Source organism: Fringilla coelebs (genome assembly GCF_963513975.1).
Source record: "Fringilla coelebs genome assembly, chromosome: 8".
In the NCBI taxonomy this organism is placed as follows: Eukaryota; Metazoa; Chordata; class Aves; order Passeriformes; family Fringillidae; genus Fringilla; species Fringilla coelebs.
In genome coordinates, this window is record NC_140066.1 from 19,934,246 (window position 1) to 20,005,678 (window position 71,433).

A 71,433-nucleotide genomic window follows, 5' to 3' on the forward strand; every position below is an offset into this window, starting at 1 on the left:
GAATTTACAAACTAAAACCTGTTGAAAGAGTTATTGAATCACTATGCTACATAAAATAATTTAGTAGTGTAATAATCTCTTCCTAAGAAAAATAAATAAATATATGGTATCTGAAAAAGTATTAAAAAAAACCCAACAAACAAACCAACCAAAAAAAAAGGAAAAAGCCCATCCTCTCCAAAGCAGAGCAATAGCTTCAGGCAACACTTTTCCCAAGACAGTGTAAATTACCATTTAATCCAGCATCACATCCCAAGTCCTCTTGAAAAGCACGGAAATTATTATTTTGGTCAGAGCTTCAACTGAAGAACAGTCAAGCAGCCCGACCATGATGAGATATGAAACTCATGCAAATGTATATAGTCACAGGTTCACTTCTGACTAACCTATTGCTCCAGTGCTCTTTGCCATACTTGTAAGTGAAGATTAGAATCCTGAAAAACTTAAGGTTTTTTATGAATACGGGGTTTTTTTCTTGACAGGGTACCAAGACAGTGCATGGGCAAACTGTTCCCTACCCAGTCTGTGTAGGAAACATGATTCTTACTTCCTGACAGAATTCAACACTTCAAAAATTTCATGTGAGCCAGAAGGGAACTAAATATTTTTCATAAGGGCCTTCACCAGGGCAATAATAAGGTAAACTAATTTTTTAAACTAGATATCAATAGCTTAAGAACAGCATATTCAATAAAATTCAATAAAATGTCTCTTTAAATTCCAAGCACTAGAATTTGTGTTGCCACGAATCACATGAGCTGCATTACTCCCAGGAAAGCAGCCTGAGGCTTGTTGAAGTCGTGTGTGCAGAACAGTCCTCCCAAATGCACATTCCCAGGAAATGCAGTCCTGGAAGGGGCAGTGTCAGCACAAGAGGGACACTGACACCTCACACTTTCCCTCAGAGGACTGTTAACCACTTGCACAACATCCTTGCAAGGTCCCTGGCACCTCTGCTACAGGACAGGATAGACTCAACAGACCCAAGACCACAAAGAAACCCCTCCATGGCATGGACCAGAGCTTGTATTTTATAACACTAAACTGAGCTCATGCTATGTCCAGCTCCAGACCTGACCACCTGGACTTCAGTTTCAACACAGCATTTTAGAACAGAATTCTTTCTATCTCAGCTTCCCTGGTTCTCTATGTAAGGGCAGCCCATCCTGGGAAGTTTCTGTTCCTAGGCTTTTTGGGTTTTATTCTCTTTTTATATGCACTACTTTCATTCTCTTTTCCCTTTTCAGATGGGCTAACATGTCTTTTGCTCTTCACTTGGTTCCCATCAACAATATCAGAAAATAGATCATACATCCCATATGCCACCACAAGGTGATATGGGTAAAATGTTTCAGATCATTCCCAGCTGGCAATTCTATAAAACAAAAAAGGTAGGGTGGTATTATCTGGGACTAGAACAAAGTCTTCAATATCTTTCACTAAGGGGGGTATCAGACCTACTGAACTGTGATGCTTTTCATTGAGAAATCACCTTTTTGGCTTTTCCAGAGACTGTGCTCTACTTCATAAAGCAGAATTGTCTCTGTGGTGACTCTCAGGTTTTGTTTACTAACAAGTACTTACTTCATTCATTTTCCCAGGCAAGGCAGCATATCATTAGCACCCACGTTTCAAAGAATTTGCAGCATCAAGAAGCCAGGCCAGTTTCAGTGAGGATCAAGCCCCCCAGGTTGACTTCAACTAATTCAGGAGGCAGGAGTCTCTAATATATTGTGTTCACAGAGTTATGGAGGTGGCTTGGAAATAACAAGAATTAGTGTTAGCACCTTCTCTTGACTCAAAGTTTAAACAATGTTTTCAAATTTAATTCAGGTCCTGAGAATCCCTACAGAAGCTGGGTAATTCAGAGCAAACTCTTTTTTGTATGTTGTGGGATTTACACCTTTCAAATCACTCCTGGTTTTATTCTAAGATTATCTAACAAAGAAGGATTGTCCCAGGCAATCAGCAATTCAGAAAACAAGCAACCAGTGTGGAACCAGTGACCAAAACAGCTTTTGTACTGCCCACAGCAGCAGAGATCACATTCACAGCTAGAAAGTTTTGAGAAAAGATGGATCCTTCCTCCTTTTTATGCCAAAATATAGTAGTTACAGCACTGATTAAGACAGGTAGCAGTACAGATAAAGATCTGCCACAGCCTCAGGGAACAAGAATAACCAAGTTCCTCATAAGTGTTCTAATGACAGGTTAGATGCCTCTTTACCTCACCAGATCCATGGTGCAATTTGGTCTTTCAGAATTCATGCAACGGCGCTATTTATCATAGAAAAACTCCACTCCTTAAATACTGCCAAACAAGCAGCGCTTAAACATGCTCTCCTGTGCATGCAGATCTCACACAGAACTCTACTGCTGCTCCTTTTATTGGCACAAGCTTCTGGCAGTGAATCAGGAGGAGACAGAGCAGGAACTGCAGCAGGAGGTGCAAGCCCAGGAGCCAAACCAGAGGTAAGTTTGTTTATAGGCATCCATGCTCTCTTTTCCCTTGCCTGTCTCCATGCAGATGTGCTGTCCTGGTCCTGTGCAGCTGGTTCTCAGAGCAGCCAGCCTGCCATCCTTCCTGACTGCTGTGCATCAAAGGGCAGATGTGCCAGAGGTGGAGAGGAAAAAGCCTTTGGCCCATGCAAGTGGGAAAAAGGAGTAACTGACGGTTTCATTTTCTTCTCCTTGTTGTTTTGGGGTTTTTTTCCCCCCTAGGGAAACCTGTCTCTGTGGATGCATGGAAATCTCAGCATTGAAAGCATGTAGATAAATGAAATAAATTTTGTTCTTATAGCAGCAGAAGCATTTGAGTTTTCCCTGTAAGTCAGCCCAGAGATTCTGACACTTGCTAGCCTGATGTCTTTCTGTCCCGTTCAGAGTGTATGTGAAAGCCCTATGACTCTCAAGAGTCCACTGATGAATTTCTAGAGGGTTTAAGGCTTGTTTTCATTAATATCAAAAACCTCCAGAAATGGCACTTCTGAACGTATCTTTTAGGCATGTTCCACTACCCTTTTATTCTTTTTAAAATATTTCTGTTATTTCCAGTTTGCTGTGGTAAATGCCACTCTTTGACATTGTTTCATTGCATAAAAAGATTATTGTTCAAAGCCACTATGACCTGGCCATTGAAATTAATGAGACAGCTGTGTGCCAAGCCTTGGGGTTGATTGGTGCACTACATCTGATTTACAAAGCTTTCATATTCAGTAGAGTACATAGAAAATTGCACACCATAAAGAAGGTAATAATTTAGCTACTGCATAGATTCATCTTTAGTACAAACTGTGACTTATGCTGAACTTCTCAGTTTTCTTCCCAAACAATGCTCCACATGCAGAAAAAGAGGAATGTGTTTTTTACTTTTGCTTGAACTAAATAAAATAGCAGAAAGCAGTGGAATATTTACTCTGAAACTGTGCTTCCAGAGCACACAGGTAGGAGGATTTCTGTTGTATTGACAGAAGAATTGGAGTGTTCTCTTACAAAGTGGATAGACCACAATGAGTTTGGATTTCAATATTAAAAGTATAATATTATGCTGTATATATATATTCTAATAATATATAATGATATGTATTTTTTATATTATATCTATCCATCTATATAGAATATTCCAATTGTGGCTTAATCAAAATGTTGTAGTTTCTCAAATGATATGATAGATTTAATAAAAAATGAAGATAATTGACAACCCACTCATTCCTGCCCTCCCGAAGAAATTCAGAGGGAACAAATAAAAAAATATTTTACCTGTCCTTTCTACACTCTCCAAACCTTAATGATCTTCCCCGTGGTGATTCAGATAAAGTACTCTGTGTTTATGACCCGTTCCATCCAGGCTAATTACAAAGGTGACTACAACCAAAAAGCAGGGCATTAACTACACAGAGAGCACTACCATTTGTGCTCAGACAAGCTTTACTGTGACCACCAGAAATGCCTAAAATCCAGGGAGATTCAGCCTTTTCTCCAAGAGAGACAGACTTACAATAGAAAAGACCACATGCAGAGAGGCTCATCACAAACCAGCATTGATGTCTTATAAACACAGGCCCCCAGGTTGGTTCTTTCTCATCCTGGAGCCTTTGACTCATTTTTAGTCCATACTAAACAGGAAAAGCTGTAGACAATCCTTCCTTTACACAGGTACTTATTCTGGCAGCCCTTGGGGAACAGACCTTGGGCAACCTTCAGGAGACTCTCCTCTTGGGTCCTCCTGTGGAATTCCACACCACTCTCTTCCTAATGAACAAAGAGCGCCTGCTCTTCCACACAGCCCCAGGATGTGGTGCCTCCTCGTGCTGCTCTGCTCCCACGGAGTTGCCTTTCCAGCAGGACTCACAGCAGCCTCCACTGCAGGTGTTGACACAAGCCGCTGCAGGAGTCGCAACCCGGAATGTTTCATGAATGTTGTAAGTTGGGTCACCTTCTTTCCTTTCTTTCTAAAGCATCTCTCCCACTACCACTACCACTGACTAACAGTGCCTGCCAGGAGGCTAAAGTCCCCTTCAAAGGGGTCCCCCCAGCACCACAGACCTAGAGGAAATGTTGATGCTCCTATCCAAACAGTCTGAGCTAGAGAGAAGAATTCCTTTGCAGTGGAAAACAAAGGTGGCTTCTACTCTCAAGGCCTGCCCTTCTGTAACAAACTCTTTGCCTAGTACAGTGGTAAGGGTGCTTGTACCCCTTCTTCAAACAACAGATTCTCAAAACAAAACCCCTTGCTCTGAATCAAAGATTTCCTCACTGTGGCAGCGGTGTAGTAGGTGGTGCTGTGAGTCTGAAATAAGAGATCCACCCTCTGTGGCTTGCTTAACAACACTTCAGCAAGAAGGGATTCACTGTGGATCACATAGAGATACTGCTGCCTGTTTACTGCCTGGAAAGGTACAACCTTGTTGTGGGGACAGTGGGAGCTTCAGACATTGTTCACTAGAGAAGCCCTTCTGCTGAGTCCTGAGGTGCTGAAGGGACCCCCTTGATTTCTGAACTCCTTCTCAAAGAGGAGCTTGGGTGCAGCTGAACCCAGTCTCAGCCTCTGACTTTCACTGCTGAAGGCTAAGGAATTATAAAGGTGTGATTGAACCATTCTACAACTTTGTCCTGCAGGACTTACCATGGCAAACCAGATATATTTATATAAAAAAGAATGATTTATTATAATTATTGATTAGACTTAATAACCTAATCTGATTTTTTTTACTACACAGAAGAGTAGCTAAATCTACTGGTGTAATATAATATAGGACAATGCATTTGTATCGAAGCAATCATATAAAAGCAATTGTATTAAAACTAGCAAAATGAAACAATTTTTAAAGTAGAGATTGAAGTAACTCACTCTCACCCATACCAACAACTGTGGGCAAAATCTCTTTTGCTCAGGCTCTAGGAGTAACTTTGAGGAGCATCCCAACCCAAAGGAGAAATCATCATACACACTCCAAGAAGGGATATATTAGGAGAACTTAACCATATAAAAGTGGACTGGTCATTGAAAGTACAAAGTGATTGACTACCAACCTTATGTCTCCAGGTTGGCTTAGCAGATTATCTTTGCCAGATCTTTGTTTCATTATCAGGATGATAATTTGGGGTTGATGTGTCAGACCTGTTTTAGCATAATTCAACACCAACAGGCATACATGGTGCTCCTTCTCAGCCTACCATTGATAGCTTGCAAAATAGGATATTATTTGAGTGGCTTGACCACATTCCAAGGCAGAATATCATAATACAGACCTGTGTCACCCTTGCAAAACAGGATAAACTATCTCCCAAAGGGTTAGTCACTCGCTCACTTTGCCCATAATAGGGAATCAAATTCAAGACAAGTACCATCTAAGCAGGTCTGATGAAGATTTCACTGCATCCTGCTGCTCTTATAAATCTGTGTAGTGCTTGAGTGCCACAGCTACAGCGATTACTACAATTTGAGTGATACTAGGCATTAAGTAGAATACACAAACCACTTCACAGAAACTCACCCCAACTACTCTCACTGCTCTTTGCATCCTCCAGCCCCATGACAGCATGGCAGCTATAGGATCTGCCATAGGATCACCCACAAAAATAGAGACCTGGGGTTTGCTTTCCTGCAGGAATCCCTTTTGGTGTCCCTCCCTACCAGTGCAACACAGAGCAGTAGAGAAAGGCTAGCAATATGCCATCACATTTATCTCCCTGGCATGTTCTTGGCTAGCTTCACATTCCTGAGCAGAAGCTGCCTCCAAACAGTTCTTACACCAGTATCTTCACTGTAGATGCATAATAAAAAACTCTCCTCTGATTTCCCACAGAGTGAAATTATCAGATATCACGGATTCCCCAGCGAGGAATATGAGATTCCAACAGAGGATGGATACATTCTCGGTATTTTCAGAATTCCTTCTGGAAGGAACAGCCAAAATACAGGTATGACATATAGGACATAAGGACAGTCTGAGAGCCAACTCTTACATGGATTCCCCATCCTTTCCCTTTGCAAATGCATAGTTCCATTCCTTCCCATATCAGCAAGGGTACCCAGTCATTCAGCCTAGAATGGGGCCTGAATCCTGTATATTGGTTAAAACACTCCTGCAAAACCAAATTCTGCACCCCAGATGTACATACACATTACCTGTTACTATTACAGCCTAAGAAAATCTCTTCTGTTTTAGGGAAGAAGCCTGCAGTCTTGCTACATCATGGTTTTTTATCAGATTCTATTCACTGGATTGCCAACCTGCCCAACAACAGCTTGGGCTTCCTCCTTGCAGATGCTGGCTATGATGTCTGGCTGGGAAACAGCAGAGGAGACACCTGGTCTTTAAAACACAAGACCCTTAAGCCCTGCCAGAAAGAGTTCTGGCAGTTCAGGTACTCTTTGGAGAAAGAATTTCTGAAAACAGCAGCTATCAGGGAACTAGCAAGATTAGTCAGTTGCTGCTAGGATGCAGAACCTTTCCCCTTCTGGCTATATGAAAAAATTCCCTTTTAAATGACATGAAAACACAACATGTTTTCATATAATCTTACTTCAAGTGGGACAAAAAAGTCCAAAAAGTGCAACTTTAAGGAGACTAGACAAACTCTTTTCCACAGATGCAGCCACTCCTGGGCATATCAGGGAGGTTATAAAAAGGAATTGGCTGCATGAGCTGGACAGGCTCTTCTGGAATCAGCACACACAGAAGCAAAGCTGGAAATACACAGGTCACCTTTGCTGGTTTCTGTGGGAAAGGGCTTCCAAAACTGGGAGGCATCTGTAACCTTGAAGTCTCCCACAGACACCATGTTCCCAGTGCAGAAAGGACAGGAGAGCGCTCAACTCATTCTAGAAATCTGATCTACTACAACTGATGTTATCTGAGAAAAAAACACTTCTTGTAGCCCATGCAGGTGAAAGCACTGATTAAATTCAGTTCCCCAAGGGCTGCAGCTGTCAGTGAAACTGGCACCTCATGCACACAGAGCCCAAGGCAGCAGCAGCCAGGCTGCACAGCTGCACCTCTGCCCCAGCCCAAGCAGGGATGCAGACACAGTGTGCAACCTCCCCTTCAATGGCTCCTGCTGGGTGCCATGAACAAATCTGACAGGCAGTAACTCACACTGTGATAGTCAAATTGTCTGCCAGCTTTCTGTGTTTCTCTCCACAGCTTCGACGAGATAGGTAAATATGATATTCCAGCAGAGCTGAACTTCATCATGAATAAAACTGGACAGAAGGATGTTTACTACATTGGTCACTCTGAAGGGTCAGCTGCAGGTAATGTTAGAACTATCTGGGTACCAAACAGTCAGTGTTAGTGTTTATGTTTATAGATAAGGTCTGTAAGCAGACTCTTATGTCACAGTATACCATTGTCCTTTTCCAAAAACCAGCTCAGAAACAGAGGAGAAAATGGGGAAAAGTGGCATTATTAGAAATATATTTTCCTTTTTTCCCATATGGGCATTCTAAGAGTCTGATTACAAAATTAATAGTTCAGACAAAATCACCACCTTCTTTGTCTTCAGGTAATTCTGTCAGCGACTCAAGCTCACCAGTGGAGAAATTTGAACACATTCAGAAAAGGGATGGGACAGACCCTTTTTAGCTTTAATGCTTTCCTTATACTCTTCCTTTGTGTGTGAATTCACTTTCATGCAAGTATGTGCTTAATAACAAGGAAAAACATTTATTCTTACTCTTCAGATAATTTTTGTATTGCTGAATGGCAGCATACACATGTACAGTCTTTTAGAGACTGCAAGATGAGAAACATTTTATTTTGATTATAGGGAACTTTAGAGAGAATTTGAATTTCAAAAATCTTATTAATATACCTTTTCAACCAAAACTGGCCTTGACACAAAATTACCAGTTCTGACAAAAGCAGTATCAGGACATGCTCTAAAGAGCTTGTATCCTTAGAATGAACTTTATCTTCCAAATAAAGGTTTTAAGCAAGAATCAATCATTCTCTTTAGGTCTGCAGCACAGAAATAGAAAACAGCCACTGGGATGCTAACCTAGCCTCACTCCTTTGCTGCCTACTGCTTTTTTATTTATTTGGTCTTTGGAGATCTCTTCATCAACTTGAGTTCTTTTTCTGAGCTTGCAGGCTTCATAGCACTTTCTACTCTTCCTGATATACCTCAGAAGATTAAAGCAGTCTTTGCTTTGGCACCAGTGACCACCATCACACATGCTACCAGTCCTCTGACAACATTTGCACAGATTCCCCTGCCACTGCTCAGGGTAAGTAATTTCTCCTTCTAAAGAGAAAGACATAATTGTCTGCTTTGTCTCTACTGGACTCACTCAACCTGAACTTTAAAGGGGTGGTCAGTTAGAATTGAATTCAGTATAACAGACTTCAGACTTTCCAAAGAGCGAAACTGCAAGGTTTCACATGGTATGGCTTTTGAAATTTCTTTAAGGTAGCAGGCATACTTTCACCTTTTCTTATTTAAGTCAAATATTTCTGAAGAAAACTTTCAAATACCAGAACAAAAGAAATCTAATATAGTCTACTAAATCTAGCCTAAAGCACTAATAAAAACCACAAGTAAGATATTTCACATCTTAATCTTATCAGACATGCAGATCATTTATGCTTGTAAAGCATTTACTTGTAAAATGATAAATGAAACCTAAACACCAGAAGGTGTCAACTTAATAGAATTTGCTGGGAATGTGGAAATCATGCATGCTATGCTTTATGTCAAACAGAAGCACATCCTCTTTCTGTCCAAGCTGCACCCATGATGTGACTGTAGAGCATTCAGTCCTACGCCCTTCTCATTTGTCTGATCCCTCTTTACTTAGGAGTGGTACTCAGTGCAGTTTGCACCTGCCAGGAAAAGGTATTAGGGCAAAAAGGGAGTTCCTGTATTCAGCAGCCATCAGTGCAGCACACTTCCTTTCTCACTGAGATCAGTACACTAAAACCAGATGGATAGTGACCTCCAGCATTTGTGTCAAGGAGAAGGAGGAACACATGTTCTGCCCTTGGGAAGAACACTCTGTAAAGGATAGTGGGATGGCAAGCAGTTCCAGCAATCTTGCCTCTTGTGAAGAGTCAAGGCTATTAAAGAAGAGAGAGTGACTTAAAGAAGGGGAGTTTTCTGCATGAAATAATCTTGCAACAGCTAAGAAAAGTTTTGTCCTTTCCCTCCCCTCAGTTACTACTTGGCTGCAAAGGAGCTTTTCAATACAATGAGCTGATGAAAGGACCTGTAACACGGTTCTGTGCATGTCTGGAGAAAGTTTGTGGCAGTTTCTTCTGCTACCTGGTTGGGGGCATGATACAAAATATGAACACGGTAAGCACCTCCCAGAAAAGCTTCATACAAGTGAAACTGAAGAAGCTTTGATGGGCAACTGGACAAGAATCTTTTTCTATTTTGGACAATTCATATATTTTCCTTCCTAAACAACAAGGCATCTGACTCCTCTGAACTAAGAGACGGTTTCTTTTTGCTTGCTACACATTGAAACGTTTCCAGCCAAAACTCAAAGCTCTTTCTTCACACTTCTCCCAGCAGAAAGATTGCATTCCTTTACTCTGGCTGCTACCTCTTGTTCTTACAGACCTTTCATGTGTCAGTTCTTCAGTCACCTTTCATCTCTCAGACTATTTAACTGTTTAACTATTAAACTATTTAAGTGTACCCATAAAAAGCTCTCAGACACACAGCTTCATTATGCCCAGAGAAATGTATAGTAACAGTCTTTCTCTACTGATTATACACAGCACTATTTAAAAGCATTATACAAATCATACAAACTGGGAAAACAAAGGCTGCACATGCCTCTCAAATGATGTTTTCTCTATGTTGGGAATGTTGAAAAGATTATCCCAAAGATATAAAATTCTATGTAATCATTCCTACTGCAAACTAGCATATTTGTGAGTCTTTCCTCAACTTGCATTTTTATATCTGAAGAATATCCTATAAAAATGGGGTATTCAGCAGTATGTTGCTCAGGGTCTTCACAGCTTTATTCTGTCACAGCACTGGCTCTCTGCCTTCACAACACTTGTGCTTTGTCTGCAGAGTCGAACAGATTCGTACACGGGACACTACCCAGCCGGAACATCGGTACAGAACATCCTTCACTGGCATCAGGTATAACCGTGCTGACATAGAAACACCCTTAGGATGGCTCTTTATGCAACTGCCAGCCAACAGGGAAGTCCAGAGGTGACAGATCTGGAAATCTGCCCATCACATCTCACCTGTCACAGAGTTCCCCATGGCTCACCAGATGATTCCCCACATTTCCCCTTTGGCTCCAGGCTCTGAGATTTCCCCATCACACCTCTCTTGGCTCTAATGGCTTCCAGCCTTCATCCTTATTTATGGATGATGCCCTTATTTATGGAGATGTGTGCAGGAAGCTGCAGAAGTGAGCCCAAGCACAGTCTAGGCACTTGGCAGGTGGGATAAGTGAGAACTTTACAGTCAAGGATGAACCAGACAAAGAAGGGATTTAGGTTAAAGCTTGTCTCCCAGAGGGTTAATTGCAGCCTTGATTACCTCCAAAAGCCAGTTTACTGCACAAATGCTTTTGCTGGCACAATGGCAAAATGGGGAACTGCCTCTTCTGCTGGTACCTCATGCACTTTCAGACCTAAGCTTGCTCTGCCTAGGCTCCAAATCAGACCAGGGCAAGATGGCATCGGCTCAGAAACACATCACTCTGTGTGAGCTGTGAACTTAAGGGAACCCTAAGTGAACTGTGTCACTTAAACCAGCCCTTAAATACATGTGTGCTGCTGTGCATCCCCTGCCTAAAATTCCTGGTATTCAGCACAGAAACCCAGCACCCAAACCCAGAAAAGAGAGATGAGCTAACAGATTTCTACCATATCCTCAGTTACTTAGAGGTTTAGATTAAAAAAAAATGCACACACATTTTCAGTAAGACAGGTTAACCCTTTTTTATTTTGATATTCCTTTTAGACAAATCACAGAAGACAACAGTTTAGTGCTAAGGTAATCACACTCTGCTCCAAATATACCTATATGCAGTTCAGAGCCTCCGATACCATTGCCACTACTGTGAGCAGACCAGACCAAGCAGGCACACAAAAGCTGAGGATTTTGAGGAGGTATCCCAGGCTAGTGGGAGCCCTGACATGCTCCTGCATCAAAAAGAGCTACATTAGCTAACTAAAGAGCCAATTAAGATAGGGCAGCTAGGCTTCAACAATTAAACATAACAAGGGGTGGTTGGAGATCAGAAGAAAATGTTACTAAGGGGAAAGGTGGTGAAACCACTTACCCCACTATCCCTCCTTAGTATCTCTGGAATCCTGTCTACTGCCTGAGACTTGAGTTCAATCTTATGCCAGAAAACAACTCCTGCACTCTGTCTCTTAACATTTTCATTTTATCTGTCCTTGTTACAACATTAACAGATAAAATATGCTGACCAATTTCAAGCTTATGACTATGGCTCTAAGGAAAACATGAAGAAATACAACCAGGTAAGGCAATTCATTTTTCTGAGAACTCATCCCTGGGTCCTGGCAAAACTAAAAATAGAAAAATTCATATATTAGTGCCTTGAATGCCACAAAAAGAAGGGAAGGGTGGTCTTAGGTAAAGCTTCACCTGAGTTTAATGCTCATAATTGCCAGAGTCTATTCACAAACACGACACATACAGATTCTTGCAGCCTCCCCTCCTGATGCAGGGATGTGTCCAAGAACATGTCAGTTTACCTGCCATTCCCAAAAGACTGAGAGTCACACCCAGGTCCTAGACTGGATAAGTACTTCCCCAAAAATCCTCAAAGTCTGTGTTTTAGTTAAACACTAAAATGGAGATTAAAACAAAACAAAAAAAAGTGGAAATGCATACCTTGATTTTCAGAGGCTAATTGCGGTAAAAATTAAACTTAAGGGATAGTTCAGTATGGCACAGTGAATATTGCTGGGGAGAAGTAAAGTATCCAGAATGGAAAAAAGGAAACAGGCAAAATTTGATCTGTAGGAGCTTTAGTTACTGTGTAGTCAACACCTGAAAATGCTCTGCTCCTCTTGCAACACTTATAACTCATCTGATTATTTTTTGAGGTTTGATCAGATAGATCAGTTGACTTGTAGTGTGCTTTGTGAGTCAGGGCAGGCTATTTCATGGGTGGCACATTATTTTGCAAGTGGAAAAGATTGCAAGGACGCCTTCCTTCTCAGACACCTTTCATACACACATACGGTCTTTAAACACGCAAAGTTTAAACTTTGAAATGGGCAATGTTTTATTCCCTGTATTGGGGAAGGTTAGGAAATGGCCCAAAAAGCAGACAAGAAGAAAGATAACTGAACCACCCTTTGATAAGGGCAAGTTTCAAAACACCTTGTGCATGGTCCCTTACTACATTGACAAATAACCATCCTGCATTAAGGCTTTTGGTTTACATCTCAAAGGATCTCCATTTTAATCTTCTGTGTTTCCTTAACTTCTTCTGTGATGACAAGGAAGGCAGGGAATGGGGTCAGGGCAATGAGCAATAAGAGCGTGGCCTTCATCCTTATGGTTTTACTGCAGAAGCAAAAGACAAAGAGAGCTGTTTGCACAGAAACCTTTCTCTAAACACAACTTTGATACAGTTGTGTCCCTGTCTTACAGACTGCTCCTCCTACATACAAGATAGAGGAGATAAAGACACCAGTTGCTGTTTGGAGTGGTGGACGCGACAAACTTGCAGATCCAACAGACATAGCAAGGCTGCTTCCTCGGATTACTAATCTCATTTACCATGAGCATTTTCCTGCATGGGGACACCTTGATTTCCTCTGGGGCCTTGATGCAGCTGAGAAAATGTACCTGAAAATCATTGAACTACTAAAAAAATATGCTTAGAGTGCCACAGAAGGATTTAATTCATGCAGTAGAAACCCCAGATATTTCTATTTAGCAGTTGATTATTGGTGTAGGGATAGGTATAGAGGTTTACTATTGATAATTGGTTTGCAATACTTTTACACTGCTTCCTATGGTGTTACACTATTTTGGTGACTGCAGTCTTTCTGAAGAAGCTGAGGTACATATGAATGACGACTGAAATTACAAATATATTACATAGAACACTTCAGGGATCCCTTAATTTGGCAGATTTCAGTTTTTATATGACTGATTTTGCTAAGATCTCATTTTCTGTTTCCTTGTTGACCTGCACTACATATTTCACTTAAGACAAAGGTGATTTCCCCTGAAAACCCAAAATGGGAGATAATTTCTCTGTTTACTGAACTTTGCTGAAATTGAATAATTTTTCATCCTGATAGTGTTTCACTTGTTTTCCTCTCCTCACAATACCAAAGACCCAAAAGATTTTCACTTGTAAAACTACCCTGGCATCTAAGCAGACAGGAGTTGGCTATACTGGCCCAAATGCAAGAAATCCAACACCATAACATATATGTCAGAGAAAAAGCACTTGATTGTTGGACAGATGCAGATACTCTCTTACCCTCACACTAACTGTTTTCATGCTCATAACCTGGCAATAGAGCAACCTGTACATAAAAGACAGCTGCATCCATCTCAGCAAATATTCCTGCCACCATCAGTAAAGAAGTTGAAGTTCTTCTAGGTCCTCAGCCCATCATGTTGGTGTTTGCCTATGAGACTATTCTGGGGGGGTAGAGATCACACCAAAGGGTTCATCATTACAGGGCAAGTCAGGAGAGCTCAGGCACTGTGGGTGTTTCTGGGTGGGGGCATAAGCCCAGATTCCTCAGTCAAGACTTGTGGAAAGTGAAACCCATTTGATGATAATCTGGGAGATAGAGAACAACGTAAACAAAACATGTTTGCCTCTCGTAATATAGAAAACACATGCAAAGGCCACCTTCATGCAAACATATGCAAATGACACACCTCCTCTAGCAACCTGTGGTACCACTGGGAACTGAGTTCTTCTGGGGACGTCTGCAGTCCAAGACACAGAGTGGCTGCTCTTGCCCACACCACATCATTTATAAATCCCAGTGTCCTGGCTGCCCCAGGCCACTCACAACTGACCTGCCCACCCCATAAAGCAGCAGGGCAGACCCAGCACTAGCACAGCAAACGCTGCACCCCATACAGAAACAGGCTCAGCTCTGAAGGGAGGGGGAGCAGCATCCACAATTCCAGCTTAGGCAAAGAGGAACAGAGGGCCTCTCTGCAGGATCTGGCAGCAAAGCCCTTCAGCTCTGCTCTCATCCACACTTCTGCAGCACCACCCAGCACTCAGACAAGGTGCACGGGATGAACCTGACAGTGACTCTGCACAAAACATACAATGGAAGGGAGGGAAAACCAGAATCACAGCACTGAACTCCTTCCACCCTCACCAGTGGTGCATTTACCCTGCTGCAGAGTCAGGGCTGACCATGAACTAGAACTGATTCTCCATGATCCAGAGCACATGGCTCTGCCCAACTGAAGAAAGCAGTGGGGACACACTGCCCTTTCAGGGAGGTGAAGGAAGGTGGATCTAGCAGTTCCTCAAAATCTGGTTGTGTGAACACTGGTCTGAAATTAAGTTTACTCATCCTGGCAGCAGCCACCAAGGGCTGCCCCAGGACATCAAGTTCGATCTTTTCTAGACTATTTTCCCATGCTATAGAAGAAGAACCAGCCACAGACACACCCTGCGAGGGGTTACAGGGAAACATTCAGTTCAGTGACCAACAGTTATTGGGAAAGAGCACAATGTGCAGTGTCCTCAATACTGAACACCTTAATCAGTCTAATGTTCAGCCTAATTTCACCTCTGAGTTTTAGAAAGGATTTCCAGTTTTTCTAATAGAAGACAATTTCCAAATACCCATCTGATAGCCTATCCATTTACCAAAGTTTCCTGCAAGAAAACTTAATTTTCTTATTGCCATCAATCAGCAATGCAGTCCTGGAATGCACAGGGTCTGAACAAGAGGAATAGCCATTCTTTACGCTTCTCCTTGGAAAACCATAAGCTATCCAGACAAAATCCTTGCAGCACTGAAAGTGTCCTTTCCATGGCTGCTTCAGGATAGGATTAACTCAACAGTTCCACTGAAAACCCTCCATGGCATAGACTGGAGCCTCTATTTCACAACTCTCTCAGCCAAATCCAAGATAATGGGGTAGGTGTTTGAACATACTGGATTTTTGTTGCTTGCCCAAATCATTCCCTCCTTTTCTTAAAGTCAGGACCAAGACCTGTGGTCTCACTCCACAGCCACTGGCACCAAGAGTGGTACCTCAAGGCTGGGAAGCCGAGCAGCCAGAACAGCCTCACAATGAAAGGAGGGAAGGACAATTACATTACGGTTTTTGGGGGTGCAGGATGAGCTAAATACAAGTATTTTAGACCATGTCTAGACTTCCACGTTCAGGTTGGGGTCTAGGAAAGACATCAATATGGTCAATACCTGCTGAGTCAGTTCAGCAAAAAGACAGCATAAAGGTCATCCAAACTTATCACGGAGTGACTAACTGCTGCATTGGCTGAACATTCCCAGCAGAGATCTAGGCCAGCCCACAGCACTGCCCTGCCTCCTCAGAAACCCAGCCTACCTCCTCTGCTTTAGAGGAGGAAGGCCCTCCTGTCCAGCATGCCTCTTCCCAGATACAGCAGCCTCACACTGACAACCACACCTTCAGTTATCTTTCGTCCTTTACCTCCTTACCCACAGCTTCCTCCGCAACGCTGCTATCATTGTTTCCCGAGTTAGCCCTTCCAAAGTTCAGGAGAGTGCAGGTGAGGTGTGCACACCCTCCGGTACCCAAGCAGATAAAGACTGACTTAATGACGGCCGGGCTGACCCCGGGACCGTGGGGAATGCGGAGAGGACACATCCCAGGCGCGCACGGACCGTGCTGCACCCCAGCGCCCTCCGCCCTCCCCGCCGCCTCCCACGCACGGCGCTCCCGCCGCCCCTCGCCCCCCGGCAGCGGCGGGGCTGCGGCGGCCGGACCCCGCAGCGCGGAGCGGGACGCGGCCCCGCCGCTCGCTCGCCCGGCGCGGCGCAGGCTCCTCCCTTCGCCCCGCACGGTGACACGGCCCGGCTGCGGCGGCGCAGGGCGCTCGGTCCCCGCCGCCACCTGCCCGCCCGCCCGGGGCCGCTCCCGCGCAGGGCGCCCGGGGCTCCGCGTCCCGGCGGGGGGAGGCGAGGCGAGGCGAGACGGGAGGAGGAAGAAAAGAGACAGGAGCAGGAGGAGGCCCAGGCCGCCCCGGCGCTCCCGCCTCCCCCCGCCCCGCGCTTTGTCCACGGCGGCCGCCGCTCGCACGGATGCGAGAGCCGGTAAGCAGCATCGCCCTGCCCGCTGCGGGAGCGGAGCGGCGAGGCGCTGCCTCCGCCTCCATCCCGCCGCTCTGCGCCAGCGGCCCCTGCGGGCACAGCGACGAGGGCCGGTACCCCTTCCGGGGCCGCGGCAGCGGGGGCCGGTGCCCGCTCCATCCGCTCCTCGGCCCGGCCGGCGTCCCGTCCCCGCCCCGGTGTCAGGTGCGGACCCGCGGAGGCCTCTCGGATACAGCCCTCCTCCGGGCAGGGCGGAACTCCGGCGGGAGCGGCCCCGGGCGGGAGCGGCGGGGCCGGGGAGCGGCTGGCGGGCGTGGGAGCGGCGGGGGCAGTGCGGGGCTCGGGGGCTGTGCGGGGGGCGGCGGGCAGCGAGCCCGGCCGGCCGGACCTGCTGACTCCGCTGCGTCTGCCCAAAGAGCTGGCGGCGGTGCGGTGGGAGTCCGGAATGTTGCCGTGTGCCAGAGACAAATCAAACTGATAACAATGTTCTGGCTTTAAATTATTTCCGTATATATGTGAAAGATGGTCATCGGAACAGAAAGTGAAAGAATCTAAACCAGTAGAAATTGTGGTTGCTGAGCATCTGTAACTCTCTGATGAGCTTTTTCTGTTCATGTGCTTGGTTTTGTACCTGCCTCCTTTTGACCTCTGTAGGATCTCAGGTGTCCTTCTGAAGTACACTGAGGAATGTATCTCGCTCTTGCACATGCTGCCCGGTTTCAGGAGGATGCCAAAAAGTCTCTTCTGGGGGAATTCCTCTTGATCTGGAATTATTTGTGTTTAATATGCACATGGTTCTGAATGCTCTGAGAAGTCATGGGCAGGAAAACCCCCACCTTCTACAGAGAATGGGAAGTAGAGAGCTTATGATATCTTGGAGACACTGTACTTCCCAGGACATGCATTCCCCAGGTGAAGACCAGCTTTGAGAAAGTTCTGTCTGCACAGAAGTGAGGTTTCTCCTCATTGCAGGCTTAAGTGGATTACTATCCAAAACTGTAGTTAGCATATAATAATGATTTGCCTTAGGCAACCAAGTCCTAGAAATAGGATGTAGACCCAGAACCTCGTTGAATATTCCCAGGAGAATGGAGACAAGGTTTGTTGTTGTGGGTGCTGCTCAGGCAATACACTCTGAAACAGATGAGTTTTCTCATGTCCTAAATGCATTGCAGCTGGTATGTTGCATGTCTAAGTGCTAAATGTTTGGATAACTAAACCAAAGGCCAGTGTTTACAAGTCTGGAGTTTCACACATCACAGGGTACTGTAGGAGTGCAGGAAGCATTCATCCCAAATTTTGTATAATTCTGCAGGTATCAATTTCATCGTTGGGGGTCCTTGTGTGGGTGTGTGTGTACAGTATTTTAAATGGCTGTAAGTTCAGGGAGGTATTTTGTAGCATTATGTTTAAAAATTGTTTTGATCAATCCTGCAGTCATTTGTATTACTTGATATTGCTGTGCAGACGCTGTGAAGGCATTTCTTGTGTGGTTTTCTTTATGTGCATTAAACATGCTGAAGGTTAGGCCTTGAGGCTTTTCCTGGAAGTTAATCACCAGGATCAGGAAGAGTATAGCTCTAGGTGAGGCATGTTGTAAAATCTTCAGCTGCTGAGGGAATGGCAAGGTGACTTGTGCATGAAGGCACTGAACAAATACGTGTAAAACTAAGTTTTTGGGTTCTGTTTGCTGGACATATATGAATAATGCTTTTTTCTGGTTTTATCAGACTCCTGAAATTTTATCTCTGCACCAGATGTTACATTTCCAGTTTGTGTTCTGAAAATTAGTTTGCTGCCATGTAAAGGAAGTCTTTGTCTATACAATTTTAATAAAATTAGAACATTTAGATTTTCATGCCAGGAAACGTATTTTCTGGTCATGCTTTCCATTATAAATAGAAATATCAGTCCATGAAAGAAAATTATCTTGCTTGTGCAGTTCCTGAGCAATCCTTGCGCAGCGGCTTAGTACTGTTGTTGCAAAGAAATTCCTATTATAAAAATCCAGCCTTGTCAATCTTGCCCAGGTGCTGATGCCTCTCAGAAGTGCTGTGAGTCAGGCAGATCCTCAGACACAACCCTCTGCCCACCACTTCCTACTGGCAGCTCTGGATGAGTCACATTCAGCACACAACATACGGAATTGCGTTATGGAAGCTGCGGGCTCTCCACACAATCAACGTAGGAAGCATCTTCCTCTTTTAGCATCTCTGAACCCCTGTCAAAAAGTCTTCAGAGACATCTAATGCTCGATGTTGATATAAAAAGGAGCTTGTAGAGGCTGCAAAGATCAATGGGCTCATCCTGAGGGGGGAAAGCAAATAATTTGAAAGGCTCGAAGGTAGACTGTGGGCAGCTGCGCTGGGATAAAGCTGTTGGCCTGCAGGGGTACAAAATGTTAACCAGAAATCATCGTGCTCAGCTTTGATATTCTGGATAATTCAGCTGACTGTCAAGCAGCCCTGTGAGCTGTGTTACAGCTAGTGCTGCTATAAAACATGTGCTTAACACTGTCAATCTTAGAAACTTAAGTAAGAGAAATTAAACATTGTAACTATCCAAGTAGAACAAGCAGTCTAAAGCTCACAGAATTCTTCTCATAGAAACAGACATTCCTCTTGTTTTTCCTGGGTTGTTTTTTGCTCATAGCATGGTATATCTGAATCATCTAGAATGGGGAGAAGGTCAGAGGTTTCCTTATGAAATCAACTAACTGTGTTATTTAATATATAAACATTGTACAGCAGAATGATGCCAGATAAAATGGTAGTTGTTCATAGTGGTTGATCACACTTCATCCTGTAGGAAATCTCACTATCCATTTCTTACCTTTCCTTACTTAAACATTTGTGTACAAAAGAGTCGGAATCCTTGGAACTAAAGCCTCAAATCATTTTTTCTAGATTTGAGGCCAAAAAAACAAGCTTCATTCTTTACAGGCACTTTAATAGGCTTCAAATAAACTGTGAATTTGTGTGTCAGAAATGGTAAATAAATTTGGCTCAGTTTTATTTTGTCCCCTATATTTTGAGCTATAGAAAGTAAGATAAAAAATTTGTCTTCTGATGGAAACAGAAATTGATTGCTGCAACCAGTTACTCACTCAATCAACAAGTGTCCTTATTAGACGCTATGGAGTCTCAAGTGCTCTAAATTTAGGTAGGATATATTTTGCCAAAAAAAAAAATCATTGCATTTTATAGGAAGAACAAGAAGATTCTTAACCCCTCTAACCTAGTGGGACCTTGTCCCTGAGAGAAATAGGGATACAGATAGAGAAAATGTGTGAAACCTAAGGCTTTGCAAGGAATCGTGCTCTCTTTGCTACTTGGAAGTCTATGAAGTGGCAGGCCTCTGTGCTGTGATTTTAACCTCTCATTTGTTTCCCTTAGCAACACAGCTTCTTGTCTTCATGGTGGAAGTTAGTTTTATCACTGATGTAATGGACTGCAAGTGTCTCCTTTTTTCAGTATTTCAGTTGAATCATCAAAGAGCAAATTGTATAAAACCAGCTCTTTCTTGTACTTCTGTCCTCTTCTGGGTTACTGTGCCCTGGTGCAATTTTCTTGGGGGATTGTTGTTGATTTCCCAAAGGAAGGAAATGGCACTCTTTTTCCACATCATGTCTAGAACATCCTTTTAGTGGGTCACTGGAAAGATGCTGTTCTGTGTTGCATAAGTAATATTTAACTGACTGCCTAAGAAAGATTTTGCTTGTAATCCAAGACATTCTACCATGGTTGATATTTATCCATTATATTAAAAATGCTTTTTTGCTAAAACTGAATGGTCAGTTTTAGCAAAAGAACTAAAGAAAGGAGCGGGGAGGAGGGATTATGTTTTGTTTTAACACAAGAATCCCCAAGAGTAAGAACTGTCAGTTCACGAATGCATGTTTGAATATTTAATATTTCCAGTCCATTTTTGAGCACATTCTCTTAAAAGTCACTAATATTGATGGCTAATTGCAGTAGTCCAAATATTTGCAGAACAACTGTAACAGTCTTCAGGCAATTAAATCAAACTTCATTTTGAAGTGGGAAAACAGACCCTTGTGTCACCCATTCTTTTTTTAGATGAAAATGAAACTCAGTTCTGTGATGCAAGGTACAGCACTGAGTGGCCTAAGCACATAAGCAAGGCTTGGGTTTGGCAGACCTGTGCATGGAGGATCTTCCCTGCCTGTGATTTCTCCTCTCAGTGCCCAAGCAGGTGACGGTGCTGCTGTCAATCCTCCCCTGACACAGTCTGCAGAGAGGCCTCTGGGCAGTGTGCTGGGACCTGGGAGGCACTGCTCCTTCACCAGTAAGAAAGAGGAAATGTTCTCGACCCACATCTAGGAGAGATGGTTGTATAGCTCAGCAGCTGCTCCTGGCAGCTAGTGGAGCTTGGGAGGTGGTCCTGGAACTGCTGTTTAAATGGAGCTGTGGAGCTAAGGAGCACTGTCAAAGTGTGAGCTGTTACTAGATGGGCTTTTCTAGAACTGAGCTTAGTAGTAGCTGTAAAGAGCAACTTCTCCATTGAAAGGCACAGGGTTTTCAGGAACTAGCTCCTTGCAGTGATTCCTTTCATTGAAAGGCCATTCTGTTGAGTTTTGTGGATTGGGTATTTCCTCTGCACAAGAGAATCGTCTTGCCATGACTTTCAGTGCTTTGTTGGGGTTTTTTTCCCAGAAGAGACTGCTTACTCTACCAGCTGAATCACTTGCTGTGATGATGAATGCTTGTTACAAAAAGCATGTTGACAGATGAATATGCTGTTTCTTTTTGGAGAGAACCAACAGAAGGCAGTTTGCTATTTAGGCTGGTATTTAGCATATTTATATATATCAAACCTAAGTGTGTGTGTATAAATAATCATGTGCTGTGCCAGTACAGGGCCTGGGATTTCAAAAAGAGCTGAATGAGATAGGTGCCTGTATTTCTAATCTGTTTTTCACCAAATTCACTTGAGTATCCACTTCCAAGTATGGAATTTTAATTATCTGCTTCATGGGTGATTTATTGGCATGAAATGCTCCTTTACGTTCTTCTGGCAGTTGCTGATGTGACCTCTTTAAAGTTTGCTGAGACACCTTCGTTCCATTATGGGTAATTGAAAGGTGTTATCTGCACTTGCTAATTTGGCTATTTTAATGAGGACTGACCTCCTTATGGTTTGACATGCATCTTTATTCTAGGATTCTGTAATTACCACACTTCCTAGTATAGTAACATGAAGTTTAAGATTGTGTTAACTTCTCATGGCAATATTAAAGTAAGCTTTTTCTTGCCGTGGGATGGCTGCAGAACAAGAGTTACTCTCAAGAGTAGCTTCAAAAAGTTGAACTATATTACATTTTAGCTTCTATATTAGCAAATATTTCTAGATATACTTTAAGAATCCTGATCCCAGTGGAGTGAAGTGAATGATTTTGGTGAGAACCTTATCTAAGCTTTACATTCTGCAAAAATATCAATCAAAAGGATGAGTATTTCTGGAATAATCTACCATTAAAAATATTCAGAGAATATATCATTGCAAAGATTTTAATGCAGTCTTTGAATGGAGAAAGTGCTTTGGAAAACTTTGCCAGTGATCTCTTTAACGAAGATTTTTTTCGTAAGACAAATAATCAAAATATTGACAAATGTTGCTGGCAGCAGTGCAGTCCGTGTTATGATTAATTCCCTTAAAATTTAAAAATGTGTTACAAAGAGGAAACTCTTTCCAAGTTTTAAACGTTTCAAAGTTACTAATGTTACAAAGGGAAAATTATATATATTTTAATAATATTTATGGAAGATACTTGTTTAAAAATCCAAAAGGTTCATTCGCCATTTCTCGGAACTTCTCAAGAATGAGCAACATTGCTCGTTCAACCTCTTCTGAAGAACTGGAGAGGGGAAAGCAGCCTCCAGATGACAAAAAGGAGTTGAAATTCAATGCTAGCCCTCTGCAGTCAGTTTCTGGTAGGTCCTGATGCCCTGAGCTTCTCTTTGTGTCCTCTGGAGAGCTGGAGCAGCACAGCCCCACTGGGGTGCCCCAGTCCCTGTGGGCATCCCTGGTCAGAGCCTGGTCCTGCTTGGTGTCCCTGGCTTGGCTGGGACAGTCATCCCCCAGAGCCAGGTTCTGTCAGGGCAGGACATTTCAGGAGACAAGCTCCTTGTGCCAGCAGAGCCCTGGCTGCTGTGTGCAGGCGCTGCGAACGCCAGCCGTGCAGCTGTGCAGCCAAGTGTGTCACCTCTCACTGCCACCCCACACCTGTGTCACGGGGAAAGGCAGCAGGGCCGTGCCTGCCAGCCCTGAGCACAGCCAGGTGCCTCCTTGGCCACCTCCAGCCAGCCTGGCACCTGTGCCAGCCTGCAGCCCGCTGTGGGGGCGCTGGGGAATTGGTGGGGAATTGGGAAATTGCGGCTCTCAGAAGGGTTTGCTTGTGCATGCATTGCCCAGATCTTCTCACACCACCTCTGTCCCATGAGCCTGCTCCTGAGGTACTTGATATGCTTGTTCTGTCCTCATGTACTACTCTTAGCATGTACTTTCACTTAAAACTGCTGTCTCTGCTTTTCATTTCCCTGCTACTTGGTACCATGCTTGTTAGCCTGAGCAGAAGGAATCACTTTCAATGCCATTTTAAATGCTGTTTTTCTCAGTTTTCTCAGTTTTCTTGTAGCTGAATGGCTTTGATTTAAGAAACCTGGATTTTTCAAGGAATAATACATACAATAATAAGATGGGACATATGGGAGAATAAATGCTTTTTGAGGAGGAAATGGGACTTGATGAGAAGTGCTATTCCAAATGAAGTCAAGAAAAGTTTCTTAACCATTGGATAGATGTTAGATGATGATGATGAAGATGATGATGAAGATTGATGATGATGATGATGATGATGATGATTATTATTATTATTAGGCAATGACTATCAGAAAACTCATAATCAGAAGAAAATTTCATTTGAATGCTGAATGTCCTGGCATTTCTCCTCAAACAAATATTACCTAAGTCCATCTAAGTTAACTGGAATGCCGGAAATAGCGAAGTAGAAAAATGCATCTTTACTCTTAGAATTTTGAGCATTTTACAGTATAATAGACTATGACAGCTCCAAGCTAGCACTGGTGTTTATCCCCTGTGTTTGAGGTTGGAGTGTAGTTCACTGTATTGGCATAAGTATTTTGTATGTTGAGTATAATTAGTTTCAGCTGTACAGAGAGATTTGGTATTTGAATTTATCTTTACTCTTGTAAAGTGAAATATATTTCTGGAAAACAGAGTCACTTGCCAGAACTGGGCAATTTTTGGAGGAACTGCACAAACTCTTTCAAAGCCAGCTCATATCAATCTAGGACAGCCCTGCCTCAGAAAGTGACAAACCACTCTGCTCTGCTGTCTTCATGGTTCTGCCCGCTCTTTTGCATTTTGATTTGGAGAAGGAAGTAAAAGTCCATATAATTTTGATTTGGATCAGCCACAACTTGCCTTGAGGTCAGTGGAGGCAGCAAAGTGAGAGCACAAAGGAGGATGGTGAGGGTGAGGGGAGCCCCTTGGCAGTGCCGTGCCCTTGGAGCAGCTGAAGGTGGCTGTGAAGCTGGGCATGAGGAGCATTATGCACAGAGGCATTCCAGGCACCTGGCAGACATGCCTCTGGGGGTGTTTTCAGTAAAGCTTCACTCTCAGCATTTTAAGCATTCATAATTCTGCCAGTGTGTCCACATGTTGAGGATAATATATTGGAGTGCAGTCATAAGTCAGCCCACAATTTTTACAGGAGTTCTTTTTTCTTAAGTTACACTGCCGCCTGTAATAGTGAATGTATTTGAATCTGACATTTTTGTAAAAGGGATACAAATTCATCTTAGTATTCCTTCTTTATTTACAGTGTCTTGTTTTTAGTGTGTTCCTGAAACTAAATTTAAAAAGACAGTTTCTTCTTTTATTTGCAGGCATTCTTCTGCTAAGTTCTTACACTGTGACATGTCTTATGTCTGTTGCAGAGCTTCTTCATCCTTTCCAGGCTCTGACACCATTTTGAGGAAGTGTGAGTTTCTGCTATTACCAGATGTCTCCTGTTTAAAATACCTGGTATTACACTTTAAACATTTATTATAACTAATGCTTCTTTAGGTTTAAAGTTCACTGAATTATGTTTATAGCTTTAATATTCTTAGAGCCAGTCAAGTTGAGAAATATTTGCAAGTAAAGGGTTCCATGATGTCTTCCTGTGGTATTTCCAAAGAGACTTTGACAGGGGAATACCGCAGGCTTCTTTAACAAAGACCTCTTTGGGAGTACTGGCTAAAAAAAAAACCAAACCAAACCCCTAATTAGTGGCTCCTGTGTTTGCCACTTGCAATAACTTTTTTGCACTTGCCTACCAGCTAGACTGAAAGGTCTCCAAGGAGTGGTAACAGCTGGAAGAAGCATTTGATCCATATTCCATGTCTTCAGTGGGAAGCATCTCATGAGCATTGTCCTTAATGTCCATTTCCTCCCTAGGCTCTGCAGAAGGACTGTTAAGGGAGAAAGCCTTGAAAGCAGAATGAAAAACTGCTAAGAAAAGCTTTCTTGCCAGAAGCTGCTAAATGAAATAAGAAATTGGAGAGAAATACATTTCTGCACCTTTGCTTTTGAACAATTTTTTTTAATGTACTAATGTTTTTAGTGACTAGAACATTTTGCAGTTTGTTATACTTGGATGCATACTTTAGACCAAATCCATTCTTCCATGCCAGTATTTCAGCTGTCCCAGATGCTTCCAGGGGAAATAAAATTTAAAATTCAGAAGTGATGGATAAGTGAATAGATAAATATTTGTAAAATATATGCTTTTTAAGTCCTTTTTTTTTGTTTGGCTGATTGGTTTGGTTTTTGGTTTTTGTTCCTGAGTTTCACAAAGCATATGCATGCAGAGTCTCTCATTGAAGGTTTTATTTCTGCTTAGAACCTGGGCTGCAGGGCCAGAAGTCTGACACAAACTGTGCACTGGCCAAGCTTTTAGCTCTGTCCCTTCACAGCCTTCCAGATCTACAGTGCTTCAGTGAAGAAGGGTTTCAGGTGGAACGAGCCCTAAAGCAGAAAGTTTCTTGGAGCAGGCTAAAGCAGAAATATTTCCTTCTCATTGTCCCATGGGGCCTTTCTACAGTTTGTGAATAGGCAATGAATAGGCTCTCCTGCCAAGGTGATCATTTAGACCAGCGCTCCATGTCCATAAAATTAAATGGTTTAGAGAACTATGTTTATTAGCACTGCAACCACAACTAAGGTTGTTTTCTCAGATCTATAAGCCTAATTTTTTGGTTAAAAAATGTGCAAGCAGTTTGAATACCTTAATTAGCAAAACCTCTTGAAAAGGAATTGCACTTGTGGTTAAAGTTAGGGACTGATCTAATAGATGGTGTTGCTTTTTGGAAGAAAAATGGGGAAGACTCAAACACAAAAATCAATACTTGAGAAATACAGCCATCTAAAAACACATTAGGGTTGTTTTCTTCAACCCAGAGTCCTTTGGCCTCTAGAGAGAGGTGTGCTGAGAAAATATCTTAGCTGAACCCACTCTATGTTTTTACAAAAACATAAGCATGTTTATTGCAACCTGTGAAGAGCCTATGACCTGCAGGACCAAATCTGTTTAGACTGAGCACACATACGAAAAAACACATTAGAAACTTAATTTTCACATTTCCTGTGTAATTTGAGTATTTCATTCCTCTCTTAGAGTTGGGTTTTCTTGTTTTGCCTTAGTTTCCTTTTGGGTTGTTTTTTTGATGACCACAACATCTACATTTTTTCTCTTTACTTCTTCAAAGCTGTGCAAGGAGGAATTTTTATTAGCTGGCTCATCAGAGTTGATTGTATTTTGAATGTTGAAATCAGCAAGCTGTGCAGGTGGAACACATGGTGTTGGAAGTATTTTTTCTTCTTTTTATTACTGATACAAATTTGTGTATAAAGTTTTATTTCTCATAGTTTTAGCAGAAAATAAAGATACCAGATTCATACTTTTTAAAAATATGTTTGTAGACATACACTCAAGGAAACACAGATTCTAAGTCCTCAAACTTCTGCTTTTCACTTAATACTTGAAAGTTAGGGGGTTTTTAAGTTGCTATAAAAATTATAAAAATTATTTATTGTGTTCAAATCCGCTGAAATAACCTTAGTGCAGATCAACTAGTTCACAACTGCACTGTAAACCCTTATGCATTCCCAGTTTAAATTCTAGATACCTGTTAAGTTTTAAATTATTATTAAATGTGCAAGTACTGTGCCATGAAAGTAAGTGAGTGGGTGCTGGCATGCAAAGTTACGTGACATTTGAATATATTTCTAATCTGAATGACTTATTTTTTCCAGCACACAACCACAATCAACATATCTATATTCCAGTTTCCCTTGGGCTATTAAACCCTGAGACATCTGGTGGCAAATACTGAGCTCAGGATTGGTACTGGCCTTTCAGTCAGATGGAGACTTGGGAGGAAAAGAGCAATCTCCTTGGTTTACAGGCAGACAGCAACATGGAGCAACCATTCACTGTCAGCTCATTGGTATGTATTACAGAAAAATGTTTCAGTGGCTGAGCAACCTCTCTGCCAGTTAGGAAAAATTTCAAGAGAGCTGTTTAGCAGTGGTGGCTCTCAGCTCCGTGGGTCTCTTCCTGCATGCTGCCTGACAGTTTTGTTGGAATTTATTCTATTTCTGTATGTGTGATTTATGGGGTGTCCACAACCAGATTTTTAAGAATTTGAAATGAGCATTTTGAATAGAAAGAGTAAAAAATTTCATCAAAGTGAGAGGAAACAACTTGCAGTAGCCACTTATTTATTTATTTATTACCATTATTTAATAAATAATACATACATAATTTATTAGGGTAATGACCATAATAAGCAGCTGTTGTTCTTCTTCAGTAATTAGTTCAAACTTCTTAGTCTTTAACTGCCTCATTTAAAACTGGAAATGAAGATTTGAAGAGAACTGTTGACTCACCAGAGGAACTTATTGCTCTTTGTTTCCTGAACTATTTCTAGCAGTCAAATGCTATACGTCATGTAATAGGAGTCTGACTATTCAGGACATCCATCAAAGTATTTCAGTAACTTAAGACAGAACCTTGTAGAATTCATGTGTGTGGGTTTTTAAAGAGGACACACTTTGTACTGCCTTTGGTAATTTTTAAAGCAATTTACTTAATTTTTTTTCCTACGGGGTTTTTCCTAATTTTATCGTTTTTTTGCTGCTTTCGGAGGAAATAAAATCACTTTTCTTTTTGATCACAATTACTTGCAACTGAGAAATATGTTGTAATGTTTCAACTGTGGCTAGAGGTGGAGAAACCAATGCCTATTTTCAGAAAAAAAAACAGTTGACTATTTCCCTCGAGCTTCTTGACTGAGACCACTTACTGAAAGCGAAAGGACGTATTCTCTTACCTAACGGGACTGTTCTTTTTCAGAGAAAGCTGGTAGCGATTCCTGACCACACAGACATCTCAGTGACCCCGGAGGAGAGGGTGCGCGCCTTGAGCAAGCTCGGCAGCAACATCACCATCAACGAGGACATCACTCCGCGGCGCTACTTCCGATCGGGCGTGGAGATGGAGCGCATGGCCGCCGTCTACATGGAGGAGGGCAACCTGGAGAACGCCTTCGTCTTCTACAACAAGTTCATCACGTAAGGAAGCCTCTGCAGCTGATAATTCTGAGTAAACTGAAGTGGAGAGCTGCCCTGAGAACCCCTTTAGATGAGGAGGGATTTGTTTAATGTGTCCTTGCAGAACAGCTCTGCTCTCTGGAGGTATTTCACACTGAGCTTGGGCTTTGTTGAAACTTCCTGCCACCTTTTCATGTGGTTGTCCTATCCACGTGTGAACTGCCAGGCTTGAATTAACCTAACATACAGAGGTCTGAGTTTACTCTGCCAGGCCGTACCATGAGCACTGCTGCCCCCAGATTATTCTTTATGTATCAGTATGTTGGTTAAATACAATTTTTGACTTTAAGAGCAATGTTTAAATAAGATTTCTAAGCCTTTAGCAGTTATGTCCCATGAGCATCTGCTGATCTTAAGGATGGTAGTATTGCACAATAATAAAAAAGCACGAGAGAAGTGTTTTCTTGCTTTCATTTTACTTTTTTCCCCCCAAAAGAATTAAGTATAGTTTATTGTTTCTTTCAGGAATAAATGCAAAATCTACAATGCATGTTCATGATTATTCTCCTTACCACAAAAGAGCAAATCTGGCCAGCTTTCATTACAACTCTCAAAATAGACAGCTGAAAAATATATCACTGTCAGATTTAAACTTTTAACCTAGCTAGTTTTGCTGTAGGATTGATTGGTTTGTTTTATTACTTCAGAAAGGTTTGGGGGTTTTTTACTGTGTATATTTTAAATTTTTGTAAAGGAAACATACTTCCTCCCTCCTTATTTCCTCATACTCTGAAAACTAGACCAAACCTTTCCTAGCCCACCTGTTTTCAAATGTATCTATCTCTATAAAAAGAGGGTCTGGATGTGAATATTGGGCAAATTGCTGAAAGAATGATAGCAGCTGTACAGAGCAAACTCTTTGCACCTGAGCCTTGCCATAATTTATCTGTACAGCTCGTTCTGGTAAAACTACCTGCTTTAGTGACAGTCAGTATTGCATTCTTGTCTTCCATTGGAGAGTCAGCATTTTGGCTAAAAACAGATAAAGAGAGTAGAAATAGGATTTACTAGCACGGACTAGAGTGAAGGGTGGTTTTGAGGGATATTTTTAGATGCTGGCTGCTAGTTAGCCCTTTTTTTTTAACCTAACCCAGTACTAATGGAAACCAAAATATATCAGATGTGGAAAACAATCTCCTGTCCTTATTCTGTGTGTCCCATTCAGGTCCACACCATATTGTGTTGGTTTAAACATGTGTGTAGAACCCTGGTCCAAGTCATCTGGAATTCAGTGTTTAACAGTTATGTGAAACTGATTTTTCTGCCAGCATGAAAGCTGTTATGGATATTCTTCTGACTAAACACAGGCATGTTTAATTTTCTAGGTTGTTTGTAGAAAAGCTGCCCAGTCACCGAGACTATCACCAATGTGCAGTACCAGAAAAACAAGATATTATTAAGGTAGGGTTATGGTTTCCTGGTATTTATGAAATGTTTTACTCAGAACCTCTTCATTTTTCCCAGCCCATATAGGCCATAGCTTCTTTTTCCCCAGAGCACCCATAGCAGCCATCACAGCTTCAATTTCTGATACTTTTCTCCACTACTTATAAATGTTTTATGTTGGAAATTAAATTATTGATCTAAAACATGAATGAGATTGGTCTGAGTAAGTTGGTAGGTTGTTGGGAGCCCAGGTACATCTATTTCTGAAAGTTTGCATATTAAAAATGCATATGTTAGTAGTACTTAGTTTGATTCTGGTCCCAATGATGTGAATGGAGAATGGTCCAAACTGACTATTGCAAACAGAAGGAGAAATGTGTGGCATTACTGATGCCTGTGCAGTATTTGCTTACTCTGCTAAATAAGTAAAGTACATATTTTTTCTTTATTACCAAATATGTATTTACTTAGTTTTTACCAGATTTTTTTCCCTCCACTTCCATACAAAATAGTTTTGCTTTTGTTTTTTCCCCTCTAGAAAATAAATCCTAAATAAATTTTAAGTATAGCCTTAGACTGATCTTAAAACAGCTGGAACTGCCCAGTGAGAATTTCTAGCAGGACCATGAGTGTCTCTTGCTCCGTGCCCCCATGTTTGCTTCCTTTCTCTACCGTTAAACTGAATGTTTTACTCAAAACCAAAACAATCTATGCCAAAGTTCTGACTGTGGTCCACTAGGAGAACATCCCTACTGAGAAAGGGCATCTAACATTGCTTTCTCCTGTGGCACTCAGTAGCACTAAGCACATTGACACTTTCCCTCCCTTGCCTACAGCCTCTGAATTATTTTGAAGTAGCCTCCACATGAGTGGAAAGCATTGGGTATTGGTTCTGTTTTATAGGAAATGTTGTTTTGCCAGGTCTGTGACAGAAAGCTACAAGTATAACTATCTCTTCAAAAAAGCTTTTTATTTTTTCCACTTGGAAAGGGGCATATTCAGACATATTTCTGACTGGGAAGTTCCAGAGAGAAATGCAGTGATCCTACCTGAAGCTCTCTAAGTTGGCTTTAGCAGTTTTTTACGAATTACGCCTACAACAAAAATATTAGTCATCACACACCGATTAAACAAGACAGAGATAACAGACTCCTACCAAAAGGACTAATCTTTCCTTGAGATAAGAAGCAGCCATGTCACATGTTTCACTAATGTAAATCAATATATTTATTGAAACCAATGTACTATAGAAGTTTCATAAACTGATGATATAGTGTGTATTTTTTCTTTTGCTGGTTTTTTTTTTCCTGTGAGAAGAGCAGGTTTTTTTCTGTTTTGTATTTTTTAAAAATCTGTGTTACAGCTGAGTTTGTTTTCCAGGTGACTCTTTTAAAAAGTGAAAAGTAAACTTATTTATCTTTTTCTCCATCCCACCTCAAAGAAATTGAAGGAGGTTGCATTTCCACGGACAGACGAACTGAAAAGAGATCTTTTAAAAAAATATAACTTAGAATATCAAGAATACATGCAACACAAAGTAAGTTTTATATGATTATTAAATGTTGACATGAATATTTTTCTGTCATATAAAACTTAAAAATTAAGCAGTAAAATGCCAGTTTTACAAAAAGCTAATAATTTCCTGAGCTGCTTAGGAATGACTTTTCATTGCTTCTTCAGAATCAGCTGGTCATTTAAAAATAAGTAATGCAAATGTATGCTAGGAAATACATGCACTGCCATATTTACTTAATAACTGTCTACAGAGATCCAATTAGGTTTTTGGTATGCTCTGATGTCGCCTTATAAAGAAAATTAAATTGATACTCATGTCCATAAGTAGAAAAGATTCCTTGGCTCCAAATGTGCTCTAATTTGAATTGAGATTGAAGCCACTGAAAACAGGATCTATAGCTTAAAAACTTGTCTTGGAAAAAGAATCCAAGAAACGTCTTTTTTGTTCCATCCATCAATGCTATGTTTTCCATCCTACCTTTGGGGATATAGTTGTATTTTCTAGTTCAGTAACCAGGTTCCAAAAGAGTTCATTTTTAATGACAGGATTTTATGGTTTTATTGAACTGTTAGATGGATCCTTTCCTTCCATTTTTCCTAGCATTTTTGGTGTTCTGAGAATGTCACTACGTTGTGTATGTTTCAGAACAAATGTAAAACTGAATTTCTGAAGAAACTGGAGCACCAAAAGCTGATAGAGGCAGAGAAGAAACGAATCGCACACATGCGGCAGCAGCAGCTCGAATCGGAGCAGTTTCAGTTCTTTGAGGATCAACTTAAGAAGCAAGAGCTAGCTCGAGATCAGAAAATCAAAGAGAGTGTGGTTATGTCTGAACAGATAGATGGGAGTATGCTCTCTTGTATTTCTGTACCAGAGAACAGCTCCTTATCTGCGGCGCTGCTGGAGAAAAAGGAGAGGCGCGGCACCTCTGGCTGTGCTGGACATTCGCCACCAGTGGAACGGGTCTTGAAGGCAGCAGCTACTCTAAGTGCTGTTCAGAGTAAGTGCAGACTTTTTGTCCCCCCCTATTTTATTTTGTCTACCTGCATATGTCTTTATTCGCTGTGAGGATGCCCATGCTGAAATAACCATGAACATTCTGTGCAAACACAGCAGTCCCTTATAGTTTCTTCATTTTAAGAGGGAGAGCTGCAAAGTTTCACATTTTCCATTTGAGTACCAATGGATGGATACAGAGATTGAGAATTAGTGTTCCTGTGAAACGAACTCTGAATCTTTCCATGGGCCTCAAGGGAACAGAAACAGAACCTGCAGTGGCTCCCCCTGGAAAGCCCTGGCCTGGGAGATGGTCCCAGCTGACTGTCACCTCAGGGACAGGCTAATGAGCATATCTTGGGGGTTGGTGGCTTCAATTTAGATGAAGTGCTTGTCCTGTAGATTTATTCTCATTAGAAGCCTATGATGTGGTAAGTATAATCCTTCCACTTGTAGTAATATAGTATAATACACTGTGTATATTTCCTTATTTTAGGGATCTTCATTGTGTTATTGTGTCAGCTGGTAGCTGTAAATGCCTTTTTTATCTCTCTTTCTCTCTTTCTTTTTTTTTTTTTTTTTTTTTTATTCTTGGTTAGCTCAATTGGCCGAAGCACTCAGAGGTGTCATTTTGCCCAGGGATCTCTGTCACAAATTTCTGCTGCTGGCAGAGGCAAATACAGTAAGAGGAATAGAGACATGTGGAATTCTCTGTGGAAAACTGGTACAGTTTAACCCTCGTATTTTTATGGGGAAGACATACTTGATAGTGCTGTAATATCCTGTGATGTATTGATTTCAGAGCAACAGCAGATATAAATGGTTAGCCTTCCATGTAATGAACTTCATATTGTAACCTTGAGTGGCTATTTCAGCACTGTGGGCTTGCTTTGTTGGGGGAACATCTGCTCAAAGCACGCTGCTATTGCTGTAAAGCCTAGCAAGTTTTTCAGCATGCTGTACAATGCAGGCTTTTTCGAGTACTTTCTCTGGCATTCATCTAAGGTAAGTGAGGTTTAGTTACAGGACAATGAAATATAAAGACTGCCCGAATCCACTGGAGTCATCAAATGATTTATGGCACAACAAAACAGAAATCCCCCCATCAAGCTGTAGAACATTTGATTTTCAGCCTGTTTTTTTTCCTTTGACCTAGATTACACTTAATGTCCTCTGAGAGCGGGGAAAGATGTCATGGCTGATGCTGACATGAAGAATCTTAGATGATCCCAAGTGTATTTGAACTGCATGAAGGGAAGGAATGGCAGTATTAGTCTTGTTTCACAGAAAATCATGATTGTTTTCTCAAAGCTCCTTTATGTGTTTTTAATTATTTCAAAGGACAGTCTCTTCACACTGATCACTGAGAACAGTCCAATACAACAGTTTTGTGCTGTGACTAATACTACCCTGTATGCTTTCATGATAAAATGCTAAGGCACATTTTTAGGTACAGTATGTTGGTAGAGCTGCACTGGAATCAGTGGAGCTGGAATCAGTGGAGCTGTACTGTTTTGTTTTAGCTGACATCTTTCAGATTTTGATTCAGCATTTATTCCTTAGGCAGTCTGTTCCACCCTAAGTCAATGTTTGTTTTGCAGACTCATAATGAATTTACTATTACACATGTAATAGTGCCAAAGCAAACTTCAGGACCAGACTACTGTGACATGGAGAACGTGGAAGAATTATTTGGTATTCAGGATCAGTATGATCTCCTCACTTTGGGTTGGATCCACGTATGTATGACTCATAGATTATGGTTTTCCTATATTGGCTCTACATACTATCTGGGGAAAAAAAAAGAAATAAACAAAAGAAACAACTGGAGTAATACAAATTTGCTTACTGAATTCAAATTCCAGTGATGTAAATAAGCATTCACGTTCTCCACAGAGAACTCCTTAATGCAATTGAGGCATCCTGTTGACACAATGGGCCTACTTTTGCTGGTACAACTTTTTTTAATGTTGATTTAGGGGTATTTTATTACTATCTAATGCCATATTCAAAAGTCAGGGAGGGATGCATTGTGTTGTTTAAACTTTATATTAGTTTTCCTCTTAGACATTTTCAGCAATTAAATAGTTTCCATTTGTCTTGTGCTTCTCCATTCCACCTTTTCCCCCGCATGATCAGAAAATTGCTTGTATATCTGATTGTGAACATGCCTCCATGAGACTCATCCTGAAAAGCCTTCTTTTAACCTCCAGGTTGAACAGTGTAGAACAATATAGACCCTGGGCTGAGAAGAACTTTAGAAACCAGCCTGGGGAAGTACTGATGGTTTCACTTGTAACAAATTATTTTTCCTACTTAAATGAATGTTGACCTTGACCTGTAAGAAATATTTCATGATGTTGAGTTTTCCCTTTCTTTTTCTGTAGACACATCCAACACAAACTGCATTCTTATCCAGTGTTGATCTGCATACTCATTGTTCTTATCAGCTAATGTTGCCAGAGGCCATTGCAATTGTTTGTTCACCAAAGCATAATGAGTAAGTTCAGATTTTTTAAGTAATATTTTGGTACTTTTCCATGCTTCTTGTCATAAAATCTGATCAGATGCAAAGGGTCCATGTCAACTCAGGGAAGGGCACAAACATTGTTCAATACTATGCATAGAGACTGACTGAAATGCAAGTCGAGGCTACTTAGAGAAAACATTTGTTTTTTGTAAGTAGCCTAGACTTGCATTTCTGTCAGTCTCTATGCTATTGTTTCTCTTCTCCTTCCTCCACAGACCCAGGTTTTAATTTTTTTTTTTAAATATATTCTGCTCAACAAAGTAATAACTACAGAAGGTATTCTTCTGGAGTACTCATTGCCAATGCCCTACCTCAGATCTGTCTTCATTCTGACTGCTTAAGGGTGTGGAGGGAGGTTAGGCTTATTTCTCTAGAATGATATGAAAATTGCAGTTTGCAAAGCAGAAGGGTAAAATTCACTTTTTTGATAATAAGGATCTATTTTTGAATTTCATAAATTACAAACTATGTATCTGGACAAAACTAGAATAGTGCAAATATTAATGTAAAGGTTTGTAATGGAACAGGTTTCCCAGAGATGTCATGAAGTCTGCATCCTTGGAGATAAGCAAAACATGACCAGACATGGTCCTAGCAGCCTGCTCAAGGTGATTCTGCCAGAGCAGGGGGACTGGACCAGACAGTCTTCAGAAGTTCCTTCCAACCTCAACAAATTTGTGATTCTCCTTTGGTGTGCCTGGCATTTCAGATTGCCAGGGCTAACTCCATTCTTTAGAGTGTGCATTTTTTCAGCCTTTCCTTCTGGCCTTCTGCCTCAGTAGATGTGGATCCTGTCCTAACTTCCTAAATGGGCTCTTCAGGTAGCAGAGGTGTGAACCCAGACTGAGAGGCAAGGGCACAAGCACCAGCATTTCTCACCCTGAGCATGCCTGCATGCCTTTCCAAATTTCTGCTCTTACCAGCCGCTCTCACAGTTGATGTTGATACCCTGTAACCAACTCTAACCTGTCACATTTAAATGGTCAGGTGCTGCCCTGCAGGTAATAGGTTCTCTTTACAGAAGGATGGCTTTGTAACATTTTATTCAGTACCTAAAGAGTTGCAGCAGTGCATTTTCTAATGCTTTGTGTGATTACCCAAAAGAGGGGGGAGGATGTGCTCCTGCTAGTCATTTACACAGCTGGTTTAAAGGCTGTTATCTTTTAAGTTGCCCTGGCTGAAATGCAGTCCAGAACACGTAAGTTTGCATCTGTTCCTGTGTGAACCAGCCTAACCTGCCTAACAGGAACAGCACCAGTACTGGGATCCTTTTTGTCCCCTTCCCCTCAGCATCTCTTACTTTACAGGAATACAACTCCCCTTGATTTAAAATACCTTTAAAAACCCAGCTCAGCCGGGGCTCCTGTGTATTGAAGGTCACCAAGCACCTTTCTGTTGTCCTGCTCTTAAGCAAAGCAATTTGTATGTGAAACCTTGGATGTGTACTGTGGGAGCAGTGTGTGACAGGAGTTTCATGTTCTGCTTTTCAGCACTGGCATCTTCAGACTGACTAATGCTGGCATGCTGGAAGTTTCTGCTTGTAAAAAGAAAGGATTCCATCCACATACAAAGGACCCTAGGTTATTTAATGTAAGTATATAATTCAACACAATTTTTACTATTCAAACTCCTGACCATGGTTCTGCTGAAAGCAGAAACTTGAGATTAGATTTCTTAATAATTTTCCCCCTGTTTTACTAATTCATTACCCTTAGTTCACTGACCAAGGTAAACAGCAGGAGACTACTTAAGCAGCCATGAGGTGAGTGTTACAAGCTGCCATTCAGGTGGTGGTTAACTACAGGTAGTTACTATCAGTCACCACGTTTACCTGCTTTCAGAAGGAGCAAAACCCACATTTTCAAATGGGAGTTACTCTTGAGCTCTTCAGTTTTTAAGCAATGAATCACTTCATCTCTCCAATTTTGGTGCCCCAGCAAAACATCCCAGCTGCTTTGAAGTGCAGCTGTAAGTAGGTTAAACCCTTCATTGCCAAAAGTTTGCCCTGGCTTCTCTGAGCATTTCTCTGTAACTGGTGTATCTTTTGTTGTTTCAGTAGCATAATGGTGTATGTGTGGCTGAGCAGCACAGTCAGCCAGAACTGTCTTCCAGCTAACACTGGCATTTCTGATAAGAGCCTTTTCCTTTGAATAATTAGGTGTTTGGGTTTTTTCAATGAGGTTCATTTCAAACACAGAAGAGTCTCCTATAGATTAAAATAAAATGACCCAATACAGAGAAGTCATGCTGAGAGACACTGGAAATTACTGTATTGTCAGGCTCTCTGAATGTCAGCATTAGGCCTCAAAAGGAGAAGTCAGTTTTTTGTTTTGTTCTGTTTTTCATCATTGAGTGTAAGGATAAAGAGAAGGTAGTCCAGCTTCAAAAAAAGTTAAGATTTTTGTTCCGTGTAGGTTCTTTTCAGTGGACTTTTGCACATGTAGTTCATGGATGAAGTTACTGGGTATTTTACTGAGATTTCTGAGAGTAATGGGTTGACTTCTTCTGCAGCCATGTACCCATGTGGTTGGGAAAGACATAAAGATAATCGTGCTGGATCTGAGGTGATACGGATGAACCACAACAACGTACTCTGCAAAAGGCCAAAAGAGAAAAATGGATTCCTGTTTTTTCCTACATTTTCAGAAATTACTTTTATATTTATACATTTTAGAATGAATGGTTTGATATTTATTCCTCTAGCCTGTTTTGGAGTTATTTTGTTGCGCTGTCAAGATGGAGTTCAGTGGCATTAACCCTGAATCTGTAAACAAATCTCACCCATAAAACACAACAATAAAATGAACTTCAAACTACAGTAACTGTGTTGAAGTAAGTAATGTTTCTTTTGTCACTTTTTTGCATTAATTGACTTCTGAGAATCAGGTGTTTTTAACAGTGGTTGGCTTTTTATATGTAGTAGAGGCAAATCAATCAGCTTAGGTGATTTTTTTTCCGTCTTCTTCTCCTGTCCAACTTCTATAGCTCAAGTTCCAGCTATTAAGCAGAAGATACGTAGAAATATCCAAATCCTTTACCTGAGAGCTGATCCTCACCATTTGGGGATAGCAGGGATGCATCAGAATCTCTTGGTGAAATGTGTCTTCTCCAGCAACCTGCCATTAGAGACTTTAAATTGAAAGACACTTCTTATCCTGAAAAGGATTTCCTCAATCTATCTACAGTTAGATAAAAAGATCTAGACAGAGTTAGAAGAAAGAGCCATACAAAGCTATTTGCTTTTACAAGAGTTTATTTAGTAACTGGTCCAAGAACCTAGATGACCTATACTTTAAATAATAAGGTTAGTACAAAGAGGTTTGCAACATGTGCTAACAGTCAGAAGCTGGACAAGATCTGAAACCCTGGGGTTATGAGGACATGGTAAATTACAGGTGCTGTTGCAAAGAGCTTACAGTTTGAAAGGTAACAAGTAACAGGCAAGTGAGGTAAACTATTGAGCTGAGAGAGGAAAATAGGTTAACAAAAATAAATAGCATCCTTTATCCTGAATTCTAATGAATACAGATTGCAGCAAGTTCCTTAGAAGTGACCTTTTCCAGGTCTGTCTCAGTGAATTCTTTATTCATATATATATACTTCTAAGACAGTGTTACTGGCTTCAGCTTCTAAACATATACTTCTAGCTGATGTGTTTAAGAATATAAATGAAATCAGAAAAATCACAGAAAAAGAAAATTGTCAGAATTATTTTAGCTGCTTTGAACACATTATCCCTCCCCTTTAAAAAAAAAGTTCTGAAAAGAAAGTATATTAAGCCAGCTTAATTACCCTTTAGATCTTGCTAGAAATCACAAAATAAAAATAATAGGCTGCACTCATCCTGAGGGCATACAATAAAAAAGTCATATGTGTGACCTACTATTAGTGTTTAGATATGCTCCCAAAGGAACAGGTTTTACTTCTTTAAAGAAAACACAGGATTGTTGTGGTACATATCATACACCCCTGGGCCATCAACTGTAAGAAATTAGCTTTTCCAACATGACAGCTGTGAAGCAAGAAGTGATGTGGACAGATAATATTTCTGGATAGAGCAGATGCAAAGCAGCGTGCCCATGATATTGAACATGATATTCCTGATATTGAACAGATGCTGTGCTCCTTTGGTACTGCCTAAAACTTTGTAAGAACCATGCCTGGTTCTGTCTGCAGATTAAAATGTTTTCTGAGGCTAAACTTTGAGAACATGCAGCCTGACAGGTGAGCATCTTCTGGCATTGGTATCATCGAGCTAAAGGTACCACCATTTCTGTTAAGCCCAGTGGAGTGTAATAATAAATTCATGTCACAAGATGGAGCTTCAAGCCAGCTGTAATGGCATCTCCACACACTCATGGCGTGGCTTTTGTTTTTGTTTTAAATAGGAGCAGCAATTTCATAGCATATTTAAAATTTATTTTAAGAAATACACAGTATCCAATTAATTAGATTAATTACGATGAAGGATTTATGGAATGAAATTATAAGAATGTACTTCCCTGAATACATTCACACTAAGGAGACATATAAAGAAAAGGCAATTTAAAAGCATTTGCGGTGAACAATGGATGGGCCAGCTTCATCATATTCCTGTTTGCTGATCCACATCTGCTGGAAAGTAGAAAGGGAAGCAAGGATAGAGCCTCCAATCCAGACTGAGTACTTGCGTTCAGGAGGAGCAATGATCTGTTTAAGAAATAAAAAATTAAGTACAACTGTCTACTATGAATAAAATACATTTTTATACAAAAATACTAAAGCAGAGATCTGTGATATTAAAAAAAACTGCACCTATGTGCTAGTGCTATCCATTGCTGCAAGCAGGAAAGTTTAGAATTTGTTATATAAATCTATACCCTCAAATTCTCTGCCTGACTCAGCCTCCTCAGTGACCCCTATCCCTGGTGCACTCATGTACTCCTGAGTATATATGAGAAAAGGGGAGATAATTGCTCTGGAAACACATAATGACAGTCCAGGTGGGCTTGAAAAAATCAATGACCTCTGGAGCACTACTTTTGGTATAGCTGATAAAATGTTTGTAAAGCAAAGAACAGAAGACTTGAAGTAGCAGAAGAAAGATTAGTTTGTCAGGGTCTCTTTCAAACTTGTAAGCCAAAGACAAAACCAGCATTCCCTCTCTCCCATGTCCATCAGACTAGAAGGGCTGAAGAAGCTCACATACAGCCTCAGGGGAAAATTTATGCTTCTGGGTTCATGCTGTTCCTTGGTCACATTAGGACATTTTACCAAAATCAACATGAACAAGGAAAGGAGAGAAAGCTCTCTTTTTCCAGCAACCAAAATTACCAGCTGCTGATTATTTGCTAGATAATCCAGATGTGATTCAGAATGTGCTGAAAGTACTTACTTTGTAAGGTGTTGCAAATTTCACTAGATCTTTGAGTACTTTGTAAATGCCAGCTCATATAATCTACAAATGGTTGTATATATACCATACCTTGATCTTCATGGTGCTCGGAGCCAGAGCAGTTATTTCCTTCTGCATCCTGTCTGCAATGCCCGGGTACATTGTGGTGCCTCCAGAGAGCACATTGTTGGCATAAAGATCCTTCCTGATGTCTATGTCACATTTCATGATGCTGTTGTAAGTGGTTTCATGAATGCCAGCAGACTCCATGCCTGGGGAGGGTACAGAAGAACACTGAGGAAACAACTCCATACAGAGACTTAAAATTGTTAATGCAGAACTGATATGCTGTTTAGTGACTTTGAAAGACATCAGTCTCAGAGCTTTGGAAATCTGGAAAGTCATTTTGCAGTTGCCTAAATTATTTGCTGAAGAATTCTTTGGTGTACAGCCCTCTTCTCCCCATTACACACAACAAGTCTGGGGGCGTGGAATAGCAAAGTTTCCACTAGGCTTCTGCAGGCAATCTCAATTGTCCTAAGAATTCCTTATATGGTCTTGGAATAATTTGTTTTCTTTTTTTTCCTTTTCAAATTAAGTCAACTCAGAGACAGAACAGTCAAAATATGTCCTAATACCTCTAGGTATGCAACTGCTTTATCTCTGAATTGAAATTCCGCCTATTGGCAGAACTGACACTGGATTTCTGTGTGACCTAGTTGCAAATCTGCCTTCATGGAAGTTGATTAGCATGGCATCATCTTGGCTTTGCTCTGAAAAGGCGCTGAACCGTGGGTTCAGGATTTGGAGCAGTCTTTTGGAAAAATAAAAGTAGGTCTTGCTGCCTGCATGCCCTCCCCACCTCTTCCCGCTCCTGGCAAGCACATTCAAACATACAAAATGGCACAGGCCCAATGCCAGAAGGCAGGAATAAACACCGTGGGTTTATTTTGGGAAAGCATTTTGGCTAATTGTTTAACATGAAGTTCTTCCCACCACATTAATAGACCTGTTCGAAAAGATTGTTTTATACTGGGTGCTACACACCTTTGTGTGTTGGTCTGGGTGAGTTAGTGGTGGGGTACAAGCAAAAGGAAATAGGGACTTGGTGTTTCTGTGCAGTTTACCAAGGCAGAACAGTCATGAACCTACCAATGAAAGATGGCTGGAAGAGGGTCTCTGGGCACCGAAAGCGTTCATTTCCAATGGTGATCACCTGACCATCAGGAAGCTCGTAGCTTTTTTCCAGAGACGAGGAAGATGCAGCAGTGGCCATCTCATTTTCGAAGTCCAGGGCCACGTAACAGAGCTTTTCCTTGATGTCACGGACGATTTCCCGCTCCGCTGTAAAGAGGATTCAGTCTTTAAAATGGCATTCAGGAAGGACACACACATGTTGACCGGTTGTTCCCTTTCACCCTCCAACACCCTCCATTTATATTTTAAACAAATCCTCTGCTAGTCTTTCGAGGGACTTTCACGTTGGAGACCTTCCCATGCCTATTCAACTGCAGATGGTGCTTCTGAGGCCAGGAGAAGCGCTGCCCATGAGCAGGGCTCCGTTTCGGCCCGCGGCTGTCCTTACCAGTGGTGACGAAGGAGTAGCCGCGCTCCGTCAGGATTTTCATGAGGTAGTCTGTCAGGTCCCGGCCGGCCAGGTCCAGGCGCATGATGGCGTGAGGCAGGGCGTAGCCCTCGTAGATCGGCACGTTGTGGGTGACGCCATCCCCAGAGTCCAGCACGATCCCTTTGGGGCGGTAACGCACGGGTCATTCCCCTCGTCCCCACCACTGCAAACACCTGTGCTACCTTCCCCCAGGCTTACCTGTGGTTCGCCCAGAGGCATAGAGGGACAGCACGGCTTGGATAGCTACGTACATGGCTGGCACGTTGAAGGTCTCAAACATGATCTGAAATGCAATTAAAATAGTTGTCTTAACACTGGAGGGTTTAGCTTAGCTGAAGAAATTTAATGAAAAATAGCTAGAATGCAAGGTGTTCATATTTCTCTATGCTTGGTAAAAGCAAGAATGGAAAATACAAAATCTAAATCAAAAGATATTTGTCCTGTAAGGTATCTCCCTGTATTTGGCCTATATCTTTATCATATTAATATAGCCACAGGCATGTATTAAAGATAATTTTGCAATAGGCCTGGGCATAAAAACAGATTAGGATGACAAAGTTTGGACAGACCGGAGTGCTCACATTCAACATGGATACAGTGATTTTCTAAACTATAGGTAACAATATGTAAACATGACAGGTGGCCACTATGTACTTTCCATCTTCCATAACTGAGAGAGACAGATTGCTGGACAGCATGACTAACTGTTAGGATGACATTCCCATCCTGTTGAATGAAAAGATTGGGCTATCCCATCGCTTTAGCGGGAGCTCACCTGTGTCATTTTCTCACGGTTGGCTTTGGGATTCAGGGGTGCTTCAGTCAGCAGAGTCGGGTGCTCCTCAGGTGCAACCCGCAGCTCGTTATAGAAAGAATGATGCCAGATCTGAGGATAGTGAGAGAAGCCAAGGGAAACAAACACCATCAGTTCCAGAGGGGTACTGAGCTCCAGCACTCTGTTTACAGCTCTAGATAGAGGCTGGTGATGTTTCTCATGCAGTTGTTCTTACTGCCTCCACAGAGACTATTGGAACAACTGTAGAAAGAAAAGCACCATCCTCAGGCTTTACTACCAGTAGTATATGACTCACTTTAAGGACACATAAGGAAAATGAATACAGTACTCTTACAATAGAAAAGACAGAACAGGACACACTTGGTTCCAGCAATGCTATTTCAATTATGACTGAGAGGGAAACAGTTCCAGAACAATTCAGAGAGCATACACAGAGTTCAATAGATAATGGGTCTCTTGACAGTTTCCTCTTTTGGTTTGTACAGGCCAGCCCAAGAATTCAAGAAAAGAAACGGAGATAAATGGTTTGTGAGGTTGAAATTCAACTTATGTTTATCACCTCCACACAACTTGCTGCTACAAGTTGTAAAAATCTGAGGCCAAATGAGGCAGTGAGGAGGTTTATACACTGATAAGTAAAACAACCAGAGACATCAGTCTGAAGGCCAAGAAGTCTTTCCTAAGCTTGTTTTCAAGCTGGTGGTCATTAGGGACTGGTTGATATGTTTGGCATCTAAAAGATTTTGCTTTCAAGCAAATGCTACAATACTGAGAGTCATTGAGTGCTGGGTGACTCCACACACTTACAGAGTGTTGGGATGTCCAGACTGTTCCAAATATCCCTATTTTCACTGAACAACATTAAATGGAGATACCATTTTAGAATCTTAGAAATTATATTATCTGTACAGACTATGACTATAAACACAGTTCTGAAAGCCTTTCAGTCAAGTACTGGGTCTGAAATGGATGCATTGCACTGCAATATTGCTAATCTTCCAAGCCTTAAAAAGTATGTGTATAAACACTGCCCTTCTCATCAGAATCACATGCATTTTTGCAGAAACAGATACCTTCTGAAATTCCTTTTTTTACTAGCAAATTGATCTATTCTTCTCTCTTCCTTCCCTTCTCTCTTCCCCTGCCCCCTTCTCAATAACTAGCAAAGATCAGGCTGGAGTAAAAGAACTCCTAATTACAATTTTGAAGTACTCCTGCTCAAGCTTTAGATGCTCATTAACCTTGGCTGTTAACAAGCTTCTCCTTGTACTGTACTGGGTAGCATGACACTTTCATCTAAAATTTAGTGGATATTCTGTAAATATTCGGTTCACATACTTTACCAGCAGTACAGACTGACTTCTCAAAGCTGAAATACCTTCTCCATGTCGTCCCAGTTTGTAATGATGCCATGCTCTATGGGGTATTTCAGGGTCAGGATTCCTCTCTTGCTTTGAGCCTCATCACCCACATAGCTGTCTTTTTGACCCATACCAACCATCACACCCTATAAAATAATACAAATTATGTTAGTCTCTCAGAGAAAAGTGTCATAAAGTAGACAGAACATTAGCTGTGAAACAAATCCAGTTGCCAGTTATACTGGTTACAACATAGTTTACTAATACTAACAAATAGAGTATTATGTGTTGCTCTTAAATTGCCAATATTAAATGTTTCATTATTAAATCTCTGGAGTTCATATTCCACTACAGTTAAGTAAACAGAACAAGTACAATATTAAATGCATCAGGATGAAGTGGGAAAACTGATTTGTTTTATGTTTGTTATTATTTAGGGATGAACAGTCTGCTAAATTATAATAAAGTGGAGTAAAAGCAGAAAGTGATATTGTGCCATCTAAGGGTCAAGATCGAGTGATACACACTTCATATTTCCCAAAGCTTCAGTTTCCACATTTTTTAATCCTCTATCTGAATGCTGTAATACTGTGATTAGGGATGGAGAATTTCAATCTACTGTGTGGACTGCTTTACAGATATTTTCATGGATCCAGTAGAAATTATTAAAGGACCAGAAGCTGAAAACTACTCTGGATGTACACTAGACTCTGTGTTAAAGTCAGAAATAATGAAAGAAAAATAGAATATAGTATGACCCTTTAAGTTCATACTACTCCTATCAGAACTTAGCCATTAGAGATTCCAAACCTTGACATTTCTAAATCCATGACTTAAAAACAGGTATCCCAGATTTGCAATTTTTAATGGGATGATCCATCTGAAATGATCAGGAAAGAAAGGTTCTAGAAATCTGTATTTGTTTCCACTGTAACTATATGGCTTGGTTTTGAGCAATTATTATCATTTACACTAGCTACAGATGATATCACCACCAAATTATGGTAATTCCCAGAGGTGTCAATTAGCCCTCCAGTCCTAGTTTCTATATTGAAAGGCAGGTATGTCTCCAATCCTGGAGAATTTAAAATGCATTTGCTGTGTATATAAAGTCTTCATTTTGCAAAGAGCTTGCCTCTTTCCACCAGGGCCTTGGATGACAGAGAAGCAATTAGGTGGATCTGTTAATTACTTGGATTAGTTTGTTGTGACCTAGACAAGCTGCTCCAATTCATGCTGATGGTGATGTGTCTCATAAACTCTCTATAATTAACAGCTCAGGTAATAAATGTATTCTGCAAACTATTAAAATATAGTGGAATGCATCATATATTCAAATGTAAACCTTGAAGCTAAGGAAACTCAACCCTAGACAGGTACCCATTTCTGGTACAGCTTAATGAATAAAGTCAGAAAGGTTAGGAGAAAGCTAACTGAAAACTTCTGCTTCCTCCTTTAGTCTTCCACACATTACCTATTGTCAGCTTTAAGGGCAGTCAGAATTTCTAGATGTTCCTGTGTTGGGCTTATTTGGATTTTGGGTTGGGTTTCTTTAACTTAGTTTTACTCATCAAGTTCTCTGGTGAGAAATTCGAAATTAAGAGGCAGGGAAAAGATGGTGTAGAAGGGAGTGAGAAATTCTAAAAGGATTCCTTTGCAAGGCAAGGGACTTCCCTTGATTCAGGAGAGTGCCCTGCTGGAAATACTGTGTTACACAGATGACCCCAGGCTGGACTAGCCCCAGACACAGATGGCCCTGGCTGAAGAGCTGGGGACAGGGCAGCAAAGCCTTCTACAAGCCCAGTAAGGAACAACCAAAGTTCATCACCTGGTGCCTGGGGCGACCCACAATGGAGGGGAAAACTGCTCTTGGAGCATCGTCCCCAGCGAAGCCAGCTTTGCAGAGCCCAGAGCCATTGTCACAAACAAGGGCAGTGCTGTCCTCTTCCTCACACATCTTCTACAGCAGTGCCTGTGGCCTTCCAGACAGAAAACAGCTCTGTGAAAACAGCAGGGAAGAACTACATCAAAACCAAAATCACACTCAGGTATCAGAGCCACCCTGGCTACCAGAGTCTGCAGGAGGGGAATGGCCCCAGCTGGGAATCACAAGGACTGCGGGGCTGTGGGAGGGAATGGGATTCCTTCTGAAAGCATGAGAGATATCATCCATGCCTGTGTGCACTAGAGATTAATTCCAGAGGAGACTTCCAGCCCTGCAGCATGGGCAGAGAGATCAGGGAACAGCAAATGTTTATCTAAATTTGGTCTCAGAAATCCACGGCTGGGGGAGGGAGATAAAAGAGAACACTGAACTGACAGCTGCAAAAACAAAGATTCGTTTGCATTGAATTCAGCACAACTTCTCCTGCTTTTCTATCACCCTGACGAAATCCTGACACGTGTGGATAGCTGTTAAAAGGTAAGAGCACTTCAGCTTCCCATTCTAGTTTTGGGCTGCCCAAAAACTAGCTATATTAAATGCTATGCATGTATCTGCATTTCCTGATGGAGATATTAATCCACTGGTGAAGATAGCCAATTAAGTTTACATTTAACCTTTTAAAAAGGTAGAAATTTTCCAAATAAAAAAGGCCAAAAGAAAAAGAAGCAAGTCTTTTCCAGTTCTCCCCTAATCAGTCAGAAAAATAAACCCACCTCTAAAATAAAGTCAGAGACAGTATGCATTTTAAAAACAGGCCATAACGTCTATCATCATTTCAAAGCAGCTAATAAACTACATTTGTAGAGTGACAGAACAATTTATGCCGGTTCCTTGGCTCAGTAAAAAGAAACTGTTTTCTTCCTCTGGTAACAGGAAGATAATATGGGTAATAAAAATGCTTTGAAGGCTTTGTATTGAAGTCCACAGAAACAAGCACTGAATACCAGGACCCAAGAAGAACTATTTGCTCACAATTTATAGCGTGGTAGGGAATCACTTGGCCCACTCCAAGCCTGGGCTTCCTTGCAGAGTTCAACAAATTGCAGTGTGTTAACAGCTAAGGGAGACAGCTGTCATCCAGGGACCAGCTGGCTCCACGTGCAGTCTCCAAAACCTTCTGCTGCAGGAATACTGGAAGTGCAGGCAGAAATGAGAATGGGGTCAGCAAGAGCCATGGCCAATGAGCAAGGGAGGCCACAATCTGTTTGGCTTCTACAATGGATGGAACAAGCACAGACAGCTCCCCCAAATGCTTCACTTGAGATCCTCTGCCTCTCCACGAGACGTGGCTGCAGCCCTGCTCCTGCAGGCTGCGTGGGCAGAGCTCCCAGGAGAAGACAAGGATAGGGAAATCCTAACTTTGTATTCCAGATATTTTATCATTACAACTGTGGAAGGAAAGTAAGTAGCAATTTTTTCATTTATTACACTCCTTAGGCTCTTTATATTAAAATATGTACTGAATGGAGTACAACTGTTATCTAGCATGAATGAACAGACTGGTTTGGACAAACCATTTCCTAATTAGGAAATATGCTTTTCAGCCGTCTGTTTTTGGAACAGCGTTTGAGGTCAGGGGGGTTGCTCAAACCAATGCAGCTAATGCAATGCCAAAAATCACTTGGGGGAGGGGAAGAAGGGGGCAGGAGAGGCTACATTTCTGAGCTCAGTGGACTCTAAATGAAAACCATATTTAGTAATAAAGCACAAAAAGTTGAAAAAATCAGACAGAGGGCTCTGCTACCAACCAATGAGTTACAGCTCAGGACTGCCATGGCAGGCAGTAGCAAGATCTTAGAGCAGCAAATGTCACTGAGTGCTGTGGAAGAAAGGAAATTTTTCATCCAAGTAAACAGTACAGTCTTTAGCCTCTTTCTTCTCCCTGTTTTTCATGCAAATATAATCAATCACCTCCTCAATATCCCCAATAAATTATAAAGAGAACTCCAGCTCCACCAGCGCTGTGTGTAGCCCGTTTGTTAGTGAATGTTTGGCATTTTACAGAACAGTAGTTTCATATACATAGAGACAAGGATGAATACACATGCATCCTCACTTTATCTTATTAGACACTGCTGATTTGCATACTTCCAGCTCATCCTGCAGTCACATTCCATGAAACAGTCTTTCAACTCACACTTGATTCAAAGCACTGAAACAAATCTGCTAAGAAACACTACTACACACCCCATCAGGAACTCTGTCCCAAACTAACACCCCAATGTCACACGGGGTCATTTAAACCAGAGTATATCTGCAACTCCAGCAGTGGCATTACACAAACCATTTCTTTATACACTTGCTGAAGTGCTGGTAGAAGCAGTAAAATTATTAGGGTAGAACTTTTCCTTTCAGAATATAAAATAAAGACAACTCAGTACAGATACTACAAGCATTTTTTTCAACTCAATTCTCATAAGTCTTTTAAGCAAATTACAGCACAGCAGGACATCCTCCTGAACAGCTTCCACTTGGCATTATTTAATTGAAATCCTCCAGCAACCTGTAAATCATGCCATTGGTTCCGTGCCACTTACCCTGACAGCGCTTGGCTGAGGATGGCTGCTCCAGGGTGGTACACTCTGTATCTGAAACCCCAGAGGTTATATAGCCCCTCCAGCTCCTCTCCTCCCACTAGCCTCCCAAACAAGGAGCAGAGACAGACAGAGACAGAGCTGAAGTCTCTAACAAAACCATATAGGGACCTTAATACAAAAAACTCTAATCTGGGTGGCCACAGGCCCTGGGTCTCTTCCACTGCATTCCAGTGTAGAGCTCATGAAACAGGAGGAGACTTTCAGCTGTGTAAGATAAACACTTTAAAACTTCAGGAGAGTTGCTAAAATACAGAGAGAGTGTGCCCACAGTAGATATCCTCTGGCAGGAGGATCATGTGTTCAAACGAGAGAGGTCCAGGACTCCACAGTAACATCCAAGAAGCAGAATGAGAAATTGGAAGGGCAGTCATTTATAACAGGGAAAGTCTTTTTAAACAAGCACCTTGGTGTCATTGAGGATTTTGATAAAAACAATGAATAAATATTTTTGGCCAGCTACACAGCTGCTCAATTTTTCTGTGAAGTCTCTTTTAAAGCTTATAATTTTGCTTGTATAAGAAATATTGCCTACAGCCTTAAGGGTAGTAAAAAAAGCACCGGCTATTGTACAAGATTCACAGAGAAGTCCTTGAAGGTTGTGAAAATGCTCAGTTAAAAGATTGTTATAATCCTCTCTGGTCTGTGATAGGTTAGAATCCATTCTGTTTCTGTGAAAGCTTATTTTCCAGCTCTAGGCTCTGCAGGCCAAATTTGCCCTAGAGCTGCTCCACTGATGCCCACAAACCTGGACTGTCAGAAACTCACATCCCAAATTGTTCATAAGAAAGTTGTTGAATTTTACAACCCCAGCTCTCTTTTTCACTGAACACACATTTAGCAAACAAAGGAACAGTTCTCACAGTACAAGTTATTTTCAGCACAGGCCTGGATTTCTACAGCTCTAGCCAACTGTTCTGTGGACAGATTAATTCTGGTGAAGCAGCCTTTTCACAGCCAACAATGTTCTATCATGAAGTTTGTACAGCAGACAAGAAACAGCATCTCTTTTCTCCATTACCAAACCTTACAAATTCAAAAGTTCTCCAAGCCCACAAGCCAAGAGAGATGTGATAATCCAAGTGAGATCCTTGCTTTGCAAGTCTTGTTACAACAGGGAGAGGCATCGTGCCTTTGTTTATGGAGTGCTAGAGAACTTCCCAGAAAACCACAGTGAAAGTTTTTCTGATGTGAAAATTTAAGGAATAAGCTACTAGCAGAGATAGTAAATAGGCAGGATTATGGATTGAACACCAAAAGGAATTTAACTTTTAAGGAAAGGAACTTCTAAGGAATGTAACTGCTTTGGAGAGTCAGAAACAGAAGCTAGCAAGTGTTGGAACGTGAGCCATGCAAAAGCTATTTATTATTTCACTTCCATCATCAGGGCAAAAGACAGAGATACTTAAAAAAAAAAATGAGAAGAAAAAGGGAAAGAAAAAGAAAAAGGGCAAGAAAATGAAAATACCCATTGAGGTAAGCAAACCAAAACTGAGGATCTAAACAGGCCCTTTCTTTGCATATCTCCAACTGATGTTCAAAGGACAGCCAAAACCAAATTCTTAGTTTTTAAACAACACTCAAGAACATAGCTGAGAAAACTTGCATACCACATATAGAACATAAGGTATCAAATCAGGGAACCTTGGTCAAGGGGAAGGGGAATTTCACACAGCAGAACCCTTCAATGCAGTATCATGTCTGATTTCAATGCAAACATCAATTACCTTCTAGATCAGAAGAAAAACACTGCAAGGTTTTCAGAAACATCATCCTTGAATACTTCTACTGGGACAAAGATTTTAAAAAATCCTAACTTTCTGCCTTACTGAGCAGAAGTTCACAATCCCAAAAAAAGCCTGGTGGTGATTGCACTGTGGTGGGTACAGCACAAGTGGGACTGCAGTGCCAGGTAAACAACCCTTCAGCAGAGCTGGTGCATCATCCACCCCGCTCCTTGGCACAGCTAGAAATACAGGCAACAGTTTTCTACCTTTGGGAACATAAAGGAGACAATGGGCTGGCAGGTATCAGAGACTGGACCTCTGTTAAGCTTCATCATGATTCCTGTAACCTTATCCTAGTGCACACCACAATTACTGCTGGTGGCAGTGGTGGCAGCAGCAGCTCCTGGGCTGCTTTCAGGAATGGTTATTTGGGTGGGGATTACACACCACCTTCCCTGCCGTGGGCACTGGAGGTGAAAAAGATACAGCTGATAGATACAGAGTGTCACTCAGAGCAGGCAGGTGTGATGTGGTGATACAGAGTAAACCCCAGCTCTTTGGAAGGAGCAGCCCTATGAAGGATATTTGTTAGAGGCAGGCACAGGCAGACTAGAGGGAAGTAAGCCCTGAGGCTGACGAGCAGCGGTGAATGGATACGCAGCAACAGCAGAGGGAAAATGCAGAGGTGCTGCCCAGCCACAGCTCCAGAGCACACGAAGAGCAGGGCTCAGCAGGCAGCTTGTCTCTGCAGGGGGACCTTATGGAAAATGCCAGGGCAGGAAGGAAGGAAGGCAAACAGGTGAACTATACAAGGAAATTAGGTCAGTCCAGCTCCAGGGACATTATAGAATAAAAGAATTTCTTTTCTTTTTACTGGCTCCATGCTGAAGTTATGATCACAAAAATACTTCTATACATAAAAGCTCTTGTGAAAAAAATGGCATTAGTAGCTTAAACCTTTCTTCTCAGTAACTTAGGTCATTGTCAGAGGGGCAAGGGGAGAGGGAAGAATGAGCTTGGCATGAGACATGAATGAGAACCTAAAAAGGGTTGCGTAGAAAAAGTCTGAGAATCAAGCCTAGATGCTGGGAATCAAACCTCTGAACCCTCCTCTGCAGCTATGGACAAATAAGAGTTCATCTGAAATATATCTATATACATGGAGTGGGGCTTTGGGGTTTTGTTTGTTTTTTCAAGGAAAAGAACAAAACACCATTCCTGAAAGTAGTTTAGCTTTCCTTCTGGAGGCCACTTCCAACACCAGCTTCTGCTGCCTTTCAGTCCTTATCCCACTCATTTCTACAGAAACTGCACAGCACAATTTCCCTGGTGTGTCCATACCCCAAGGTTCCTGTTCTTTCTTTGTACCCACAGCCAAAACCTATGGTTTTTATTTAACACTCCTGAGAAATTCTTAGCTTTGCCATGCTAAACTTTATTGCAGTCTGCATCACAAGAGTATGTCTGGAGTACAATCACAGAAAGAAAAAGAGGAGGAAAACTAATTTTGCCCCTCTCCTCAGTAACTTTTCCCCTGATCTCTTAACAGAGATACCAGCAAAGCTCCAATGCACATTGGGTACTCTCCTATTGACTTCCAGCATCTTTCCATGTATCAGTGGAAATTTAGCTGCACCTTCCTTAAGCTCTCTCTTTTCACTAACTGGGGGTTGTCATATGGACACAAAGTGTGCCTGGGACTTCATGGCAGCAGGGGCTGTGCATCCACCCATGCCTAGGGAATGGGCTCCAGCTGGCCCCAAGAATGCCAGCTCAGGGGCCCAGCACCGGTGGGAAGATGCCATACTTTTTTGGTAAAGGAGGACAGAAGCTGCAGGCTTATCCCAGTCTATAGAAGAATGTGAATAAAGTAATCCCTTTGCTTTACTTTATAAGGGAAAACAACTTCTGAGATGTGCATGGAGACCTTCCTGCCTCCATCCAATTGGCTGTTCAGGAATGAGGCTCTGCTAAATATGTCTCTGGCTCCTTTTTATTTGGGGATTCCTTTCATCTTCGTAACATTAGCAGAATCTCTAAATGTTTTGGTTTGTCTGGCTTTAGGCCCTCTCCTCTATCTCATTGATAGGCTTTACACATCCCCACCCCCTATTTTGGGAAAGACAGGAATAAATAAGCTTTAGGGAGCAGAAAGTCACTCTAATAACCTGATTCATTGCAGCTGTCACACAGTAAGCATCTGTAAAGTGTCAGATTAACCATAAACTGTCAGACTCACAGATTAGCTTTCTCTGTGGTTGTCAGGCTCCTGCACCAGTCCCTCTCTAATAACTAAGATAAAATTGCTCTAATAATTTTCAAATATGGCAGTTTTCAACCTTTAAAATTTGGAAAATAGTTTTGCCTGTGCTCTTCAAGAGCTAGAGGAGATAGTGTTTGCCATCTGGGCCTCTTAAGCAGTCTGATGAAGAATTTTAATTCACAACCTTCCTTCATCTTCTTAACAAGGTATCTTCCTCTCTGGTAACGTGGTAAAATTATCCTTCATTCAAAATCAAAGGAACATGTTCAAGGAAAAAATGAGATAATGTCTCCCCCATCATCCTTCTTAGATAAATAAACAGCACATCAGCACAAGTCCTGCTGGGTCAGGCTGATATCCATATAGCTCAGCATCCTGTGTCTGAGATTTCCTGATAGCAGATGCTTGGAAAGAAATGGAACACCTACAGTGGTCATTTTCTTCCTATATCCTGTCTCCTTTCTTATGTAAAGCGGAAGGATTTCTTGAGACAGGAGTATGCACCCATATCCTCATGCAGATATATATAATATTTTCCCTCCATAAATTTGACTAGTTTTTAATGCCCTTCAATGTTTTGGTGTTTTTTTTTTTTTTTTTTTTAGAAAGAATCACTGCATTTTGTGTGCAAGGCACCTCCCGTAGCTCACAATCCAACAGGCATAGACGTCCCTAATGTTACGAGGAAAGCAATGAATATGTCCCAAAGACAGTCAAAGGAAGGCTGTGTATACCAGGAGCTGCAAATCCAGCAGAGATCCTGGGTGAGCCCTCAGGCCCCTGGCCAGGGCAGGGCTCTGACCTCTGTGTGCCAACTCTCAGCAGCCCCTCAGCAGCTGGGTCACAGCTGGTACTGACATAACTGCCCAAAATCACACTGCAGGAAAGGCCTCACAACAATGTTACATTGGAACACCTCTCAAGAGCCAGATTCCCCACGATGATTGGAACCTCTGCAGCAACAAGCTATCCAAACTTGTCAAAATGTAAATGACATCTTCCCACCCCACCGAGCTCTGTGCCTCTAGGGCAGTCAGACCTGCACAGCCTGAGCGTGGCACCGGGCTCCTTCCTGCACAAAACTTCCCAGACTCAACAAGGACACTTCTTTCCCTAGCAAATTTGATAATTTGCTGTAGTGCCAGAGTTTCATTTTTGGCTCTAGATGATGGTGAATTGTGGAGTCACTCCCCACAAATGTCACCAAGGCGGTACCTGTCTCTCCCAGTGGGCCAGCCAAGGTCTCCATTTCGTGCCCCCGACACTGGGTTTAGGGCATTCGGAGTTAAAGTGTCACTGCTGGGGCAGGACAAGGAGATGTGGCCGCACTGCAACTTCCTTGTCTTCTGTATGAGTCACTCAGCCCCACCTACAAACAGCTGAGAGCGCAGCTGAACCTTTTTTTTTTATTTTAAACTTCACAAGAACCACTAAATAGCAGTGAAGGAACGAGCGTTAAGTGGCAATAAACCAAAGAATGTACAAAATATACAAGGAGAATTCTATCCCCTTTGTGACTAAAGTGAACACGTACTTTTAATAAAAAAGGACAAAAAGGAAGCCTACTTTTGGAATTGGCATGCCATTATATGAAAGTGTATGCTGCTATATGCAAAAGTAAAAAGTAATGTGGCAAATGCAGTCATATTGACTACATGAGCATTTTCTGTATCAGAAAAAAGAAGTCAGAAGTCAATTCGAAAGTTTGTAAAAACTGTTTGGGGCTTTTTTGATTTCAACTCCGCTGCAAGAGGACATTAAAAGAGCCATCAATAAAGTTGGGCATGGGCATTGCAGCAAGCATGAGTAGCCTGCATCCACACAGGTGTTACAAACAGGCCAAAGTGCCTCCAGAAAAATCAACACTTGCTTCCATTAGCCCTTAAAAATGCTTGTGGGGTTTTCCCCAGAAAGAAAAGCAGTTTAACAAAAATTTCAAGCATGTAATGACAAGAAGTAGCTAATTACAAACATGCCTGATGAACACACCACTGCAAGTTAACCTATCACAGATGCTAATACAGAATTCAAACAACAAAAATAAAAGGAGAAAAATATAATAAACCTTGAGAATAAGGCTGTAAAGAAAATGACTTCTTGTAAATTTTTTGAGGAATATTATAAACATAGTTTTAAAAGCCCTCTAAACCCCTTTACATTCTAAAATATTAAAAAAACCAAACAACTGCAGATCCAACATATACAGAGTAGCATGAGAGCTGCCTCTGAAGCCTTACAGTGCAACAGTGTAGGGAAATCACTGCTGAGTGGGTGGAATTCTGTGGGACCAGCACTGGCTGTACACTTGAACACCTTTATCAATGATCTGAACAATAACATAAGTTACAGAAAAAGGTCACAGATAAAATCTGTGTGAGCATGTATGTATTTTGATAACTTGCTACAACCTACATTACAGATGTAAGATAAAACAGAGTTCTCTCCGACAGAATCTTGTTTATAATAGGGGAATTATTCACAATGGGATAATATTACAGAAGAAATAGAGAATTTATAAGAGGAGAAGGCTCTTTGCATGGTGACCTGTGCAGAAGGATTCCCAGCCCATGCCCCATGGCACTTTTGCTGAATGTCATTCTGGCTGATGAAAACACACCCAGGTGTGTGGTGCCTAACTCAGTGCAGCTGGCAGGAGGACAGGACACCTCCTGTGCCCCGTGTGCAGTGCCAGCCTGCCCTGCCACACCTCCCTGCACCCATCCTGGCTGCTGCTTGGCCCTGGGACATCCCCCTCTTACAAAGTGTGGTGCCCCAGGAGACAGCTGATGATGGATGGTCACAGCACACAGCTGTGTCTCATGCTCTAGAATATTCCATTTATGAACTGCTCCCCCAAGGATGCTAAAGCCTCACAAGAAAACTGAAGCAGGCAGGCTTTTGGTCCTTGCTTTGCAGATGCATCTTGGTTACATAAGGTTGTTTCTTCTTCCTCTTTCTTGCAGGCAGCTATAAGAACTATGGAAAAGTACAGATAATGTGCTATTTCTGTTCAATAATTTCATTGGTTTTCTGAAAGTGTAAAAGCATTTTCCAATCAAACTTAGGGTTTTCTTTTCCTCTTCCACTAAATGTGTTTTACACGCCCAGCTTTAACTGCTTGCTCAAACTCCCTTACAGGCCAAAGAACAAAATTTTGTTCCTTTCCTTTTATGACTGTAAGGAAGACTTAGATACACAATTCTGAAACAAACACAACCATGCTTCTGAAACACAGAAAAACTCAGAATTCTCTAAAGCTTTTCCTCATTCCAGCCCATTTCAGGACCAGTTATTGTACCACTGGTCTCAAGGGGGATGAAAACTGTCAGGACACAGGTCCAGCCTGACAGTGGGAGATTTCTGCAAACTCAACTGCTTTTTGGTCCATTTTTGTTCTTCTTGCAAGCCAGTAACATACTAAAAAAAGACAAGTCTCAGAATTACAGTTTCTACCATGTTGTCAGTCCTGTAAGTACCTCCCGAGTTTCTCTTTCTTTCAGTTCCTTGCTAGCAAATTGTTGGAGGCATAGTAACCCATTTCACTGCTGCAAAACCCTGCTGTACAAGGATCCTGAAAATGCCTGGATAGTTTCCACATCAGGCTACCAGAACTATGTACAACTCTTCCAGCTTCCTAATTAAAGCCCGTTACTCACTGCATTGTATTTAGCTGTCTCTGGAAATTCATTTACAAGGTCAAAAGCTCAGACCTCTTCAATACAAAATAAATCATTTCCCTGCAGGCTGATTACTCTGCACTACGCAGCATGGACACATTGTTTAATACAAGGAGAAAATGATGCAATTAGCAGATCTTCAGCACAAACACATCCCCCTTTCTGAACTGCATTTAAATAAAAGTGTTGCTATAGCATTTTATTGCATTAGAGACTGAACACCACTCACACTGCAAATGTGTGACGCCTTCTCAGGAAAAGGGGCTGGCAGGAACAGGGGATAACCACACTTGGGGAAAAGGGCTGACATCTGTGTTCTTTACTCTGCATACAATACAAGCTACTGTTTTCATGAGGGCTAAACCTTCCCTATCACCTTGCTTTTAATAACTTATTATCCTTTAGTGACTTGTCTTTGTCAGATCCAGTTTTTCAGGTGGATCCCCTGAAGAAAAAGCATGGGGTTTGTACCAGGTCACTCAGGAATAGTGGGGCAGTAGCTGTGAGGAAAAGGAATAGGCTCCATGTACCAACAGCCCTTCACTGCACCCAGCTGTGACACTGCAAGATCTGCCACATGCCCAGTGCAGGACAGACTGTGCTGCCCCTTCAGGGCTGGTGGCCAGCCCTGCCTCCCCATGAGAGGCAAATCCCAGGTATTGATAAAACATTTCTTTACACCTGCTTTATGCTTAGGCAGTGAAATCTTAGCTTCGATCAAGGCAATATCAAAATTACCACTGACCTCAAAAAAAAAAAAAAAAAAAAAATCATGAGTCTCTGAAGTGACTAAATGAAAGATGAGAATTCAGTCCAAAACCTCTAATTCCAGAGGGTAAGACCATTTCCCTCCACTAATAGCAAAGGCATGTGACTTTCTCTTAATTTCTCATATGAAACTGAGGAACTGCTCTACTCTCGGCTGGCTGCCACCAGGCAGGGAGGTTTCTGAGAATCCCCAAGCTGGGAGAAACCTATGGGAAGCCTTTAAGAGCCACGGCCTGCACTGCCTCTGGACTCTGCTGCCTGTTCCAGGGAGCCAGAAATGCATGTTCTGCTGTCCATCCCTCTGCAGTCCCTCATCCCGTTCCTGCATCTGAGCTGGCTGACAGCAGGAGAGACAGCTACTGTGCAGGGTGGAAAGGATGCCTCTTTCAAAATACTGGCCCCCAAGAAGTATTTGAGAAACTATTCAGCTGAAAAATAGCACTGATGTCTTATCTGGGAATTTAACAGATTGCTTCAGACAGAGAACCCCACTGCATTCCTTCTCATTATGACCACTCTTAGAGATGCACAGCCATCTAAGCACATCATTTAATTGCTGATGAGAACCACCAACAGAAAACAATCCACTGCATTTGGACAGAAATATAAATCAGTCTGTACTATGTACTCAATCCATCTGCTACAGCTCACAAAACCTTACTATGCAGTGGGCTGTGCAGCTGAATAGAGAAAATATGACTCACTCCTGTAGCTTCAGCAGCTAGCCAGGCCTCTCTCCTCTTTGTGCAAATGTGTGGTAGAAGTGGGGGAGTTGGTGAGGGTAGAATACCCCCTGATAACGCCCTGACCTCCAAGCTTTGTTCCTACCACAGCAGCCCCTCTCTACCAGGATCTGGCTGTTGAGCCTCCACCTGAAGCAGGAGCACACAGCCGTGCCCAGGGCACAAACACCCAGGTAAGGTCCCTGCATGCTGCTCTGGCTCTGATGTCACAGCAGATGCCAAGCTGCAGCAGTTGTTGGTGGGAGGGATAAGGCTCTTCACATCACTGCTGTGTCTTCCCCACCCCCAAAGAATTTCAAAAGTTAAGTGATATCAAAAGAAACGAAAACAAGAGTGTTTGGAGTCTCAGCCACAAGACACTGCTTTTATCAAAGCCTGCCAGTCTCACTTGTCAGGTGATGCCCCAGAAAGAGAAGCATGACAGAGCAAAGCAAAACAGTGGAACTGAATTCCAAACCTGTCATATTTCTTACAATATCAGGAACTACAGCATGCTAAGTCCCTTTAAAATGTTTCCTTTAGCTTCTCCTCCTCACTACCACGTTTAATAAAACTTCTTTTCTTTAAAATAAAAGGAAAATTTCCTTGAAGGGTGGCTCTTTGAGCATCACTCATTCAACATGGGAAAGGAAGCCATCTGGCGCATCTGTCAAGGCCATCTTCAGGTTAAAGGTCAAAAGCAGAACTAAAGATCTCCTTTTATTCACATTTAACTCCAGACATTTCTCTATAGATTTTTTGCCCTTTCATCCTTAGCACAAGGATTCAGCCTTGGGTTTACTTAACAAATGGAAGAAACCCACAAATTAAATTAGCAGTGCTCTGTCCAGGCAGCACCTGAAGGGAAAAGGTTTGAACACTTCCTCACTCACCTCTGAAGAACATTTAGCATCCCTAGTACATTATCTCAAAAACTTTTACAGTTGATCTGTTACACAGTTGACAGTGAACTTTCACTGTACATCAAGCTTTGAAAGTATAAAACTTAATCTTAGCAATAGCAACTTCAAAAACCAACTAAGGCCAATTTGCTTGAAAAAAAAGAGAAAAAATCACCAGCCAGCCTCTGAAACAAAGCTGCCTGCTGCAAGATCTGGATGGATACAGAGCTCTGCAAAACAGATGCATTTACAATCTATCAAGTCACAAAGTCAAATTTTATGTCAGCCCATGTAATGTGCAAAATATTTGGTAAATAATGCAGCATTTGGAATCTCAGCACTCCCTTGTACAGTGCACACACAGAGGACTGGGACAGGATGGTCCCATGTCTAAAATAAAGTCAATAATCAACCCTAAGACAGAAACACATCTACATTTATGGTAAGGTTATGGTGATTGGCTGTAGGAGCCACCAGGCATCCAGCCAATTTGCTTTTCCAGTCTAAGGAAATGCTCAGTTTGTTTGAAAAATGCTTTTTTTTTTTTTTCCCTGCTGTGAAGAATGCATTGACGTCATCAAACTGGGTCTGTTGAACAAAAGCATGGATCCAGGGTAGTGTCAGGAAGTTAAATTATGAGAAAAAGGACACATATCTGTTTCAATTTTCTTTAAGAATGACAGGGGTTATGGCCAGTTCTCCTTTATCACCTTCTCCAGAGGAGAACTGCTAGAGGACACAAGTAATCTGCTTTGAGTTTTGGTTTCCACTCTGTTTTGTTCTAGGCTGGGCTTTTGTTTCCATTCTGTTTTCTTGCTACTGTGGGGGTTTTTTTTTTCAGACAAACAGTAGCATCTATGGCTCCACAGGAGGGTATATCAGATCACTGTTACTTCTAGAAGAAGTACACTGCATGCCAAAACATCCTTAATTTGTGGTTTGCTGCAACACCAGGCAGCACCCTTAGGAAAAAACCCCACAGGGTCTTCATAAACCTCTCTGGTCACAGCCTGCTGTCCCTCTTCTGTGCTGTCATGTCAGCTTCTCCACACACAGAACAGGGTGTTAGGGCCAACAAAGCACTTCACTACCACAGCACCTGACAAAGAGCCTCTCACTGCACCACAAACCCGGGGATTGGAAGTGGTGGTTCACAGCTCACAGTGGTTTCTGAGCCAAGGGAGAAGGGCAGCCTGCAGCTGTCAGAATCTGGCCACACCACACTGCAACAAATAGCCAGATTTACAGTGGTAACAGATCTCCTCTGGTCTGTGAGACCATAATGCAAAGGGTGCAGCAAGTCCCTGTTCCAATGTTTCACAGAAGATCTGGAAAACAATACAAGCATCATAAAACTGTACTGGGCAAGAGCTGATTACTTGAAGACTGATGCCACTCTGGTCATTTCCCAATAGTGTTAGCTGAGGCTTGTGACACGAGTCACATCTCTGAAGAGGTTTGGATCAAAGATGAAGGAGACACCATCGAACTGCATGAGTAATGGATCGCTCACTCTAGTACTTGAACAAAAAGCCAACAACGTTGGTTGTTCTTGAACATGCATGAGGGAGGGGAGAGGCAAAACAGGAAAGCAAAAGAAAACAAAAGACAGAAACTGAAACAAACAAAGCAAAAAGCAAACCAACAATGGTCTCCAAATGTGTATTTTAGGTCAAAGGAGAATTTAAGTTTGATGGACCTACTTTGGTTAAGTTATACTACACAATTTATCTAATTGCCCACCCTTAGTACAAAAGAACTGCTAAAGATTGCCAATATGCCAAAACAAATCTAAACCAAGTATTTTTTTAAAAAATTAAAATTAAAAAATCTCTAATAATTTAACAGGGGAAAATGTAGTAGAAAGCAAGTCAGATCTTATGCTTCCCTACCCATTATTTTCCCTCTGGAATATAAATATGAATTCAATATTCTGAGGTGAGACCAATACAATGCACAGGGCTCTGGGCACTCAATTACATTTTATTGCACCTTGAAAATTTTTTCTTCACCTGGAGAGACTAGCTAAGTTAACCTTCTCAATCTTAGCAATCCACAATATCATAATACATCAACAGAATCAGCTTCTTAAGGTGCAAGCAGGTTTCTGGAGAGGGACAAAGAGGTTTGATGCCAGTTAAGGTGGAAATAATGATGCCAACTCAGAAACACCAAATGCAAGAATACTGTCACCATGTGTGTCCAAAATTATTCCTTGGGTGGTTTTGCTCAGAGCAGAATTTCCTATGACCAGTGTACATGTGACATAGGACAACAATTACAAGGGGTAAAAAGGAGCACAACACACACACACACACAAATCAAGTCATCACAGTAAAAAAAAAAAAAAAATTCATTTTTATTCCAGAACCTTACATTTTTAAAGTGGGAATTGCAAGGGAGCTAAGAAGTGTGTGTTGCTGGAGTTGCATCCTGCCCCAGCTGATCCCTGCTCCCACATTAGGCGAAGCACAAGGCCATCTGCTGGCAGAGACAAACTGCAGGGCCTGTACTGCTTAGCAGGCTGCTGCTGACACAAGAATTAAGCTTTAGATGAAGGGTGAGTGAAGAAAAGAGTCAACGCTGCCACTTTCACCAGCTGAAAAGGAGCTGCTGCAACACAAGGAACAGAGCAAAGATGAAAACATTGGCCTTATAGTCCTCACTGCTACCAACTATTTGTTTGACTATTCTCACAGTCAGAATAGTCAAACTGTAGGATCATATTCACAGGAAAATGCACATATACTAAATGATCCAGCCTAACCTTCTGGAACTAAAGAACAAAGTCATCTTTGTGGACAAAAATGCTGATGTTGCAAGAAGAAAGAAGCAGAAAAGTTGCTGACAAACATAGGGGTGTCAACTCAAGTAAAATAACACAACATCCACCAATTAGATTAAGGAGAAGATGCGTGCTTGCCTCATGGACAAAGCAGAGCTACCAATCAAGAGGTGCATAGACAAAACAGAGCTACCAATTAAACAATGCTTGACCCCGTGTAGAGCAAGATAAGTAAATATAAACAATGTTTAGAAGCACAATAAACAGCTTTTGCATGATTCACATTAAATCATGCAGAGTCTTTTGTCTTCTCATCAAACAGCAAAAAGTCCTCCAAACACATTTCTCTTTCTTCATTACATATGTATAAAACCCCCCACAACTACAATTATCTACATAAGGTAAGACTTAAGTCACAAGCAGACATTGTTGTTTTGACACGAATCTGCTGGCTTCTCAAACATCTCTCAAAGCTCCCTACCGAAGACAAAAACACCTCACCGCAAAGAAGCTAAGTGCACACAGTCATCACACCCTGGGGGCAGGGAGGAGTGCAAACCACATGCACCCCACAGCCTGGAGTGACATCAGAGGAAGGGACCGGGCAAATAGGGCAAGAGGCACACCGAGGTGCCACTGAGCCCCGAGCAATGCCTGCTGAGGGCCCAGCCACATCAGGTTTTGATTTTAGGACAAAACACAATCTCCTCACATGATGGATCTGCAAACAATTCTACCAAGCTTTCTGCTGCAGCAGCGATCCGGATCTGGACAACATCGCTTGCAGTACCTACTCCACCTCTGCCCGCACGCAAATTTCCGCTAAAATTAGCAGCCTCACAGACACGCTGATTTGGGTTTGCCCAGTAGGAACCAGAGACGTGTAACCCAGGCACTGCACCAAAGAGAGATGTCTCTCCTTCCTTGTACGCCATACTGCCACTGAGAAGGCAAAAAGTGGAATGTTCAAGGGTACTCCAAAGGCAGCATCTCTAAAAGTGTGTCAGCAGTACTTTTGGTTTATCCGGAAGTGGTTTAAAAGACTGAAGTATTTAAAACAGCAGCCATTTTTTTTCGTCCATGTTAAGTATTGCATAAGAGCCATATCAGCAGACAAGCTGAAGCGTTTTTGAAAATCTGAGTCATAAACCACTGAAAAATGGTGTTTAAAATGAAAATGCCAGCTCGATTGCAACCATAGTCCTCCCAAGGCAATCGAATCATGTCAAAACCTGAAAGATGAAAACACGTATCGATAACTAACTCCATCACGTCATTTCTAACTCTACAAAGGAGGCCAGACTACCAGCATTTCAAACCTCTGAAAGCTTGCAGGAAAAACACAAGAGGTGACTGGAAACAGGCAGAAAGTAGAAGTCACTTGACTTCTATTGAGCAACCCTTTCAATAAGACAGCAAAGGGCAGTACTGCCTGCTGCAGTGAGTTTAGCCTGTTCCGAATGCCTGCTCCATTCTACCCATACGGGACTGCCTGCCACAAGCCCGTCCTTGGCAGTACTACCAAAGCAGAGTTTCTGCCCTCGGTGGGGAGGCAATAGCCCCGCCCAGCACGTACAGCCCAGGAATCGAATGTCTCATTCTCAGCACTAAGGCTGTTGGCTCGGTGACCGCGGGGCCGTGCCCGGCATCCCCGAGCTGCCGAGTGGCTGTCCCGGCCAAGCACCCGCGATCCCCGCGGCGCCCGGGACGCTCAAGGGGCAGCTCCGTGCCCTCGCTCCCGGTCACCGCGGGGCGCTGGGCTCGGGGCTGTCCCGCCGGTGTCCGCGGCTCCCCTGGCGGCCGGAGCCCCTGCCCGGAGCCGGATCACCGTGCCCCGGCTGCCCGGCCCCACGGCCGGCCCAGCCCAGCCCCCGCTCCGTGCCGTGCCGGGCCGTGCCGTGCCGGGCGGGCCGGGCCGTGTTTGCCAACCTGGGAGGAGCCGGTGGGCAGGGCGCGGGCAGCTCGGGCCACTTCCCGTCGCAGAGTGCCGGGCAGTGGCGGCATGGGGACGGTGCGGGACGGCGGCGGCGTGGCCCGAGGGCTCCTTGCCCTGCTCCTCGTAAGTGTCCGCCCGAGGGGGACAGCGGGCGGGCGGCGGGGACAGCCCCGGCAGGGACGGCGGGGCAGGGCGGGGACGAGGAGTGCGGCGCCGCCGGGCGAGGAGCGCTGCCCGGTTGCTGCTCGCCACCGGCCGTGGCACACTTGTTACCGGCATTTCAGTCAATTCGTTAGACGAGGTTTTAAGGGGAAAAAACTCACTTTCAAGTTCAGGCACTTCTGAAGGGTGCTCAGTGAAGTGCGTGTTTGTAAAGCGGACGGAAGAAAAGGGGGATGGATGCAGGCGGCTGTCGGATGGTGAGCTGTAGGTGGGGGCACCCAGGGACAGCTGGCGCTGGTCCGCAGGCACCCAGAGCGGCCGGAGCCGCGGATGAGGCAGGCGGAGTCCCCGCTCTGCCAGGACGGGCAGGTGCGGGACATGCCCGGGCTAAAACCGGGCTCGGTGGGAGCCGACCTGCGCTGCACCTCAGTGGATCCCTACCGCCGAGCTGGGAAAGCAACATAAAAGTAAATACTTGTGGGGGAGGAGTTTGAATCGCTATGACAGTGACCCAGGAGAAGCTAGAGGGATAGTCCAAGCCTGGCGTCAGTGTACAGCGTTTACTGGGAGCAGTAGGGCAGGGCCTTCCCTTTTGCCTGAGCCATGCCTGTGCACGCAGTGAGTCCCTGCGGCTTCCCAGAGCTTCGGTCTCGTGTCTCACTGTCATCAGTGAAGTTACCTTGGCAAAGATCCATTCCGAGCGGCAGCCGCCAGTAAGGAAGTGTGTGAGTGGCCAGCACAGGGTCTCCGCCGGTCCGGGTGCGTTGCTGCAGCGGCGGGGAGCGCCAGGGCAGCAGAGCCGGGCAGGTGCAGGGACCTGTGGCTGCCCTGGCCCGGGATGCGCCCCGAGGCAGCCCCGCTCCCCGAGCCCAGGCTGCCGGGGGTGAGGCGGGTGGCAGCGAGCCCTGCTGGACAGCACAGCCACCTGGAAGTGTGCGTGTAGAACACATTGCTTTCCCAGCCCAATTCTCCCGTTCCAGAGACACCTCACTGCAGCTGACCTCCGAAGTCTCTTCGCAATGTGCTTTTATTGCTAATCAACACAGTTTGATTAGCAGTTCTGTCGTTTGTCAGGTTAAAATCAAGTCTTAATGTATTAACCACTCAAATTGTGGTCTGATCAACTGGGTAACATGTACTAAAATACTAAAAGTATTTTAGAGAGCTCTATCCCTGACCCTGAACAAATCATCAAAGCATAGTTAAATACAAATACATCTGCTGACAGAAGTGTGTATCACCTTTTCCTGTACAGGAGCAGCCAACTAGTGACAGAAATGTCAGTGTAGCCTCAGTATGTTAGAACTAGTCAGAATATATGTCTCAAGATTAAAAATACTTTCGTTTGTAACACTGCTCCAGAGAATATATAATTTCTCTTCTTATTTTCCAGTTGTTCCAAATTTCAGTATACCTTAGAAAGACTCTAGCATTCCTACATAATTTCTATTTATAAAAAGGTTTTTGTTTTAATTAGCATGCTGTTTCACTACTTATAAAATAGTAAACTTGGTCAGAATTTGACATATTATTTGGTTAAACCAGAATGTGAAAACAGTTTGTGGAACGAGACCTCAGTTTTGCAAGGAACTCCATGCTGCACTCAAGTAAAAGAAGATTTAGGGATAGTCATGCAAAAATAGCAATGGTCTATGAAGTTAGAAAACATCTGAGTTCCCCATGTAGAAAAAGCTACAAAACTACATACCATGGAGAGACAAACTTGTATCAGTTTAGAGACATTTTAGGAGAGAAAATGCTCTGGAATGAATGTTTCCTCTAAAGAGAAGGGCTCCAATAATCCCTTTTCGCCAACGAGATAAATTAATACTAGCGGGTGAAAGTGAAAGGAAACCCTGTTTATTAACAAAACAAGATACCCACAAGGCGTGGGAGAGAAAAAATAAATTGAACCTTGTACCCCATGTCCCCAACCCAGCCCCATGGCTGGGGGCAAGGATGGTGGCTGCTCCCTTTATCTCAGGAAAGGGAAGAAAAAATATCCTCACAGTAACTCAGGCAAAAAGTAGCTAGGAACCTGTTGAGCTGCTGGCATTGGTCTGCTCCTCACAGCAGGTGAAACTGGTGGGTTTTAGTGCCCTTTATTTGCTGGCCTGGGTCTTTCCCACCACCCCCGTAGGCTCCCTGGATCACAAGCCAAAACAGATCAAGTGCAAAAAAAAAAACCCCAAAAAGAAACCACTGAATTACTTCTGCTGAAGTCCAGGGGAAAAGGTGGGGAAAGACAAAAAAGAGCTTCTTGCCTGAGCAAGGAGGGATACAGCTGGAGCAAAGGCAGTGAGCTACAGTCCAAGTCACAGCCCCAAGCACTCCAGAGAGACAGAGCTGAACCGAGCCCGCCCTGCCTTCCCAGGCTCCAGCCCAGCCTCCTGGTTCATCTTCACCCACTCCTGGCCATGCAGCAGGCCATCAGGGAATGGAGTACCACCATAAAATCACCTCAAGACAGCCCTCCAAAGGAACAGGCCAGAGAGTGAACTGTTATGCAAATATTTTGTGATTATGATATGACCACAGGGCAGGCAGCTTTCTGGAAGTTCAGAAGACATACCTTTGAAAACAAGGCTCCTGCCTTACTGCATTGACCTCTCTTCCTCAAATCATGGAAAACTAACACACACATTTACATAAACTGCCATAAAATGGGGGGATGACCCAAGACTCAAGTGAAAAGTATAAGGGCCCCAATTCTGGAAACATGTCTGTGCACGTTTCCACAGTAACCACCTTTGTCTTTGCAGTAACTCACTGAGCAGAGAGAATATTGTAAGAAAACCATTTTGTGTTAGAAAAGGAAAAGGGTGAGAGTTGCTAGATTTCTATCTGTCGAGCTCTAATTCATGCTTAGCTTCAACAAAGTGAGGTGAGAGCTGTTAATATCTCTCCCAACTCTCCAAATAGCGTAGTATTTACTAGGTGCTCAGTAGTACAGTACTTCTAAAAGCAAAACCCCACAAAATAACCAATCATACAACTCCCAGCACAATGGGAGCTGGGCTGCATGCAACTCCCATGTTGTTTCAGTTTGCATGTGAGTCAGCTGAGATATGAAAGGGATTGAACTTGAGCAGTGTGTGTTTTGAGGTGCTGAACAGTCTGAGGCTATTTGCTCTCACAGTCACTAAACACACACATTTCCCTTGCAATTTAACAAGCTCAGGGTGCTTCTAGATGTGGGGAAATACTAACTCCCGTTGTTGAGCTTTAAAAAATCGAACTGGATTCTTTTTGTTCTTTTCATAAAAGATTTTAGAATGTGAAGTACTATTTTTAGAGGTTATTTTGGTACTAACTGAGATTCAGCCTTGGTGGGAGAAAAAAAAGACTTGGAGGAAAAATGATACTCGAGGTTTTGGAAGGAGAAATTTCTTGTCATAGTGAAAGAATTGGACTAGAGAATCGTCTTAAGATTACTCTTTGAGTGAAATTACTCTTTCAAAAGGCCAGCCTGACAGAGTTAATGCAAGGGAGATTAATTACAGAGAAAAGCATATTAAAATGAAGCTAGTTCTAGCAGCTTAACTTCCACGAGGCAAAAAAAAAAGTGAGAAAAATCCCTCCTCCTCCTTTTTTAACACTTAGAAAGCCCCTGATGAGCTCATGCACCTTGGTCCATGTAACAAATGTGGAGTGGAAAAAAAAAAAGCCACAAACTGTAACCATCAGTCTTCTCATCCATCAGCATTTATAGATGAGAAATGGGAGAAGGGGCTTGCTAAAAATATAATGTATTATAAAGATAACAGGAGGAAACAGAGACTTTTTTTTCCTCAGGGTTGACATTGTAAAGTTTTAAGAAGTCCTGTATGCAAATTACAGGTTCACACACTTCCAAAGCTGAGATTACATACCTATAAGCTGTGTCTTGCAGAAGCTTTTCTGTTGAAACAGACTGAGATGTCACGAAGAATCCTTTGACAGAGGAAGAACTGGAGGCCCGAGAATCCCAAATGATAGGAGTATAAAAAGGAATGAAAGTTCTTGTCGCTGTGCCCTAGAAATGCAGATGAAAACAGGTTTTATAAGAGTGTCCTTAGAAAATACCTGTTGGTGAAAGCATTTGGAGGACCCTGTTGGAGAGGAGCAGGTAGAAAACTCTTTTCATTTTCTGGGCAATGCAAATGCAGCAAAACCAGAAAATCTGGGCTCATATCTTTAGGGGTTCTGCTGAGGGTAGATGCCCCCAGCTGATTGATCTTATTCCCATTGACTGCTTAGTGCAATCTAAGTCTCCAGTTTAGACACCAAAACTAATTTTGTTAGGTTGAGAAAGTTAAAAGAGGATCTCTGTGACTCATTCTAGGCTGAAAACATACAACCACTGCTTGAATGTACATGTCATAAAAAAGCACCTATCATCCCTGCCTGTATAAAAGCCCCTAAACTGCTTCCTTTCTGATATTAATGTTCACTGCTCAGTGGCAACAGAAAAAACAACTAAGGTGTGCACAGGAAGCTGAATGACTATTGACCTTCTTCTGGGTTTTTTTTTCCTATGAGACACACCAAAATTTGTAAATAGCAAATGGATTGCTTTTACGAGGATGCAAATCCAGGAGGAAAAATGTTTGAAAAAATTCGGGTGTTGCTTTGAAAAAAAGCCTCCAACGTTTTATCATTATTCCTTCCACAGAAAGATCTTGTAAGACATCCCTGCAAGCAGAACCAATGTAGGTGTTTGGTGCTGCTTGAGTGTCAAATTCTGAGAAGTCACCCCCACTTCTTGTAAGTGTACCAGGAAGTTCATCTCCGTGAGCAGGAGCAGAGGGCTTCCATCTGAAAATGTTCTGTTTCTGTAGCCCCTCATACCAGCATAGCCCATTTGTATAAAAGCATAAAGAAGAGGCAGAGAGCTTTGTTGGTGTGAAGGAGCACATGTCTCTGCACACACACTGTTTGCAGGTATTTGGTGAAAGAAGCAAGGTTTTACTGGCATTTGTAATTTAGAAATATGTTTCCTTTTTTTGATTATATTCTATTTTCTGCATGACTCTCTCAACATTTCCTTCATACTGTTTTAGGAAAAACCAAACCAGACTGGTCCTCCATCCCTGACTATATTTTAGTGATTATTTTTTAATTGGACTTACTAATCCAGTGTTTAGTGAGGTAGCTCTCCTAGACAAAAGGAAAACAAATCACTCTAATTTGACACATCCACTTGAAAGCCTCTGTGCAGACTTTAATTTTTTAACATCATTACACTGGCATTCAGAGGAGAGCGCCCTGAAAGCTTTGGCAGCTAAGGATGAGAGAGCACCAAAAAGAGGAAGTGATGGGCTGAGCATCCATTCCCAGAGTTTCTCCAGTGCAATTATGCTGTTTCAGCTGCTGGAGTTTCACCTCCAGGTGCAAAGAAAGGCCCTCTTAATTTCAGTCCAGTAACTAATAGTATATATATTTAAGCAGATAGGTGCCAAGGAAATAAATTTTTTTCCGCCTTCTCACTTGTGAATAGACTATAGGATGAAAAGAAGTGGTTACCTAGAAGGCAGTGGTCTTATTGGTTACATCAGTTAGTTAGCAACAGATAACACTTCCTTCACTTGAGAGCCAGTTTGATCTCCAAACTGTTTTTTCAGTAATTTAACATAAAGAGTTTTTTGCATCTAACTGAATTTATGGTCAGCATCCATAGCTGCGTTATACAGACATCTCATATTTAGTGCATGCAGAGTAAATAAAGAATTCACCAGAAAATATTGCTGAGAAGAAGGCAAACTATACCAGATTTATCCTTATTATTCTTCCTCCTTCTTCCAAAATAATACAAAAACCATGGTTTGGCCTCTGGGCCACAGTGCTTTGTTATTATCATGAGAAGAGGCAGGGCAGGGGCCACTAGTAAACCTCTACTGCCTAAAGACAGAAATAAAAACAAACAAACAAAAAACTCCCAGCACTATGCAATTTACAGTGCAATTGACCATGTAAAATATTCAAAGAAATGGGTCTGTTGTAAATTAATTTGAAAGGAGAGTGTTTGTAGTGGTAGGGTTCATGGCTTTAATATGGGCCCTCATTGTCTATTAAATCTTACTTAATGAACAGTTTTAATGAGGGAGTGAATATTAATATGTTTAGTTATAGAGTAACACTATTATTGTGACTCTTCTAGTACTAAAACACACAATTTTAGTGCACAGTCCTAAACACTTTTTTTGTCTAATTTTCTGTTCTCTCCTAGGTGGCTCTCCTAATTATTGAAACACAGTGCAAAAATGATACTGAAGCTCTAATAATATCCAACAGGAGGGTCATTTCCAGGAGGGAAGTTAACTGCAAGGAGGATGAATACGATTTAGATGGTCAGTGTTGCAAGAAATGTAGACGTGGTGAGTATGATTGTAAGACTCTGTTGAAAAGTCATTAACAGGGGACACCACAGCAGGCACAACTGCTTTCTGCTGGGATACTGAAGAGGCATGAGGTGGTTTCCTGGATGCAGTGCTCCTTTCCAGCTGTATCTTTGTTTTGTAACAGGACATAAGCCACTTCAAAGATATTTCTTGAGCTCAATGCACCAATAATTTCTCACTGCAGAGAGTAGTTCTCTCATAACGTGCTTGTTACAAAAGAGCCAAGAATTAACATACACATATTTGAAAGAGGTTGAAAAAGTGAAAACACATGCTTTTGTCTACAGGATTCCATACATTTCTGGGTTTTCCAATTTTTCATGTACAGTTTTGTTTAGTGTGTTCTCCTTCGGTATCAAATTGGAGGAAGAGTGGGGATAATCAAAAGTTATGTATATTACATTCCTGGAGTGCATCTACACATGCAGAAAGAATATACATTCCATATTTGGAATCAAAAAGTATTAGGAATTAAAAATGAAATTCTGATGTTAGTCTCAGAGCTGGTGGCTGCTCTCTGAATAGTTGGTTTTCTGTCTCTACAGGTTTTGTTAAAAATGTCTCCTGCCCAACAGATGTTATCAATCACTGTGTTCAGTGTCAGAAAGGAAAGGAATTCATGGATCATCTTAATGACTTGGAGAAGTGTCAGAGATGCAAATTGTGTGACAGCAAGTTTGGTATGTCTATAGAAATAGCAACTGTAGCAATGGCTCCTCTTTCCTACAGGATTTCACTGAAAAGTCTCCACAATACCTGGTCGTGGTTAGCATGTAGAGTGACAACTTTTTGTGGTAGGACATGAATGAATTTGTGAGAAGGTGGTAAGTTTATCCTCCAGTTCCCTTTCATCAAGCACAAAGTAGGAAGAAAAATACTTGGTCCATTATTTCTCCATATATCTGCCTTTGCTCAGCCAAAGTCCTTGCAAAGCAGACGCTGTACAAACCGGTTAGAGTCAAGGAGGGCAAGTTCTCCCTCTTCTTCACCCTCTGTTTAAAAGAGGGGTGTAAGAAGTAATGATTTTTTGTAGCCTTTCACATAATTGATGATGTTAGTTAGAACTGACTGTTGTCTTTTGAAAGGCGCTCAGGGTGCAGTGTGGGACACGTGTCAGGCTGCCAGGCCAGCCCTCCTGGGGCAGGGCAGTGACCCACCCACCCACCCACCCCACGCTCTGCATTCTGCAGGGGAGCAGGAGGGGCTATTTAGGGATAACACAAACTGACCTGTCTGCTTTCTGTGGTCTGTTCCCTGCAGTCTGTCAGCATCCACAGCTGAGGGAAAGGACATTAGAAGATCTATCCCTCCCTAGTAATTTCAGAGTATATTTATGAGCCCTTTGTTCATGAACCTGCTGGGTGAAGGCAGAAATTCATTACTTGTTGCATAAATACCCATCACAGATTTTTTTTTTTTTAAATCAGTTAAACTTATCTCCTACCAGTTCCACCAGGTGTCCTGTAGATCTGCTGTGCTTAGATTTAGGGAATGACAGTTCTTCATTCCTCATACCCAAAATCAGG

At 42.2% G+C, this 71,433-nt stretch overlaps 4 protein-coding genes across 5 annotated transcripts in view; 3 read left to right on the top strand and 1 right to left on the bottom strand.

Moving 5' to 3' along the window:
* Positions 1-4,292: 4,292 nt before the first annotated feature.
* On the top strand, positions 4,293-13,350 carry LOC311156306 (lysosomal acid lipase/cholesteryl ester hydrolase-like; the record flags this gene model as incomplete). The annotated part of the gene is made up of 9 exons (XM_084210155.1): positions 4,293-4,421; positions 6,309-6,423; positions 6,672-6,870; positions 7,650-7,759; positions 8,598-8,734; positions 9,661-9,801; positions 10,537-10,608; positions 11,904-11,972; positions 13,117-13,350. 9 exons carry the CDS (start codon positions 4,293-4,295, stop codon positions 13,348-13,350), a joined length of 1,206 nt encoding a protein of 401 aa, XP_084066281.1.
* A 13,847-nt stretch (positions 13,351-27,197) lies between these two features.
* STAMBPL1 (STAM binding protein like 1) lies at positions 27,198-37,456 on the top strand (the record flags this gene model as incomplete). Its single annotated transcript, XM_084210376.1, has 10 exons — positions 27,198-27,295; positions 28,204-28,421; positions 29,786-29,861; positions 31,288-31,383; positions 32,008-32,362; positions 32,958-33,082; positions 33,960-34,097; positions 34,746-34,858; positions 36,379-36,478; positions 37,400-37,456. The coding sequence occupies exons 1-10, from the start codon at positions 27,212-27,214 to the stop codon at positions 37,454-37,456; spliced, it is 1,362 nt and encodes a 453-aa protein (XP_084066502.1). The 5' UTR covers positions 27,198-27,211.
* A 676-nt stretch (positions 37,457-38,132) lies between these two features.
* ACTA2 (actin alpha 2, smooth muscle) lies at positions 38,133-48,566 on the bottom strand. Of its 2 annotated transcripts, none has more exons than XM_084209905.1 (9): positions 48,529-48,566; positions 45,875-46,045; positions 44,064-44,192; positions 42,665-42,775; positions 42,088-42,172; positions 41,848-42,009; positions 41,415-41,606; positions 40,353-40,534; positions 38,133-39,577 (listed from the first exon to the last, which is right to left on the bottom strand). In XM_084209905.1, the coding sequence occupies exons 2-9, from the start codon at positions 46,001-46,003 to the stop codon at positions 39,434-39,436; spliced, it is 1,134 nt and encodes a 377-aa protein (XP_084066031.1). In that variant the 5' UTR covers positions 46,004-46,045; positions 48,529-48,566; the 3' UTR covers positions 38,133-39,433. The 2 variants fall into 2 exon arrangements, with proteins under 2 accessions (XP_084066031.1, XP_084066032.1); XM_084209906.1 differs by lacking the exon at positions 48,529-48,566 and adding an exon at positions 46,964-47,100.
* Positions 48,567-63,419: 14,853 nt separating this feature from the next.
* Positions 63,420-71,433, top strand: part of FAS (Fas cell surface death receptor) — a 13,046-nt gene continuing 5,032 nt past the window's right edge. The window contains exons 1-3 of the mRNA XM_084209939.1: positions 63,420-63,488; positions 69,736-69,883; positions 70,453-70,587. Coding sequence (XP_084066065.1) covers positions 63,432-63,488; positions 69,736-69,883; positions 70,453-70,587 — 340 coding nt within the window. The 5' untranslated portion in view covers positions 63,420-63,431. The remainder of the gene's footprint in view (positions 63,489-69,735; positions 69,884-70,452; positions 70,588-71,433) is intronic.

Bases quoted from the DNA above. Each gene is read 5' to 3' on its own strand.
- ACTA2 (XM_084209905.1), bottom strand. From the start codon at position 46,003: ATGTGTGAGGAAGAGGACAGCACTGCCCTTGTTTGTGACAATGGCTCT. The intron at 42,173-42,664 runs GTGAGCTCCCGC...ATTGCATTTCAG, and splicing joins ACCGTGAGAAAATGACACAG to ATCATGTTTGAGACCTTCAA. The intron at 39,578-40,352 runs GTATGGTATATA...TTTCTTAAACAG, and splicing joins CGAGCACCATGAAGATCAAG to ATCATTGCTCCTCCTGAACG.